The following is a 72,089-nucleotide window of genomic DNA, read 5'->3' on the forward strand; positions in this document are numbered from 1 at the left end:
AATCTTATGGAAAAGGGTGGCTGCCCTTTACTGTTCCATGATGGTTGCCTCTGGGAGACATCCTGCCTTGTTGGGGTTGTGCCTCCCCCTCACTTTCCTCCTCTGCTCAAGTCATCACCCAAGTCATGTCAGTGACCTCATCATCATCTCCCCAATCCTCATCATCACTGGATACAACTTGGAAATATGTTGCGGCTGGGGAACATGACTGCCAATTTGTTGTTTATTAGTGTTCCTCCCTCTCTGTTGGCTCATGTTACTCCCTTCCTCAACCTCAGAACTATGAATTAGGGCTGAAAATTGACTGTTCGCCCCATTCGGGGAACACCCAAATTTGCAGGGTTTTTCGCCAGGTTTTTGCCCCGCCGAACCCTCTGCAATGTACTGCGTGCTGCACAGTGCATTCTGCACTCTGTTCCTGCAAAACTTTGCGCAATCAGGGCACAGTAAAAGCTGGTTGTTAAGGAGGAGGGGCTGGGAAGCCAGCTGCGTTGTCCTTAGCAACCGATGAGTCATAAGCTGTCAATGGGCTTTCCTGCTAAAATAAAGACATTTGCCAGTAAAAAATTGTAAAATAAAAAATGGCGTGGGGGTCCCCCCAATCCATACCAGACCCTTATCCGAGCATGCATCCTGGCAGTTAAGGAAAGGGGGAGATGAGCGACAAATCCTTTATTAAAAAAGAAACAAACAAAAAAAAGTGTCCCTCAATGTAAATCAACTGCCAATCATGACATCAGAAGGGGGCGGTGCCACCGTTTGACGTACCCTGGTGGCCCTGCCACCTGCCTATATAAGAGCTGTCAAAGTGCAGGGCGAGCAATCAGTGGGAGGCCTCACAGAAGGCAGAAGCATTTTTTTTCTACTTTTCGGGTCTCTCATGCTCCTTAAAGCGGTGGTTCCCCCTTAAAAACAACTTTTTGTTATTCCACTGGCCCCCCACATTACAATCGAATTAAGGCTATTATTTTTTTTTTGCTTCTGTACATACCTTGATACAGCATCTTCACCCGTGCATCCGGGTTGCGAGTCCCGCGGGAGTGGGCGTTCCTCACATGTGTTTGATTGACGTTTTTCGGAAAAACGAGCTCCCCCCTGTCGCGTAAGCCGCGTCACGGTTGGCGAAAGGAGCCGAACGGCGAGTCGGCGCTATACTGCGCATGCGCATCGCCGTTCGGCTCCTTTCGCCAATCGTGACGTGGCTTACGCGACGGGGGGGGCTCGTTTTTCCGAAAAACGTCAATCAAACACATGTGAGGAACGCCCACTCCCGCGGGACTCGCAACCCGGATGCACGGGTGAAGATGCTGTATCAAGGTATGTACAGCAGCAAAAAAAAAATAATAGCCTTAATTCGATTGTAATGTGGGGGGCCAGTGGAATAAAAAAAAGTTGTTTTTAAGGGGGAACCACCGCTTTAACTTTAGTCTTTTTCTGTGAACCCACCTTGAATGGAGCCCAGGTACTTTTGTCTCATCCCTAGTTGTAGCCTATTAGACAGGCTTTTTGCTCTTTATTGTGTAGAGTAATGTGGACTATTCCAGTAAACTCTAGATGAGGATGACGTTAAACCTAAAGCTATTTCTTCCAATCATAGCAAGGATGTTGTATAAATCAGTCCAAACTTTAGCTTTAACTCTATTTAAAGTATAACTGAAGGCTAAACTTTTTTTTTAGAGTGGAGAGGGATTAGAGCACCTAATAGGTTTTTATTGCAGTCTGTGCCCCTTTAGGGAGATTCACCCTCTCCATTTGTCCTGTTTACCATTATTATTTAAAATGAAAATAAAAGAAAATCCCAAATTTTGGGTTGTCCCCAGTAAAGTAATAGAGGGGGGATTTTCCAATGGGGACACTAGTTCCAGTGATCTGGAGGTCCCCAAGGAATTCACTTCATTTGCAGGGATTTTCTATATATTCCTGTTTCGGCTATGGAAACTGGCATTCTTCTTTTGCTTTAAGATCATGGTCACCTCAGTGACCATGAATTTATAGAAAAAGTGTTCATAGGACTCTGCTGAACAAACCAAAAGCTGTGATTAGTGGATGACAAGCAACTGATCAGAGCTATTCACCAATGTGACCCCCACCTTCCCTGTCACTGCCACCACTTCTCTGCCCTGTGACTCCTTTGCTTCCTACTGCTGTTTCTGACAGTTCAAATGGTGCCCCTTTACTCGTATGTCCCCTTTCTATGCAGTTACTGGCTTTTCCGCCTCTCCCCTTTAGCCAGCTTCAGATGTTGCAAGGGAGCCATGGGTGCTTTAACAATATACAAATGCATCCCCATGCCACTCTGTCTCCCTATTACTGATCCTCCAGCACCTTTCCCTGCAGTGCTGCTGGCTATCACTCGTGATAGATCAAAATTAACACAGTGAGTGATCAGTACTGATTGCTTCTGTGTTCATTCCTTAATGATTCAGTTTGTGAATGAATAGGAGCCTCTATACATAGACTTCTATGTGAATTCATCTGGAGTGCAGCTGAGGCTGCAGAGAAAGAGACTGATGACTCTGTCTTCAGTCCCTTTTTTGTCTCAAAAAAAGAGACACCAGTCAGTTCAGTCCGCTCTCTGCTGAAAACGGGTCACAGGAATGCAAAACCATTTGCACTCTGTGACCAATAGAAACCCAACCAAACAAGCTTCTCTTTTAAGCACTTTAAAACATTATCCTCTTACTCCTAGGAATCCAATACTTGGGGATTTATTTATCTACTCCCTCTGCATGACTGTATGCGGTTAATCATGGGGGATTACTAAAATCTATCAAAGCTGATTTAACCCAACTATCCAAATTTGAACTATCCTGAGTAGCTAAAGGATACTCTACTGTAGCATAAGCATTTGAGGCAGTGCAAGCCGCAGGTGTGTTGAAGTAAACTTAGCTTACTCACCTGCTGCAAACAACCCCAGACAAAACTCTCCAGATAGATAAAGTAATGTGGGCAGAGGTGGCTATAGGCTTTGTGAGGCCGTATGCCTCGTTTCCACTGAATGCATTGGTTCATGTCTGTACAGTTTGGAAGGGTTATACTTTCCACTGCAAGTCGGACCACCAATGGCCAAACAGGGTTTAGAAAAAATGCCTAGCGTGGCGTCACACTAGTGCGACAAGAAACGTGATGCTACAAACAACAACAATGGAGGTCATCCAGCATCTCGTCTTTTCTCTATTTGCCTTTTGGTTGTTTGTAGTTAACCACCTCAATATTGGGCCTATTCTGGCACTTTTCTCCTTCATGTAAAAAATTATATTTTTTTTGCTAGAAAATTTCTCAGAACCCCCAAACATTATATATATATATATATATATATATATATATAGATATTTAGCAGACACCCTAGGGAATACGGTGGCTGTCATTGCAACTTTTTATCTTGCACGGTATTTGCACAATAGTTTTTCAAACACCTTTTTTAAAAAAAAAAATGGTTTCATGAATTAAAAAATAACAAAACAGTAAAGTTAGCCCAATTTTTTTTGTATAGTGTGAAAGATGATGTTATGCCGAGTAAATAGATACCTAACTTGTCACGCTTTAAAATTGCGCATACTCATGGAATGGCGCCAAACTTCGGTACTCAAAAATCTCTTTAGGCAACAATTTTTTTTTTTTTTTTACAGGTTACCAGTTTAGAGTTACCAAGGAGGTCTAGTGCTAGAATTGTTGCACATACTCTAAGGCCCCATACACACGATAGAATTTATCCGCGGACCAGCGGACCGTTTCCGCGGATAAATCCTCTCGTGGATTTCGGCGGATTTTCATGCGATGGTGTGTACACACCATCGCATTGAAATCCGCGCCGAAATCCTCTTGTGATGACGTGTCGCGCCGTCGCCGCGATTATGACGCGGCGACGTGCGCGACGCTGTCATATAAGGAATTCCACGCATGCGTCAAATCATTACGACGCATGCGGGGGATCCCTTCGGACGGATGGATTCGGTGAGTCTGTACAGACCAGCGGATCCATCCGTGGGATCCGATTCCAGCGGATAGATATTCTGTGCATGTCGACAAATATTTATCTGCTGGAATTCGGAAATATCCGCGGATAAATATCCGCCGGAGTGTACACACCATAGAATCTATCCGCTGAAACCCATTCGATGGGATTTATCTGCGGATAGATTCTATGGTGTGTACGGGGCCTTACACTCGTGGCAATACCTCACATGTGTAGTTTGAACAGCGTTTACATATGTGGGCGAGACTTACGTAAGTGTTTGCTTCTGAGCGCCAGCTACCTGGGACAGGGGCGTTTTAATTATTATTTTTTTTTTTACTTATGTTTTTAAATTTTACATTTTAATTTTTTTTTATCACTTTTATTCCTATTACAAGGAATGTAAACATCCCTTGTAATAGGAATCACTATGACAGGTCCTCTTTATAGAGAGAAGTGGGGTCAATAAGACCCCACATCTCTCCTCCAGGCCTGAAAGCATGAGATCGTGAAAAAAATTCACAGATCTCATGCCGACAGCCGTTATTGCGGCTTTGTTTACTTCCGGTACCTGGGCGTGACTTCATAACATCGCGCTCGGGCCTCCGGTAGTCATAGAGATGACCGGTGACCATCTCGTCACCAGAAATCTCTATTGTCGTGAGCTGGCGCCAGCTGATTCATTCTCTGGCCCCCCGATGGCACTGGAGAGCCCAGAGAAGCACCGGATGGCAGCGGGAGGGGGGTCCCCTCTCGCCACCTATAAGAACGATCAGTGACCCACCTACCTGACACACACACACACACACACTGACCCACTGTCAGGGAACTCCTGTGAGACGTTTTGCACACAGACGTGCGCAAGCCCATAGCCTTTGCCATAGACTGGCACACAGACGGGGGCACGCGCACACGTACGAGCCTAATCCCGTTTGGCGCCAGACAGCCTATTTAAAGGGAGTCTGGGCTCTTGTGCTTTGCTGACTGATCTTCAGCTGTGTGCCTGAATCTTGCTCTGATCCTGTGTGTCTGCCCAGTATTCTGACCCGGCTTGCTCTTGACCTTGGCTCTGTGTTCTATTCCTGTACTGATGCCCATCCCTGACCCGGCTCCGTTCCTGACTCTGGCTCTGTCTATGATTTGGTACCTCACTTCCCGCGTGCTGACGAACCTGGCTATCCCTGAGACCTTGCTCCTGTCTATGTTCCTGGTTGCTGTTAACCCTCGGTTACCTGCCTGGCTGTTACCTGTTCCTGTGCAGCTCATCACAGTCTACTCCAGGCCACTGAACCCTGCTAAGCTGTTCTCCCGGGATCTCTTGCTCCAGACACTCGTGTCCCTCTTTTCCTTCGGCTTCCTCTGTCTCACCTTCAGCGGAGCCAGCACAGGAGATATAAGAGAAGTCGACCTCATCAAATCAGTCTCCCATCCGATCCCTGACACCCACCTACCTGAGGCACGCACACACACTGACCCACCTACCTGACACACACACTGACCTACCTACCTGATACACACACACTGACCCACCTACCAGACACATTTCACATTGCACATTTCAAGTATGACACCTTATACGTAAATACTCCTTATGTTATGTTCCTCACTTTTATACATGATGCTATCTGTCCATGTAAAGTATATTATATATGTTGTATGAATATGTTGTATTTTTTGTGATATGCTACATCTGTGTTTTTTTTAGATGGTTCTCCTTTTGTTAAAGCAACGCCGCCGACCGGTCATTTGGGCTCTTCCTACACCAATGAGTGGTGGGATGTGACCATCCCGGGATTTACACACACACAGTGGGTGCACAATTTCAGAATGTTGGAGGAAACCTTCTTATACCTTTGTGCAAAGCTACGTCCAGCAATGGAGAAGTAAAGCACCAACTTCAGAGCCAGTTTGTCTGTGAGGAAAAGAGGTGCCATTGCACTGTGGAAGCTGGCTACCAACAGTGAATACAGAAGTATAGGTCATCTTTTTGGTGTCAGTAAATCATCAGTGTGCTAGTGTGTGCAGGTGTTCTGTAAGGCTGTCTGCACATTGCTAGATCTTGAAATTGTTCATTTTCCAGACAGGGGAAAGCTTAAAGACATGGCTGACTACTTTGAGAACAGGTGGGGCCTTCCACAGTTTGTTGGTTCTATTGATGGCTCACACATACCAATAATAGCATCACAAGAATACCACACTGACTACTTCAACAGAAAAGGGTGGCATTCCATCATCCTCCAGGAAGTGGTGGATGTAAAAGGACTATTCTGGAGTGTGAATGTAGGAAAGCCTGGGGGTTTGCATGATGCTCGCATTCTACGATTGTCCACATTTTGGGATTGGGTTGGGCAGGGAGGCCTGTACCCTGTTTGCACTAAGAACATTTGTGTGGTAAATGTTGGCTATTATGTGCTCGGGGACTTCTACCCTTTACAAAATTAGCTCCTGAAACCTTTTTCTGACAATGGACGCCAGGCACTAGAACAACAAACCTACAACAAGAAAACATCCAGGGCATGGGTCATAAGGGAAAATGCATTCGGAAGACATTTAAGGGTAGATGGAGGTGTCTTATGAAGAGGAATGACAGTGACATTAAACTTGCCAAATCCATGGTGCTTACTTGCTGTGCTCTTCACAATCTTTGTGAAAGTCATGGAGAAGACTTCCACCAGGATTGAAAAACATCTTCAGAAGAGCTAGTAATAGCAGCACAGGATTTTGAAGAAGAGTGCAGTGAAATACGTCAGGGTCTGATGCGGCACCTCAACGTTTAATTTCTTACCATGATTTTTTTTTTTTTTTACTAAAGTATTACTATATTTTTAATAAAGAGTTACATTAAATCAGACATACTCAAAAAAGTCTCTCGTGGTTTTTATTCCACAAAAAAACTAATCGTTCCCTTTGTCATATTTGTTTGTTGAAATTTCACAAGTCAGGGAACAGGTTCAAAAGCGATACAGGTATATACAATAATACGGTACAGTATAACATTAGTCAGGGAACAGGTTCAAAAGCGATACAGGTATATACAATAATACGGTACAGTATAACGGTACAGTATAACATTATAATATGACTAAAAATAAAGGGAACAGGTTCAAAAGCGATACAGGTATATACAATAATACGGTACAGTATAACGGTACAGTATAACATTATAATATGACTAAAAATAAAGTTGCCTCGTACTTTAATCAAGAGATTGTCAACTCAGAGAGACATTTCCTATAGTGTTAAGAAAACAACATTTGTGTAAACTATGATAGAATAACGTCTTTTATAAGAGTCTCAAAATAATTATAATTTGGGAATATCTAAAGTTCTTAATAAACAAAGCGTTCTCATTTTCCAAGTAAGAGAAAATTCCAACGGTTAATAACATCATAAAAAACAAGCAATACAATTATGAGTAACGCTATGTGAACCTGATAAAGAGAGAAAAATATAAGAAAGGAAAAGGAAAGGTAAAATAGCAAAAGGGTTAGAAAAGAATTGAAAGAGGAGAGAGGAAAAGGAAGGGATTTCTGAGGCAAAGGTGTGTTTCTAATCATATATTCAATTTAAAAAAATGAAAATGCATGAGAAATTTACGCAGGCATCAATATTGTTGCATTAAAATTAGAAGACAGTTAATGTGTCGTCCAAGGGAGCCATATATTCTTGAATTTAAGAATTTTGTCATGTGTTATAGCCTCTGTTTTGGCATGAACCATGGCTTGATTAGTTCTACAATTAGTTTCAGTTAATATCAGGGTATAAGTTTTCCAGGCTTTAGCGATTGTTTGTTTTGCAGCTGTATTGATCTGTAGCAGTAGCTTGAACTGATTATTAGAGAGATTTGTCGGTTTTAAATTCAAAAGTGCAATCAAAGGATCACTGGACACTGCAAATAGTGTCGAAATCATGCAGAATATGTCTTCCCAAAATCTTTTGACAATTGGACAGGTCCACCAAATATGGAAATGTGATCCAGGTTCAGTGCAGCCTCAAAAACAAGAGGAGGAGTAATTGGGGGCAAATTTTGCAATTCTAGTAGGAACTAAGGGCCAGATTCACAAAGGAGATACGACGGAGTATCTCAGATACTCCGTCGTATCTCTCAGAGTATCTATGCGACTGATTCATAGAATCAGTTACGCATAGATGTCCTTAAGATCCGACAGGTGTAATTGTTTTACACTGTTGGATCTTAGGATGCAGTACCGCGGCCGCCGCTGGGGGGAGTTTGCGTCGTAAACCAGCGTCGGTTATGCAAATTAGGAGTTACGGCGAACCATGACGGATTTTCGCGTTCGCTACGTCGCCGCTAGTCTAGTTTCCCGTCGCAAAGTTAGTCGTAGTTTTTGGTGCCTTAACTTAACACAGCAATCGTATTGCTGTATAAAGTATGGCCGTCGTTCCCGCGTCAAAATTTAAAAATTCACGTAGCCGTCCGGGAATACGGAATTACGCTACGCGCGGTGCCGTTCGAAAAAATGATGTCACTTCGCGCAAAGCACGGCGGGAGTTACGAAACCGAGCATGTGCAGTAGGTCCGACGCGGGAGCGCGCCTAATTTAAATGGCACACGCCCATTTAAATTACGCGGGCTTACACCGGCAGTCTGCCGGCGTAGTTTTCATCGCAAGTGCTTTGTGAATCAGGCACTTGCGATGAAAACTTGCGGCGGTGTAACGTATCTACGATACGTTACACCGCCACACTTCTACCTGAATCTGGCCCAATGTACCAACGTGTAAGTACTTTGTAGTTAGTTTATAGGTTATATTTTATAGTTTATAGGCTATATTTGAGAGGAAGATTTTGTAGTAATCCAAATCTTATCCCATACTTGTGTGTCCAATGAGAATCCAAGATCAGATTCCCACTTAGCTACATATGTGGGCGGACTATAATCTGATTTAGAAATGAGTTGGGCATATATGTTCGAAATAAGTCCTTTTGCATGGGGGGTCATGTTTACATCTATTTTCAAAATATGATAATTTATTGAGTGTGTGTCTTCTTTGGATATTAGGCATATCATTTTTTTTAAAGGGGTTGTAAAGGAATTTTTTTTCCCTAAATAGCTTCCTTTACCTTAGTGCAGTCCTCCTTCACTTACCTCATCCTTCCATTTTTGCTTTTAAATGTCCTTATTTCTTCTGAGAAATGCTCACTTCCTGTTCTTCTGTCTGTAACTACACACCGTAATGCAAGACTTTCTCCCTGGTGTGGAGAAAGCCTCTTGAGGGGGCGAGCAGGCAAGTCAGGATACTCTTTACTTTGCAGATAGAGAAAGGAGCTGTGTGTTAGTGGGCGTCCTGACACTCCTGCTCGCCCCCTCCCCCCTCAAAAGGCTTTCTCCACATCAGGAAGAAAGCCTTGCATTACGGTGTGGAGCTACAGACAGAAGAACAGGAAGTGAGCATTTCTCAGAAGAAATAAGGACATTTAAAAGCAAAATTGAAGCATGACGTAAGTGAAGGAGGACTGCACTAAGGTAAAGGAAGCTATTTAGGGGGAAAAAATTACTTTACAACCCCTTTAATCTGAAGATATTGGAAAATTTCAGACTTTGGAAGTTCGTGACTGTTACCTAAATCAGAGCATGTTAGAAAGGAATAAGAGGAAGTAAGATCATGTAATTGGGTCAAATTAGAGGCGGTCCGCGCTTTAAAGGTTTTAGGAAATTTCCAAAAAAAGGGAAGGGGGAAACCAAAGAGTATCAGAAAGAATTAGTCAGAGAGGAATACGGATTAAGACTGCAATTTATTCATTAATTATCCACATAAAAAAACCCCACATTTAATTACACAAAGGTGCCAGTGTCTCCACAGCACTAATAAAATTAGACGTTAGTCTAAAAAAGACAGGTGGCCACCACAACCATTAGAGATGGTATAACCACAGACAGAGCTGTGATACTAGATAGATTTGTTTTTATACTGTGATCTCTTCTTCAGCTGTACCGACTTATGGTACACTTTGCTGATTGTAGCCTCGGCAGCAATCACTGCCCGGCATAAATAGATCCTATTACATGCTAATCAAACATCTTACTGTTAAACTAGCAGTGCTTTCAAATGCTATACTTGCTGATGTCCACTACTGAACTGTAGGTTAACCTACCTCCTCCCCATGTGGAATATATCTCCATGAACTGGTGACAGAATTTGATTGGAATCCATCTAGTATCACAGCTCTGTCTGTGGCTATACCATCTCTAATCCAGTCCCTTAATATCCATAATTATGCCCCAGTTCTCTGACTGGTCTCTTTAGGTGTATGTATGCAAGCTGTGTGCAAGGTTGTGGTGGTCACCTGTCCTTTTTAGACTAACGACTAAATTTATTAGTGCTGTGGAGACAGCATTAGAGAAATCTTGTGATGGATCAGTGTAGTACGATGATGAGGACCACTTGAAGTAGAAGATCTATCTAAGAGATGTAGATTTTGCATGGTACTTTGCAACTCATCATACGATCTGCAGGTGTATTTGGTACCTTGATAGGTAAAACATACAGAAAATGGGAATACCCATTGATAAGCTGTTTGATTTTGCTGAAGGATTTGAAGAAGTGGTTATAAGGCTCGCCTTTTAGCGACTGTAATTGGGGAAAGATCAGCAAATTGCTGGTAAGTGTGACCTTGAAAAGTGAGGGAGTCTATTCCTCTTACAGCAGCCAAAATTTGCTCTTTGGTGCGAAAGAAATGCAATTTTGCGATTATATCACGAGGTTGACCTTCAGTTTTGCATGGCATTAAAGTCCTATTAAGTCTATCAAGTTCCAATCGATCAATTGGGATTGACGTTATTAGTTCTTGTAATAAAGCAGTGATGGTCGATTGAAGATCAACAATTGCCTCAGGAATTCCACGGTTGTGCAGATTAGAACGACATGCTCTATTCTCAAAATCTTCCAAACACATTTGTAAAGTGAGGTTTTCCTCTTTAAGATTTTCCAATTCACAAACATGGGACTGTTCATTTGTTTCCACATCTTCTACTCTATTTTCTAGGTCTGATGTACGCTGGCATAATTCTCTGATTTTCAGGCTTTCTGTGATGTGTTTTGATGTTTGCTTCAGTGCTTTTTGTAGCATCTTTTCAAACTTTTTTTATAATATTAGGATGTAAAGTGTCTATTACTGCAGTTTGTGAAGAAGGAGTATATTCAACATCAGATTCAGCTGTGTCATTCTGTGGCTGTGGTTTCTGACTCTGCTTAGCAGCATGAGAAGAGCTTGTGTGAGGTGAGGGGGGAGGTGCCATTTTAGAGCGTCTCTGGGGTTCTTCTTTATTGTATTTTTTGGACAAGCCCCACCGAACACCATAATGTGTCCCCTGTACCTCAGTGAAGGTTTGTAGCTCTTTATATACTTCCATCGAAGCCGTGCAGGTGTTTTATATGGCCATGAAGTCCCGGGAGATACAGAGCTTTAGTGGGACATATCTGCCTCAGCAGGCTCCGCGCATGCTCTCCGTGCATAACATGCTTCAAGTCAGTGACAATTAAGTACTAAAGCCAAAGTATAATTGTGGTACAAAATGTACTATTATTTTAAGACATGGCCAACAGTGGTAGCATCCATACATCCTTATTACAGATTATTTTTAAAGAGAACTGAAAACCGACGCTTTACATGGGTTACCGAAATGCAGTCCTAAACCACACTCAGGTAACGGTTTACCTGCAAACAGCAACATACCAAAATAAATAATTTTGTATGTTGAGGTTCCTTTTACAAGTTCCTCTCACAGTTAAGAGGATGCAAAGATGTAGGAAAGCATTGAAACTTTGACAAATTTTCACTGCCCTGGTATCCATATACTATACATCAAACCAGTCCTTCCCATAGATTCCCGAATGATATCCCTTATTTGCTCTACTGAAATGTAGAAATTTATCTTGCACAGTCCCACCCCTTTTACTATAATGTAAGTAGTGAACCACGAGGACAACTACAACACATAGGGGGTTATTTACGAAAGGCAAATCCACTTTGAAATGCAAGTGCAAACTGCCAGTGCAAAGTGCATTTGAAATTGCACTGAAATTGCACTTGGAAGTGCATTTGCTGTAGATCTGAGGGGGACATGCAAGGAAAATAAAAAACAGCATTTTAGCTTGCACATGATTGGATGATAAAATCAGCAGAGCTTCCCCTCATTTCAGATCTACCCCTCATATTTACAGTGACTGCACTTCCAAGTTATTTTTTTTGCTATTTTTTTTCCCAACAATAATGAAGTTTCCCTTTGAGGTCTGTTATTATATATAGATAATAATAATAATAATAATAATAATAATAATAATAATAATAATAATAATAATAATAATAATAATATTTATTATTATTATTATTATTATTATTATTATTATTATTATTATTATTATTATTATTATTATTATTTATACAATATGATTATTATCGGTGTTGTTGTTATGATTCATATTTTTATTATTATTATTATTATTATTATTATACGTATTATTAGCGTTATTATCATGATTATTATTATTATTATTATTACTTGCAGTGAAAAGTGGATTTGCCTTTCGCAAATAACCCCCACAATAACTAGGGGACATAAAGTAAAAGAATTGTCATATCTACATAATATCATTTATCTGCCCAGGGACCATATTGTAAAAACACTTGGACATCATATTTGTGTGCACTCATTTTTTTATATATAAAACACCTTCCACATATTTCTATTGCAAAGCCTGTCATGGTAAACCAGATTTTACTGTCCCTACCTGACATTGCTTTCAGTTCAATAGATATATCATGAAGAGATGGTTATTCTGGCAGCTTCATTACCTTTACCTTCATTACCTTCCTTTCAGTATGGAAAATTAAAATCTTTTAATAGATAACCAATTTACAAAGGCTCCACTCTGCTAATAAAATATTTACGCCATTAACTACATTTTTGTGGTAAACAATTAAAATGTTTAGAAGAAAAAAAATGGAAAGAAAGCCACACATCGGAATTTAAATTAGTCCAGAGAAAAGGCGAAGAAATATGTAACCCAATAAATCATCACACACAAATGATTCAGCCTACACATCCGAATAATATCACCCTGTGAGTTTCCTCATTAAAAAGGGACGACTCCGATAAATTTATAGCCCACCATCTGCCCATTCACTGGATGGATGTACACTATACTTTTCAGTCATTAGTCCTTAATTTAAAGGTACATAAATGGTGCCATCAATAAACAGTAAGCACTGACACAAATTCCCTCTGTTGCAATATCTAGCTCCAAATAATATATTTCTGCATAAACAAGAAAAGATGAATGCACTTGTCATCCCTAATATATCTGTACAATACAGAACACTCACAAGTCTTGAGATAAGAAAAGTACTTGTAAATTCTTTGTTATAAATAATCAACCAGCTAAATTGGTCATTCTCATGGCCTCAATATAAATAGCACTTTATATTTCTAACTTCAACTTAAATGCCCAGGGCGAGAGGAGAGGCTGACGTGGACCGGAAGTGACATGGTATGATACCCTGGAGTTTTGCTTTGTTTGTGGCAATACCAATATGAGTTGTTAACACTTTACATGTCAGTGCAATACTGTACAAATAAATTGATGTTTGTAGCCTTGTCTTCTTACTTTCTCCACTGAGTGGTACACATCCAAAGTAGGAGTAACACAAAGTGTATTGGGCAATACATGCGCTATTGATATTGATTTGAGGTCAGAGTCCTGGGAGCTTCTAACAAACAAGTGGTGAGTAGCATGGTTTGGCTCTTATTGATGGAGAAAAGTGAAGGGTACAGCACAGACATTTTTCAATACACTTCAAAATCCTTTGATAAGTTGTGGATGCAATAAGAGAATATGGACTTTTTATAACTTTTAATCTTTATATACTGCAAATAATTTTTTATGTACTTATTCATTTGGTATATAAATTGAGCACCATTTTAACCACTTAACGACCCGCCCATAGACAAAATACGTCTACAGGGCGGTTCGTTAACTCTGGGAGGACGTCCATGTCGCGCACACGGGAATGTCGCACTGGAGCGCGCACACGGCAATGTCCGTGACCGCCGGATTGTGGTAAATTGCTGCTGATAGTGTTCCGTTTACCACGTGATCACTCCATCCAATGATGGAGCGATCACATGTAAACAAACCGGCGTCATTTGATTTGATCATTTGATGTACCGATCGGTACAGTGTGAGAGGAGACAGCGGGTGTCACCAGCACTGTGGGCTGGATCCAGCCATCCCTGCTCAACCATCCCTGCAATACCGTGGACGGCCGCACTCCAAAAATAAAAATGTGTTCCTTTTAATAAGAACTGGTCACAACATGCATATGTCACATCAAAAAATCAGGAAAAGGGCTAATGCATTTCACACTCGCATTTAGTGCTTATTCATGACAATTGCAGCACAGATCCAGCCATCCCTGCTCAACCATCCCTGCAATACCCTGTGCAATACTCTGCAATACCCCTGCGCAATACTCTGCAATACCCCTGCGCAATATTCTGCAATACCCCTGCGCAATACTCTGCAATACCCCTGCGCAGTACTCTGCAATACCCCTGCACAGTACTCTGCAATACTCCTGCGCAGTACTCTGCAATACCCCTGCACAGTACTCTGCAATACCTCTGCCAGTACTCTGCATTGCATCTGCCAGTACTCTGCAATACCCCGGCCAATACTCTGCAATACCCCGGCCGATACTCTGCAATACCCCGGCCAATACTCTGCAATACCCCGGCCAATACTCTGCAATACCTTGTTCAATACTCTGCAATACCCCGGCCAATACTCTGCAATACCCCGGCCAATACTCTGCAATACCCCGGCCAATACTCTGCCGGGTATTTTTTTTAACCACTTCCCGGCCGCCGGCCATCATATGACGTCCTTGACTTTGTGTATGGATATCTGAATGATGCCTGCAGCTACAGGCATCATTCAGATATCATCTTTTTTCAGCCGGAGATTCTCTACACCATAAGAATGATCATGGGATGTTTACATTCCTTGTAATAGGAATAAAAGTGATCAAAACATTTATTTTTGGGGAAAAACGTGTCAAACAAAAATAAATAAAGTGAAATGAACAATAAAAAAATAAAAACATTTAAAACACCCCTGTTCCAGTGTGCTCGTATACAGAAGCGAACACACACGTAAGTCCCTCCCACATATGAAAACAGTGTTCAAACCACACATGTGAGGTATCGCTGCAAACGTTAGAGTGAGAGCAATAATTTTGGCCCTAGACCTCTTCTCCAACTAAAAAGATTTAGCCAGTAAAAATATTTAAAGCGTCACCAATGGGGATTTTTAAGTAGCGAAGTTTGGCTCCATTCCACAAGCGTGTGCAATTTCGAAGGGTGACATGTTGGGTATCTATTTACTCGGCGTAACTTCATCTTTCATATTATGCAAAAACATTGGGCTAACTTTAATGTTTTTTTTAAAAGCTCATAACAGTTTTATTTCCCCAAAAAAACGTTTGAAAAATTTCTGTGCAAATACTGGGCCAGATTCATGTAGAATTACGGCGGCGTAACGTATCCCGTTTATGTTACTCCGCCGCAAGTTTTCAGCGTAAGTGCTTGATTCACAAAGCACTTACCTGTAAACTTGCGGCAGCATAGCGTAAAGCCGTCCGGTGCAAGTCCGCCTAATTCAAATGGGGCGTGTACCATTTAAATTAGGCGCGTTCCCGCGCCGAAACGTACTGCGCATGCTCCGTTTTTAAATTTCCCGCCGTGCTTTGCACGAAATGACGTCACCTGACATAATGTTTTGAACGGCGACCTGCGTTACGTACTTTCGTATTCCCGGACGACTTACGCAAAAAAATTTAAATTTGAAATTCGACGCGGGAACGACGGCCATACTTTAACATGGGATGTCTAATTTTACACCACCTAAATAGCAATCGCAACTTTACGACGGGGAAAGCCGACTAGCGACGACGTAAGAGAATGCGACGAACGCGCGTACCTTCGTGGATTGCCGTAAACAGCTAATTAGCATACCCGACGCGGAAAACAACGTGAACTACACCCAGCGGGCGCCGAAGTATTGCATCCTAAGATCCGAAGGCGTTGGATCTTAGCCAAATGCCGTTGTATCTTTGTTTGTGAATTACAAATAAAGATATGACGCGGCAAATTTGAAAGTACGTCGGAGTATCAGCAGATACTCCGGCGTACTTTTTCTGTGAATCTGGCCCACTGTGTGCGATAAAAAGTTGCAACAACCGCCATTGTATTCTCTAGAGTCTTTGCTAAAAAATGTATATAATGTTTTGGGGTTCTATGTAATTTTCTGGCAAATAAATTATTATTTTTACATGTAGGAGAGAAATGTCAGAATTGGCCTGGGTGCTCCAGAACGCCTGATGGTGCTCCCTGCATGTTGGGCCTTTGTATGTGGCCACACTGTGTAAAAGTCTCACACATGTGGTATCGCCATACTCGGGAGGAATAGCAGAATGTGTTTTGGGGTGTAATTTGAGGTATGCATATGCTGTGTGTGAGAAAAAACCTGCTAATATGACAATTTTGTGGAGAAAAAAAACTTGATATTGCAAAGAATTGTGGGAAAAAATGACAACTTCAAACAACTCACAATGCCTCATTCTAAATACCTTGGAATGTTTTCCTTCCAAAAAGGGGTCATTTGGGGGGTATTTGTACTTTTCTGGCATGTTAGGGTCTCAAGAAATGAGGCCGTCGGTACTTCAGGTGTGATCAATTTTCAGATATTGGCACCATAGCTTGTGGACGCTATAACTTTCACAAAGACCAAATAATATCCACCAATTTGTACTTATTTTTACCAAAGATATGTAGCAGTATACATTTTGGACAAAATTTATGAAGAAAAATTACAAATTTGCTCAATTTTATAACAGAAACAAAGAAAAAATATTTTTTTTATAGAATTTTCAGTCTTTTTTCTTTTATAGCGCAAAAAATAAAAACCCAACGGTGATTAAATACCACCAAAAGAAAGCTCCATTTGTGGTAAAAAGGGACAAAAATTTCATTTGGGTACAATGTCGTATGACTGAGTAATTGTCATTCAAAATGTGAGAGCACCGAAAGCTGAAAATTGGTCTGGTTATTAAGGGGGTTTAAGTGCCCACTGGTCAAGTGGTTAAGATTATGAGTAGAGTTGAGCGGACACCTGGATGTTCGGGTTCAGGCACGAACCCGAACTCCGAACCCCATTGAAGTCAATGGGACACAGACTTTTAGTAAAAAAAAAAAATGCGCGGAGGTCCCCCCAAATTCAATAACCAGACCCTTTAGGTCTGGTATGGATATTAAGGGAAACCCCGCCGTCAATTTAAAAAAAAAATGACGTGGGGTGCCCCCTAAATATCCATAACCAGACCCTTTAGGTCTGGTGTGGATTTTAAGTGGAACTCCATCCCAAATTTAAAAAAAAAATGGCGTGGAGTTCCCCCTAATATCCACACCAGACCCCTTATCCGAGCACGTTGACCTGGCCGGCCGCAGAAAAGAGGGGGGGTCGGAGTGCGGCCCCCCTCTCCTGAACCGCACCAGGCCACATGCCCTCAACATTGGGAGGGTGCTTTGGGGGTCTCATCCCCACAACCCTTGCCCGGTGGTTGTGGGGGTATGCGGGCAGGGGGCTTATCAGAATCTGGAAGACCCCTTTAACAAAGGGGACCCCCAGATCCTGCCCCCCCCTGTGTGAAATGGTAGTGGGGTACACTGTACCCCTACTATTTCACAAAAGAAGTGTAAATAGTAGTTTTCAGGAAAAAAACACACACACCGTAGAACAAATTACTTTATTAATTAAACCAAATAAAAATCCAGCAGTGAAAATAGACGATCACTTCAACGTTGTCTTGTATCCAGCGACGGGTGATTTCTCCAGCGACAGGTGTTCTCTCCAGTGACGGGTGATGATTGGTCCAGCGATGAGAAGATCCATCCATTCAGAGCACAGCTCAGCGAATGACGCGCCGATGCTGTGATGTTTCTTTTATAGGGGAGGCGGGCCACGTGTCACGTGACCCCGTCCCCCTCTGACGCACACTCTGCTACATCACTGGGAAAGCTCAGACCCAGACGTGTGCGTCAGAGGGGGACGGGATCACGTGACGCGTGGCCCGCCTCCCCTATAAAAGAAACGTCACAGCATCGGCGCGTCATTCGCTGAGCTGTGCTCTGAATGGATGGATCTTCTCATCGCTGGACCAATCATCACCCGTCACTGGAGAGAACACCCGTCGCTGGAGAAATCACCCGTCGCTGGATACAAGACAACGTTGGAGCGATCGTCTATTTTCACCGCTGGATTTTTATTTGGTTTAATTAATAAAGTAATTTGTTCTACAGTGTGTGTGCTTTTTTTCCTGAAAACTACTATTTACACTTCCTTCGTAAAATGGTAGGGGTACAGTGTACCCCATTACCATTTCACACAGGGGGGGCAGGATCTGGGGGTCCCCTTTGTTAAAGGGGTCTTCCAGATTCTGATAAGCCCCCTGCCCGCATACCCCCACAACTACCGGGCAAGGGTTGTGGGGATGAGACCCTTGTCCCCATCAACATGGGGACAAGGTGCTTTGGGGGGCACCCCAAAGCACCCTCCCAATGTTGAGGGCATGTGGCCTGGTGCGGTTCAGTAGAGGGGGGGCCACACTCTGTCCCCCCCTCTTTTCTGTGGCCGGCCAGGTCAACGTGCTCGGATAAGGGGTCTGGTGTGGATATTAGGGGGAACTCCACGCCATTTTTTTTAAATTTGGGTGGAGTTCCCCTTAAAATCCACACCAGACCTAAAGGGTCTGGTTATGGATATTTAGGGGGAACCCCACGTCATTTTTTTTTAAATTGACGGCGGGGTTCCCCTTAATATCCATACTAGGGTTGTCCCGATACCGATACTAGTATCGGTATCGGGACCGATTCCGAGTTTTCTCGGCGGTACTCAGACGCCGATACCCCGCCCCGATACCTAAATAGAATACTTGCGTCCCCCCCCGCCGACCGCCGCAACCGAAGCCGCAATCCGCCGCCGTTACGCCGCATCCCCGCTACCACCGACTGTGTAATACGGGCGGGAACATTACAGCTTTGAATCGCTGTAATGATTTGAGCATAGACACTCCCCCTTGCTCGGGTGAACTGTCCAATCCCGAGCAAGGGGGAGTGTCTATACGCAGCGCGGGGCCAATCATTACAGCGATTCAAAACTGTAACGTTCCCGGCGTATTACACAGTCGTCGGCGGCAGCGGGGATGCAGGTAAGTGGAACATGGCTGGATGGGGGCAGACCAGGGCTCGAGTCCTGCGGGAACGACGTCCCCGCACACGTCGTTCCTGTTGCAGGACTCGAGCAGACGCATTGTGACAGGCAGCGAATTTACAACTGTACCCGAGTCCTGTCTCCTTCCGTCCTTTTCTGTCACCACGGCAACACCCACGCTCCCGATGACGTCATACGAGTGCGCCCGGCTTGTCCCGCCAATTGCTACACATCCATCGCAGAGGCTCCTGCCCAGTGCCCAGCTCAGCTACTTCCATCGCCTCCCGCCCGGTCCAGGTCCCTTTGTGGTCCTTGCTGCATTGCTGTACCCTCTTTGGGAACACACGAACGCGCTCAGACACTCGACTGGAGGACTTCTCACAACAGAGGTACCCTTGAGTTACTGAGCTGTTGTAAAAAGTGCAATGTGCAAGAAAATAGCCAAAAGTTCCAAATCTTATGTGCTGTTGCTAAAAAAAATGTGGAACAAAAAAAAGTGCTATGTGCAAACCTTATTATTATAGTAACTTAACTTGCCAGCAAGTACTATAGCAATGGTAAAGTGAAAATACAGAACAAACAAGTCCTTAATAACACAAATGCTAAATATGATAAAAGTGCCAAAACAACTGTGCAAAGCATGTGTGGCAATCCAACTGATGCAGTACAAAATAACTTATTTCATGATATAGTATATAGCAATCATTCAAAAATGTGAAAGTCCATTGGATATGTGCTGAATGTGGTGACGGTATCTTCTCTATAATATCCACACTGTGAGATAGTGAATGGGTGGCCCGTTACCTCACTGCTGTGAGGTTACAGCATGTAAAGTGAACCCACTCCTGATCCTGTTTTAACCGTGCTGTGTAATGTAAAGGGGGTCCAGAGGTGCTGTGTAATGTAAAGGGGGTCCAGAGGTGCTGTGTAATGTAAAGGGGGTCCAGAGGTGCTGTGTAATGTAAAGGGGGTCCAGTGATGCAGGGTGCTGTGTAATGTAAAGGGGGTCCAGTGATGCAGGGTGCTGTGTAATGAAAAGGGGGTCCAGTGATGCAGGGTGCTGTGTAATGAAAAGGGGGTCCAGAGGTGCTGTGTAATGAAAAGGGGGTCCAAAGGTGCTGTGTAATGTAAAGGGGGTCCAGTGATGCATGGTGCTATGTAATGTAAAAGGGTGTGAAATATATATGCATATGAGCGTATCTTTATTTTTTTATTTTTTTTTGGGTGGGGGAGTGGATCTTGGGTGGGAGTTCCCACACTTTTTCCCCCAGGACTTGACCCCTGGGGCAGACGATGGCTGGATGGGGGGATACATGGCTGGATGGGGGGAGACATGGCTGGATGGGGGGGGGACATGGCTGGATGGGGGGATACATGGCTGCATCTGTGGGGGGACATGGCTGCATCTGTGGGGGGACATGGCTGCAATATGTGGGGGGACATGGCTGCATTTGGGGACACATTTAAAAAAAGTATCGGTATTCGGTATCGGCGACTACTTGAAAAAAAGTATCGGTACTTGTACTCAGTCCTAAAAAAGTGGTATCGGGACAACCCTAATCCATACCAGACATAAAGGATCTGGTTATTGAATTTGGGGGGACCTCCGCGCATTTTTTTCCCGAACTCCAAACCCGAACCCGAACTTTTTCCAATTATTCGGGTTCGGGTTCGGGAAAAACCCAAAGTCCGTACCGAAACCGAACTTTATAGTTCGGGTTCGCTCAACTCTAATTATGAGTTATTATTATTATTATTGAAGCTTTCTTTTGTCACATTGATTGTTTTATTTATGTTTAGCACATTACACTTTGGCACAATTAAGAGCAGTGCAGCACTTGGTATTTTAATCACCTATTTTTGATATTGTGGGAACACAAATCAGTGCTAGCAGCGTGCTCCAGTTATTAGCACTAGATACAAATTGTACATTTAAATTATAGAGTTGGTAGCACAGTAATATTGTTTTAGGGGCGAAAGAGGACGGATTGTGAAGGAGTGCACTTAGTTCCACACACTAACTGCATATATCAGCCTACACTGTCTGGCTCCACTCTCAACACATTTCAGCACACTACTGTCAAGAGGTCACACAGCAATATGTGTATTGTCTTAGATGTGTATTGTCTTGGGAAAGGGAACTAGGGACACATCAGGATAGGACCACAATAGAGAAAATGCTGACCCTGACACACTCCTCCGCGGTGGATAGCCGCACGGCAGAGATGTGTTTTAAATGCATAGCTGGATGGTACATGACACCAGACAAATTAAAAAAGTTTAAAGAGGGACAGACTGGAGAGTGCTGGAGGGGATGCGGTTTACCAGGAAATATGGCGCACCTGTGGTGGGGATGCCCTAAGGTAAGGAGATACTGGGAAAAAATATTGGCCTGCGTCGAAGAGATTACAAAGAAAAAGATAAAGATGGACCCTTGGGTTGTCCTGTTCCACGGGGGGGAAGAAGGCATTAAAAGATATAAAAAATCGCTAGTACCACACCTATTGAATGCTGCCAAAAGATTAATTCCAAGGGGCTGGCAAGAGGTGGAATGCCCATCGATCTGGGAATGGATCGATGCGGTTGAAGAAACATATAGGATGGAGGAACTTCAGGAGGACATGGAGGGTAATAACATATTACAAAATATGAAATGGGAAAATTGGAGAACTTTTAAGAAATCGTGGAGTTACGCGGAAAAATTAAGAGAAGACACTTAAGGCCATTATAGAAAAATCAGAGAGAAGTAGAGGTATAAGGAGATTGTTTTGGTGAGATAGGGGGGGGGGGGGAGGGACGGGTAAGGGGGGGTGAAGTATTAAGGGAAAACTTTTGTATATGTCCAGTAAAAGAAGTCAAAAATGGACTCAAGAAAATAATATAATATATATATAATTTAAAAAAAAAAAAAAAATAAAAAAAAAAAAAAAACACAAAAGTGGAAAACAAAACAAAAACAACTAGCATAAAAAACAGAGACACTAATGATGCAAAACCGAAATAGAGATGCAATGGGCTGGTACGCAGAACATGAGCATGTAAATGCACACTCTATGAGGTGGAGTCTGAAGTTTTCTAAAAGAAAAAGAAAAAAAAAAAAAAAAAAAAAAAAAAAAAGATGTGTATTGTCTTAAATGTGTTCCCACTCCTGGTCTGTAGTAATCTCCAATGCAAGAAAGGCAAGCAGTCAAACTGGATGAACCCGATAAGCCCATTGGCCGCGGAGCTCAGCATCAATGACCCAAGAATAGAGAAAACACTCACATAGTGTGTATCGCTTAAGTCAGGCATGTCCAAAGTTCGGCCCGGGGGCCAAATGCGGCCCCCTGTTGATTTAATATGGCCCCCTGGGGATTTGGATATATATATTGTTTGTGGCCCCCAGGACCACAAAATATATATACTGTATTTATTGGCGCTGCCTTGGAGGGGACAGGGAGGGGGCAGGACGAGTGCTGTCAGATTACATGAAGAGAATCTCCTGTTTACTCAGCAGTGTCTCTATTGGAAGTACCGTCTCCTGGGATGCCATTGGACGACTGTTCTGTCTATCATAGGAGGCGGGACTTTGTATTAAAGAGGCCACATGGTAAACAAGAGATTCTCCTTTTTTTAACCTCTTCCATACCGGGCAGTTATACACACTTCCATACCAGGCCTATTCTGGCACTTCTCTCCTACATGTACAAATCATATTTTTTTTGCTAGAAAATTACGCAGAACCCCCAAACATTATATATGTTTTTTTAGCAGACACCCTAGGGAATAAAATGACGGTCATTGAAACCTTTTATCTTGCACGGTATTTGCGCAATAATTTTTCAAACGCCTTTTTTTGGGAAAAAAATTGTTTCATGAATTAAAAAAATTTAAAAACAGTAAAGTTAGCCCAATTTTTCTGTAAAATATGAAATATGATGTTACACCGAGTAAATAGATACCCAACATGTCACGCTTTAAAATTGCGCACACTCATGGAATGGCGCCAAACTTCGGTACTTAAAAATCTCCATAGGCAACGATTTGAAATTTTTTACAGGTTACCAGTTTAGATTTACAGAGGAGATCTAGTGCTAGAATTGTTGCTGGCACTCTAACGCACGCGGCGATACCTCACATATGTGGTTTATACAGCGTTTACATATGTCGGCGGGACTTGCGTGTGCGTTCGCTTCTGCGCGCAAGCTACCGGGGACAGGGGCGTTAAAAAAATAAATTTTTATTTCTTTTTTTTTTTTATATATTTATTTCTTTTTTTACACTTTTTTTTTATTTTTTTATTTTTTTTTATCACTTTTATTCCTATTACAAGGAATGTAAACATCCCTTGTAATAGGAATGTGTGTGACAGGTACTCTTTATGGAGAGATGCGGGGTCAATAAGACCCCACATCTCTCCTCCAGGCTGGAAAGCATGAAATCGGTGAAAAAAAATTCACCGATCTCATGCTTGTGGTTGCTTAGCAGCCGCAATCGCGGCTTTGTTTACTTACGGGGACCCGGGCGTGACGTCATCACATCGCGCCCGGGTCCTCCGACGGTCATAGAGATGACTGGTGACCATCTGGTCACCAGTCATCTCTATGCTTCCTGCGAGCGCCGGACGATTCGTTCTCCGGGCCCCCGATGGCACGGGAGAGCCCGGAGAAGCACCGGATGGCGGCGGGAGGGGGGGGATGTCCCCTCCCGCCGCCTGTAAGAACGATCTAGCGGCGGAATCGCCGCTATGATCGTTCTTACGTTGTGCAGAATCGCCGGCAGTTTAGAAGGATATCTGAATGATGCCTCTTAGCTGCAGGCATCATTCAGATATCCACCCGGAAAGCCCAGGACGTCATATGACGTCCACTCTGAACGGCAGAAGTTCTTTGTGGACGTCATTTTACTATGGGCTGGTAGGGAAGTGGTTAATCTATTGGCACTTGTCCCGCCCCCTCCCTCTGCCCTCAGAGGCTGCAGATGGGCATCGTTCAGGCTGCACTGATGGAAATGGTAAGGCTCAATTCATGGCACATGTGAGGCTGCATTTATGGCACATGTGAGGCTGCATTGGTTGCAATGGTAAGGCTGCATTGGTTGCAATGGTAAGGCTGCATTGATTGCAATGGTAAGGCTTCTTTCATGGCACATGTAAGGCTACATTCATGGCACATGTAAGGCTGCATTCAGTCACATGTGAGGCTGCATTTATGGCACATGTAAGGCTGCATTCAGTCACATGTGAGGCTGCATTTATGGCACATGTGAGGCTGCATTTATGGCACATGTGAGGCTGCATTTATGGCACATGTGAGGCTGCATTGGTAAGACTGCATTGGTTGCAATGGTAAGGCTGCATTGGTGGCAATTGTAAGGCTGAATTCATGGCAATGGTGAGGCTGCATTCATGGCAATGGTAAGTCCGTGCGTGTTATACGCCGATAAATACGGTATATCCAAATAACACGCCCAAGCTCATCCTTAGTCCTAAGCAGCGCTCTGGGATTCATTGGGGCCACAACATAAATATATACAGTATATCCAAATAACACGCCCAGGCTCATCTCTTCACCACACACAGCCACAAAGGCAAGATAATTATTGTTGGGCAGTGTATTAGTTGCTCAGACGAACACACTTAGACCAAATTTTAATGGTTCAAAGAATGTCAGGCAAAATAGTCGGCCCACGCGCATGTTCAGATTCATCAAATCTGGCCCTCTTTGAAAAAAGTTTGGACACCCCTGGCTTAAGTAAAGAAGTTTAACCACTTCCTTACTGGGCACTTAAACCCCTTCCTGACCAGAGGACTTTTTGCGATTCGGCACTGCGTCGCTTTAACTGACAATTGCGCGGTCGTGCGACGTGGCTCCCAAACAAAATTAACGTCCTTTTTTCCCCACAAATAGAGCTTTCTTTTGGTGGTATTTGATCACCTCTGCGGTTTTTATTTTTTGCGCTATAAACAAAAATAGAGCGACAATTTTGAAAAAAAAAACATTTTTTTACTTGTTGCTATAATAAATAGCTCAATTTTTTTTTTACGTTTTTTTTTTTATCCTCAGTCTAGGCCGATACGTATTCTACATATTTTTAGTAAAAAAATACAAATAAAATCGCAATAAGCGACTGGTTTGCGCAAAAGTTATAGCGCCTACAAAATAAGGGACAGAATTATTATTATTTTTTATTTTTTTTACTAGTAATGGCGGCGATCTGCGATTTTTATTGGGATTGCGACGTTATGGCGGACACATCGGACACTTTTGACACATTTTTGTCGCCATTCACATTTATACTGCAATCAGTGCTATAAATATGCACTAATTACTGTATAAATGTGACTGGCAGGGAAGGGGTTAACACTAGGGGGTGAGGAAGGGGTTAAATGTGTACCCTAATATTAGTGTTCTAACTGTGGGGGAAGGGGGGTGACTGGGGGGGTGACCGATCTGTGTCTCTATGTACAAGAGACACAGATCCGTCTCCTCTCTCCCCTGACAGCACCGCTGTCTGCGAGAGCCGGGAATGAGAGATGATCTCATATGTAAACATATGAGATCATCTCTCATTGGCCGCACAGATCGCCTAGGAAACGGCCGCTCCGATTGGCCGTTCACGGCGATCTGTGACTGGCTGTGTCCAAGGGACACGGCCAGCACAGCAGTTCCCCGCTGCGCGCTCGGGAGCGCGCGCGGGGAACGTGCAAAGGGGCGGCCGTAAAAAGACGGCCTGTTAGACATTGGGAGCCGCGCTGAGGCCGTACAAAGTCGTACGGCCGTCAGCTAATGGTTAATGTCCAAAAAGTGGTTAACTTACACAATCTGAGAATAAAAACATCTGTTAAAACAATGGAGAGGCAGCATGCAGTCTCCTGTCCAAAGAGATGACGTCAGCACGTCTGCCTCCCATTATTCACGTGTTTAGGTATCGCAGTATATTCTATCTTTAGCTCTGTAATTTCAAAGCCACTGTATCTAATATTTAGGGACTCATTAATGACAGGAATAGTACCACTGGATTGGCGCAGGGCCAATGTGGGGCCCATATTTAAAAAGGGAACAAAGTCTTTAAGAAGTAACTATTGACCTGTTAGTCTAACTACTATAGTTGGGAAGATACTGGAACGAATAATAAAAGACCACATGGATGAGTTCTTGCTGGAAAAAAACTATTTAAGCAACAGACAGCATGGATTCATGAAAGACAAGTTGTCAGACAAACCTGATTTCCTTTTATGAAGAGGTAAGTAAAACCCTGGACAGAGGGGTGGCTGTGGAAGTGATCTACTTGGATTTTGCAAAAGCGTTCGATACAGTTCCGCACACACGGCTCATGTGTAAGGTAAGGTCTACAGGATTGGATATATCAGTTTGTAAAACTGGCTGAAAGACAGAATTCAGAGAGTCATGGACATGTGCACTGCCAAAAAATCTTTTTTTTTTCGTTTTTGTTTCATTCATTTTTTATTTTTTTGGAAATTCGGTAAAATAAAAAAAAAAATTTTTTTCCGTTTTATTCTTTTTTTTTGCTCTCTTTTTGTAAATCCGTAAATTCGGGAAATTCGAAAATTCGGAATTCGAAAATTTGGAAATCCGAATTTTCGGATTTCCGAAAAAGCAAAGAACGAATAAAACGGAAAAAACTAAATTTCCGAAAAAAACCGAATGAAACAAAAAAGAAAAAAAATAACGAATTTTCGAAAATTTGGAAATTCTAAAAATTCAAAAATTTCCCATTTTTTCCGAATTTATTCAAAAATGAAAAGAATTCGGTATTTTCGAAAATTCAAAATCCAAATTTCCATAAATGCAAATTTCCAAAATTTCGGAAAATTCGGAAACGAAAAAATTCGAAATTTCGAAAATTTGAAAATTTGGAAAATGAAAATTTAAAATTCGAAATTTCGAAAATTCAAAAATGTTCGTAATAACAAATTTTTAATTTCCGAATTTTCGGACTTCCAAAAATTTCGAATTTACGAATTTTCGTATTTCCGAATTGGATTGAAAAATTTGAAAATTCGAAAATGAAAAATTCGAAAATGAAATATTCGAAAATCCGAAATTGAAAAATTCGAAATATAAAAAATTCGAAAATTCGAATATTCGAAAATTCGAATATTCGAAAATTCGAATATTCGAAAATTCGAATATTCGAAAATTCGAATATTCGAAAATTCGAATATTCGAAAATTCGAAACATAAAAAATGAAATATTCGAAACTTCGAAAATTGAAAAATTTGAAATTCGAAAGTTCGGAATTTTTAAAATTAAAAAATGTGAAAATTTAAAAAAATGAAAAATTCGAAATTTCGAAAACTCTGAATTTCTAAAAGTAATACATGTGAAAATAAAAAAAAAAAAAATTCGAAATTTCGAAAATTCGGAATTTCTAAAATTAAAAAATGTGAAAATAAAAAAAAAGAAAAATGTTCATATTTCCGAAGTTCCGAAAATCCGATTTTCCGAAATTCGGAAATATGAAAATTCAGAAATTAAAAAATTCGGAAATACGAAAATTTGGAAAATAAAAATTCGGAAATTCGTAAATTAAAAAATTCGTAAATTAAAAATTTCGGAACTCCGAAAATTCGGAAATTCTAAATTTTCGGAAGTCCGAAAATTAAAAAAACGAATTTGAAACTAAACGAATTTCACATTTCTAATAATGATTCATACTCTGAATGGTCTAAGGTTATCAGTGGCGTACCCCAAGGTTTAATGTTGGGACCCTTACTTTTTAATATACCGTATTTTTCAGACTATAAGACACACTTTTTTCACCCACATATATGGGGAAAAAAGTCTCTGCGTCTTATAGTCCGAATGTGGAAAGTACTGCCCCCCCCGTCACCGCCATTTAACATACCGTATAGCAAGCATCAGCGGGCTCACGGCGACACCATGGATTGCGGCGGCATAGACGGGCTGTGTCCGGTAAAGGCGGCATGTCTGCATGGGAAGCGGGCTACGGGGAAGAAGCCCCAGGATGCATTGTGCCATGTTCAGTGCACGGAGCTACGCCCACATGGCATCACCATGTATTGCTCCGTGCACTCAGTGATCCCCTGAGTCAGCTGACCATAATGGTGTAAAATTATTGGTTGCTTCCTCACATCAGCATCTGTAACCCCAAGAAATACAGTACAGTGGCATTTTTAGAAAAACTGATTTTACAGTAATAAGGAATTTACAGTAACTGGTAAACCTTCCCAGCTCAGCCACCCAGTTTAGGGACCAGGTTCCCAGCTCAGCCACCCAGTCTAGGCACCAGGTGCCAGCCCAGCCACCCACTTTAGGGACCAGGTGCCAGCCCAGCCACCCACTGACAGGACCAGGTGCTTTTTCCGATGGAAAAAGGCAGTGTGTCCCGAGCACCGCTGCCATTTTGTTGTAGCCCACACCCACGCTTGCGGTTTCTGGTCATCCTCAGGTTATTCAGCGGGGGTTTGCTGACTGGATGGCGGTGTGTGAAGCCGTGGATGTCGCCAGTGGGCTCTGATGGTTGTGGATTATCTCCGGCAGGCGAGCAGAGCTCCTCGGTTAAGCATCGATCTTGGAGTACGGTCGCCACCCCCCCCCCAGTTCGGGAGTTCTGATGCAAACCAAACCGGGGGTGTTTGGCCCATCTCTAATTGTAATTGATTTCCTGTTTTGTGTCCAGGACAGTAAGGGACCATGGGCTAGTACAGAGGTATTGAATAAGGAGACCAAACAACAATTTGATACAACATTTTTATTTAACTTTGGTAAAATTGGCCACGGTGTCATCCATAAAATGTGGGGGCGGGGTTACAAAAATTTTCTCAATAAATAAATTAAATTACAAAAGGCCAAATTGGCTAAACTTAAAACTTTAAAATCAAATTAATTTCTGTCCATCCAGCAAAAGCTGGACGACTACTCCCCCCATACAGACGACCCCATGACTTATTATGACAAACTGACAGGTAAGGGTGGGCGGGCGGGCGATGCTGCTTGTCAGGAGATGTGACTGAGCAAATCGCCTCAGCCTCTCCCTTATATAGGCTCGTCCAGTGCGGGTTTTACCTCACGCGAACGGACCTATCAGAGAAGGGGGCTGCCGCAGCTGACCAATCAGAGGCTGTTACTACCCCAGAGCGCGGCAGCCCACTTCTCCCTCTGCTCTATCCCATGCAGGCTCAGCATACTGCCGTAGCCTCACATGGGCTAGTACAGAGGTATTGAATAAGGAGACCAAACAACAATTTGATACAACATTTTTATTTAACTTTGGTAAAATTGGCCACGGTGTCATCCATAAAATGTGGGGGCGGGGTTACAAAAATTTTCTCAATAAATAAATTAAATTACAAAAGGCCAAATTGGCTAAACTTAAAACTTTAAAATCAAATTAATTTCTGTCCATCCAGCAAAAGCTGGACGACTACTCCCCACCGGCCGGGGCCAACCGCGAAGCTGTTGGCCGAGGCCCCCCCACCACCGTGGCTGATTCGATCATGGACTGGATACCCATATTAAAAATGTCCAGGCCAATGCCTGACAGATGAATTTGGTCAACCCGAAACAACCCAGGCAAAAAACCCTCTAACTCGGAATGACGAAAGGAAGAGCCACCAATTGAAGGCATAAAACTATGAATCGTCCTATTTAGCCGTCTGCGGATTCTATCCACGTAGAAAAGGGTGCCGTGTGGCGACCATAACAGCCTGGGAACCATCTCAGAATATACTAACACTGAACCTGGGAACATTTGAGTTATGGAATAGAGATCCCTTTTCATTTCACATAACAAGTCCCATGTGTTGAATTTACCCAAGTCATTAGCCCCCACGTGGATAACTATCACTTGGGGTTGAGGCCAGACAGAAGACAAATAAGCTAGGTGGTCTTTTAAATTGCGCCACCGCATACCTCTAACACCTGACCATAAAATTAAAAATAAATCAGGATCAAGCCCCAGGTTAGCAGAGTATGATCTGGATCCGGAGTGCTTGTAAGCCCAGAACACGTAGGAGTGACCTATGACCCAAGCGATATTCCTGGATAAATCTGAAAGAGAATCATAAAGTTAGAAGACTGGGACGAACATATAACTTATATCTATTGCTGCCCCACCTGCCCACTTTTTTAACCTTACTCTCTGAAAAACCTATAGAATCAGCTGTGGTGGCAGCGCCAATTCGGAAAGAATGGGAAGAAAATTGGTACCCAGATAAATTCAAGCGCTTCAAACAGGAGGCCAAAACAGCTGAGAACTGGTACCTAGTTAGAGAGGACAAGTCTTCATGAATAAAAAAGGAATCGTTACTCAATGGTCTGACCAAAAGATAATTACGAACATGAAACACGGGACAGATAGCCTCATTAGGAGAACTGGATAAAGAAAACCACTGGCCAACCTGAGAGGACTTTGATCTGGACAAAAACAGACGGACAGAACCGACGTCAAACTGAACATGAGAAAAACGGAGAAATGAAAAAGCGTTTCTATTTGCTGCAGTAAACTCACCTAACCGAAGGGCTCCAAAGAATGCTATAGAGAAAGCAGCCTTAAAAAGCAAAGATTCGAAATTGGATGAGCAGACATCTTGAAGGATCTGAAGAAGATCGATCAAAATGGGGATAGATATGGGACGCCTATTATCTAAAGAGGGCCTAGACTTTTTGAGGCCCTTCAAAACCTGGGTGACCTGAAAGAAAGAGGTAAGAGCAGGAAGGCCTGCAAACTTAAGGAAAAAAGAAACTCCAGCCAATATTTTACCTATGGAAGCCGGGGACAGATTAGACTGAATGAGAAAGGACAAAAAAGACAAAGCCACGTAAGAAGACACATCTAGTGGATCCAAACCCAATGGTTGACAGAAAGAGCACCATTTGTGCCATGAAAGCCTATAATCCCTCCAGGTGTTTTCCGCTACTGAAGCCTTGAGATTCCGGAATATTATTCCCAAATTAAGCCCCAGAGGAAGTCTGGGCAAGGGGTGCCATGTTGATCCGCTGATGGCGCCAACTCTCGGAATCTCTTGAACTGTGAACGAGATAAAGAATCTGCTATGTTATTTTCTTTACCTGCAATATGCTCAGCTCTCAACCATATATTACAGTTCATACAATGAAGTACAAGGAAACGCAATAACCTCAGAACGGGATCAGACTTAGAGGACAGAGTATTGATGGCAAAAAAGACACCTTTATTATCCGTATGAACTAAGATTCTACGATTCCTAAAGATGTCTTCCCACACAACCACCGACACAATCACTGGAAAGAGCTCCAACAGAACTAGATTTTGAAGTATCTCCTTCTGGAGCCAATCAGGGTGCCAGGACTGGGCGCACCAGCGCCCATCCAAGAAAGCCCCGAACCCAGCAGAGCCAGCTGCATCGGTGAAGAATTCCAACTGAGAACTATTAATAAAGTCCATTTGCCAGGCCGAGGAACCATTAAACTCATTTAAAAAAGCATCCCAAATTCTTAGATCATCCTTGATGCTTTTTGAAATTCGGAAATGAGCGTAAGGGTTCACCATACCTTTTATGGCTAACGAGAACCTGCGCGAAAATACCCTCGCCATAGGGATGACTCTGGCTGCAAAAGCAAAAAGACCCAGCAAAGATTGTGCCTCCTTTAAGCACACCTTCTTACTGACAAGAAAGGTTGCAATCATAGACTTCATTTTATGTATCTTCTGTTGTGGCAATCTGAATTCCATTCGTTCGGAGTCAACCGTGATCCCCAAAAATTCAATAACTGTCGTGGGAAAAACTGTTTTCTCCTGGGCCAGAGGCACGCCAAAGTCATGACAAACGTCAAAGAAAACCTGTAAAGCTTCCATACACACTGATGACCCCCGGGGACCTAAAAACAAGAAGTCATCTAGATAATGTAGGATAAGGCCTTGAGGGATAACGACTGACACGACCCAATGTAAGAAGGAGGAAAAAGCCTCGAAATAAAAGCATGACATAGAAAACCCCATTGGCATGCATTTATCAAAATAATATTTATTCAAAAATTGAAAACCCAAAGAATTGAAGCCTTGTGGATGCACGGGAAGAAGGCGGAAAGCCGACTTAATATCAGCCTTTGCTAGCACAGCCCCTTGCCCTGCTTGCCTCAAAAGACACAAAGCCTCATCAAATGAGGCGTAGCAGACTGGAGCCTCCACAGAGGCAACTTCGTCATTGAGTGACGAATGCGGTGGGTAAGATAGGTGGTGGATCAGTCTGAACGCACCCAGCTCTTTCTTGGGTACGATGCCCAAAGGGGACAACCGGAAATTAGAGAATGGCGGGTCATTAAAGGGGCCAGCCACCCTACCCTCAGACAATTCTTTGCAAATTTTCTCAAGCACTAAGTTAGAGTGCATGGATACCGATAGTAAATTTTTAACTGGTGTACACCCTGAACCAGTAAAGGATGGCACTAAGAAACCATTGGCAAAACCTTCAGTTAGCAGAGCCGCCATCCTGTGGTCTGGATAGCGCTCGAGCCATGGGCGCATTCTTGCCAGGCTCACCGGAGTCGGGGCCTTTCCCATGTGTGTCCTTGGGTCCTGAATGAGAGGAACTAGCGGCAGCTTTACGAAAACATCTGCTCGCCGCGTGAGTACCGCCACAATAAGAACACTCATGTTTGTATCTACAATTCAATAAGAATTTACATTGACCCTCATTGAATGCAAAGCATACACCCTTCCTGACTGGACTCTGACCATTTGAAGCGGGGCGAGGGGTGAACTGGGGCCTAGGTGGCAGCATAAGGTTTAACCATAAACCAACGTCCTTAGCCCCCCAATGCAGCGATGGGTGCACAGCTAGTTTTTGACGGAAATTCTCGTCATATGAGAACCATGCGGAGCCGCCAAAGTGGCGAAAGGCCTCCGCAATAATATCCAGGTGTTGGAATAAACCTGAGCACTTCCCCGGGAAGCGTTCTCCCATAACTGCTGAATAGATACAGAACGCTTGCAGCCAGTTTTGAAATGTCTTAGGAACCGCTCTCCTCCTATCTTCCTCTGTTCTTTCGCTGGACTGCCTGTCAGATTTAGCCAAAAACTCCTTAGAAGCAGGGAGAAGTGATAATATATCGAGATATTCACCCCTCCAAATTTTTTCTTTGACTGACTTAGACAGATGAAAACCCAGCGGGGATAAACTGCAAGGGAGGGGTTCCTTAAAGGAAGACTCGCTGACCATAGCAGCCGAGGATCTGAGGGGTAAAGTATTATTAACAGCAGGACACCTCACACTCGATCTGGCAGTAACATCCTTATTTAGCAGAGAGGGATGACCAGCCTCATGCCACACCACACCAACCTCCTCCATATCAATAGCATTATCGCTATTTCCAGCACCAGTCTCCTGTGCACTCTGACTTACTGTGCATGCCTGAGTACTCAGACTCTCACCTGGTTGCACATACATATTTACATTTTGTGAGGTAAAATCCGCATCATGTATACCTTTGAACTGCTGCACAATGACAGACAAAGATTCAATTAGACTAGAAAATGCAGATAACTGGTTAACATTACTGAAAACAACTTCAGGTAAAACATGCTCACCCAAGTCCCCAGGAGGGGGGGAAGAGGCAGCGCTGCTCCCTTGCTGGCAAGAAGCACCTCTTGTTGCAGCTCCCTCAGCTTGAGGAGCTAAATTATTGGTCTTACATTTCTTTTTTCTTCCAGGCTGTTTCCTGGGGGCGCCCACGCTCATCTCTGGTACTGCAGCTGGGCTGACAGATAAAACAGAGCCACTCTCCTCAGACAGGCAACGCTTCAGCCACTCTTCACCTCCCCTGCTCTCCGCCTTCTCTAGGAGTCTACATAAGAGCTCCTCACGGCTGTCCTGCACAGCGCGCTTCATCCTGAGAGAGAGGGAGAGGCGGGCGATGCTGCTTGTCAGGAGATGTGACTGAGCAAATCGCCTCAGCCTCTCCCTTATATAGGCTCGTCCAGTGCGGGTTTTACCTCACGCGAACGGACCTATCAGAGAAGGGGGCTGCCGCAGCTGACCAATCAGAGGCTGTTACTACCCCAGAGCGCGGCAGCCCACTTCTCCCTCTGCTCTATCCCATGCAGGCTCAGCATACTGCCGTAGCCTCACATTCACAACAAGACAATGAGAAACTCTCTCCAAAGTGAAACAAAATCTCCCCAGTTGTCACCAAAACAGCTGTTGCTATTGAAAGATTTTGGCCATCACCCTCTGCATAAGACAATGGTCACCAAGATGCGCAGAGATGGGTAATCACTCCAGGAGAGACACTTTCACACAAAACAAAAGATTTGTCTTTAGATGCACTTATTACAGCATACCTTTTGCAGCCAGTTGTCATCCATCCCATCAACCTTGCAACTCTAGAAATAGAAAAATGGGCAAACCTATCACATTTGTAACCACATTTTCCCAAGAATACAATCAAATAGTCAGAATAATAATAAAAAATCTACTATTGTATTGTATACAGACAAATATTTAAATGGGATTTTGCAAGCAGGTTGCCTTTTTTCTAGCCAACGTGCACCCACACTGGGGACTGCACTATCACCTAGTCCTTTCTCATCCAAACAATGCCAACCTACCTGGCTTTCCTATCCTGGAAGTTACTCCTGCAATACAAAAACCTGTAGGTACTGTGATTTGTGTGATCTGGGTAAAACATTTGTTGCCACAGCTACAGATGAAGAGCTCACTATACAGCAATATGTAGCAAGGTGCCACTTTGCAATGTGGCTAAAAGACTACCGTTTGTAGTTGAGAAGGAACTCAGCTCCCTTCGGTGGCCTATTGTTATATTGCCACCTCTTGTTTGGTTTTACATTAGTACAGCAATGGATTATGGGATTTGAAGTGCAGGGAGATAAAGACTCCATTCCCCTGGGTATTTGACAGACTACAATGCCCATAGTGCAACTGTACCACCCAAAGTGCTTTGCACCCCGCACAGCCTGCTGGGTGACCAGATTTAAGGAGGAGGAAGGCCTTGGCTCGCTCTCTTGGGACAGCCTCTTCTAGCAAGTGGAAGGCCTGTGCTGAGGCCTGTTTCCACAAAGCCTAGGCCTGAGAAGCCTGGGGCCTACAGTCACCAGTGCGAATCGCCCATCCTGAGAGGGGATCCCTGATGGAGTGTTGTGGCCCACATTCCAGGGCAACCAGTGGCACCGGTTGACTGGCAATCTGTGACGACTGTGCGGAAGACCAGGGACTGGCAGTTGCGGAGAGGCCGAGACCCAGAGATTACAGATGGAGCATACCAGAGAGGTGAGGCCTCATTGGGTGAGACGGGCACCTGCCTGGTAATATCATAACTGTGTCGCAAGAAGGTGGATCGAGTAGACTCACCATTGTTGCTTGAAGATTAACACACCACGTGCAGGGATACGTAGCATCCGGCAGTGACTGTGCATCAGAGGAATTGGTGTTTGCGTTGCCAACACCCCATATTTACTCAAACGTTTGTTTTCAGTTTTTCCTTTTTCCATTGGATTTCAAATTGTTCGATGTGCACCAACTAATGCTAGCGAAGACATCGATTAACTGTTAAGGAACGATTGTAGTAAGGCTTGGTCTGATCAACCAATATGTAGGCTGTACCACACGTCCCTTGAGAACCCGTATAGGGGAACATTATTGTGACACAAATAATCCAAACGCTAGAAACATTTCAAATGCAACACATCACTTTAGGGAATGTCATCAGGGCGATCTCTCCTCTTTCCGTTTTAAAGGAATAGAATGGTTGTCTCACTTGCCCAGGGGAGGTGACAGGGAGAGAAGACTATTGGGGAGAGAAGCATGGTAGATTTTTAGATTAAAAACTAGATCGCCTCAGGTGTTTAACCTGAGGTGGGATCTGGACTCGCACTTACATTAAGTTTGAATCTACCCATAGCCTTCCCTCTCTCTCTTTCTTTCTTTTCCTCTTCTGGTGTCTTGTTTTCACATACCTGAATTATCATTTTTATCTTTTATCTTTTGTATTTAATGTTTCTTGTATTTCATGGTGTGTTTTAATCATGTATATGTGTATGGATGCATGAACGACTGTGTGCACACATGTACATATTATCACTACAAGGTGTGTGAACAATAATGGCATACACATGGATCACCCAATATGCATTGCAGCTGATTTACTTCCTTGGATAATTGCTTGCAGTCAATTTAGACAATTAATGGGTGGAGTCAGTGATCCTTAGAGCTACTATTTATTTCACAAGTTTCATGTCTGTAATGTGGTTATGACTAAGGCATTACAGGCTGAAACGCGTCAACCTTTCCTATTTGCGTTTGTCTACTGTGGCTTGTCAATAAATACGTCAATTGTTTAAGAGCAACGACCGGATCATCTTTTCCTCATTATTCTACGCAGTCAGCGATTGTGGATCGAGCACCCCGGGAGCTCTGCTTTCCATGTGATGTATGGGTAGTAGCACTGACTTTTTTGTTCAGATTTCGACCATCACCCTCTGCATAAGACAATGGTCACCAAGATGCGCAGAGATGGGTAATCAATCCAGGAGAGACACTTTCACACACAAAAAAGATTTGTCTTTAGATGCACTTATTAGAGCATACTGTACAATGTATATGCTGGTATATCAATGCTTCATTCCATGAATATTTTTACAAGTTTTCCTTTTTTTCTACCTGGAAACTAAATAGTCAAAGTTTTTTACAGTCAGTTTGTCTTTTTTGTATTGAGATTAATAAAATTAGGTCTCTTTGAAACAAGCATCTTAATTTATTTTATTGGCATTGTGCATTAGGTAAATGAAAATTAGAGCAAAATCTTGAATTTTTAATCTTGTGTCTTATCATATCAGTATATGGAAATATTTTTAAAGTATTCCTGAAGCTGCAGTACATTTTCGTCGCTTGTGTCATTGCCTGATAAATTAAATGATGTGCAAGTTATAATTAGAAACTGCTTGTCAAACTAGGTTTCTCTTTTTGTTTGAACTGAAAGGCTTTGAAGAAGTTTTTTCAAACTATTTCAGTGAACTCATTTTGTGCTACTTTTAAAAATGTTCATCCTGAGATTTTTTTTTGGAATAACAAGATATTTAGAGAGGCAATCAAAACATTAAAGTGGTCTCATTTATAGGAAGGCAGTTAATTCACAGACTAATGGAAGTAAATTTCATAAACCTTTGCATTTTGAACAACTGAAGTGGTGACATGCATGATAACGTCACCTTACACATTATCAGATATTTTAAAATGGCTTTTTTATGATGAATCAAAAGGTTGTATCTGTGCTATATGTAATCAGTTCTGTTTTATCTGTATAAACCAGCAGTTCCAAACCATTCTTAGTACTATCATTTCTTAATTTCACTGACTTTCTCTGTGGGGGATTACCCACAGACATGGTGAATAAACATACTTTTCCTGTCCCTAATCTCTTCTCTGCCTCCCTTTTTTTTCTACCTATGGAGCCGGATTCACAAAGCACTTACGCCGACGTATCTCGATATACGCCGCGTAAGTGTAAATATGCGCCGTCGTATCTGTGCGCCGTGCCCACAGAACTAAATACACCTGAAAATAGGCTTCATCCGACTGATGAAACTTTCTTACGCCGGCGTATCTTGGGCGCATATTTACGCTGGCCGCAAGTGGCGCTCCCATTGATTTCCTATTCACATATGCTAATGAGGGAGATACATCGATTCACGAACGTACATGCGCCCGGTGCATAATATACGTGTTTTACATAAGTCGTATGCCCGACGTAAAGTTATTCCCCATATATGAGGTGCAACTCATGCAAATGTATGGACCAGGGAACACAGCCATCAAATTTTGCATTGTTTACATAGTACGTGAATAGGGATGGGCCTAGGTTACGTTCACGTCATAGGCAGTGATCCGCCGTATCTTAGGGAGTAGTTTTGGCGTGATTATGAGCATGCGCACTGGGTTGCGTCCACGGGACGGCGCATGCGCCGTTCATTTTAAGTACATTTTGACGCTTGGCCCATCATTTGCATGGGGTCACGCCTCATTAGCATGGCTCACGCCCACTTCCACCTACGCCGGGTTATGTTGATTTAACAGCGAGTGGGAGCAAGTGCTTTGTGAATCCAGTGCTTGCCTCTCTGCGCTACGTCGGCGTAGCGCATATTAGATACGCTACGCTGGCATAAATATGCGCCAATGTATGTGAATCCGGGCCCTACTATATAAATATCTCATAATGTAAATTGTTGAGTGAATTAAAATAATTAAACCCCAAATAGTATTTTTACAAGAAACACATTTTAATGGCCTTCAAATTCCATGCCTTTCTAAAAAGAAATCAATAAAGCTTATCATGCTACTAATTTGAATGCAAAAACAAAAGCAGTTTCCATTTTTCTAAGTAAACATATAACATATAGATTCAGAGGGAAGATATATTTTCTTTAAAGGAACTTTAAATGTTAAGCCCCCATTCACATCTAGGCGTTTTAACGCCTGTAGTGCTACGCCGCTGCCACCAGAGGGATGAAAACACATGTCCCTCTATGGAGATGGTTCACATCTCCACGCCGAACGCCGGCCGCCTGACGCCTGCCGCCTGAAAAAAGGTCCTGGAACCTTTTTTTCAGGCGGCTTTCGGCGTTCGGCTAGGAGATGGGAAGCATCTCCATAGAGGGGGTCAATCTGGGGCACATCTAGGCGGACAATACCGGCGTTTTGTCGTGGCAAATCGCGGTACAAAACACTGCTATTTGTACCGCGATTTGCGGCGACAAAACGCAGTGAATTTGTCTGCCTAGGTGTGAATGGAGCCTAAACCTGTGATGTTAGCAAAGGTGTACTTTCCCAACAAAGCCCACATATCATTCTGAAAGGACATCATGGACAAACTCAAATGGTTTGCAAATGGGTGCATAATATTAGGAGGAGATTTTAACATAACCCTAAACCGTAAGAAAGAAAGCTCATCAAGGAAAAACGTGTGTTGCAAATAAAATACTCAAGAAAGAGAAATGATACACAAGAATTTACCGTTTTTTTATTACCCAGAGGGATCTGAAATAGGTATATCTTTTTCAGACCATGCTCCCATGTCACTTTATTTTACCCCCCCCCCAAAAAAAATCCTCTACTATTCAATTAGAGGCTAAATGTCTCACTTCTTACCAATATTGACATATACAATTGTTTCAGTCAGGATACAAATTCGGACACATTGTTGGTCATTAGGAAATTTGGATGTATCCGAATCTCTGAATTAAATAGTAATGAATAGTAACAAATTTTGTTTGAAATCCTTTAAAATTTGTTTTGTGTATTTGTTTTCTATTGAATTCCAACTTTTAAGAACAATTATAATTCGGATCAGTCAAAAAAACGATTGACCGATTCAAATTCTGTGAAGAAATTGCTGGTTGTTAAGCAGCGGGCTGGGAACACGGCCACCCGCGTCATCTGTCACCTGGCTTCCCCACTGACAGATGAATACGAAGGAAAGAATGCCGGCATTGCCTGGCAATAGAAAAAAAACACACCAAAATTCTCAGATCCCACCCCCATGTGAATGAGTATCGTGTGCATAGTACCTCTACCCATTCACCAAAAGTGTCAAAAAGTAATAAACAGAAATGCCTTCTCTGTGCTTTAAAAATTCTTATGTAGGTAAGGGGCTGGGTCACCTGGGTAAATCACAATGTGGCCCCACCCCTTGTGCCATCACAGACCCAGCATGCACCAGTCTGTGATGTCAGAAGGTGTGATTCCACTGGGTGATGTAGTTTGCTTGGCCCCGCCCCTTACCTATATAAGAAATGTCAAAGCGCAGAGCAGGCATTCATTGGGGTTTCCACTTGAAGTGGGAACCCCACTTTAAGTGAATAAAAAAAATGAAAAATTCCTTTAAATATAGTGCCTGGGGGGTCCCCTGTATCTGCCTGTAAAGTGACACATCTGTAGGATGTAGAGAACATGCTGCAGCAAAAATTACTTAAAAAAAAAATTGTCAAAGCTCACTTAACCACAGAAAGTTTACCCCGCTTTATTACCAGGCCATTTTTTGCGATACGGCACTGCTTCACAAAAAAATATGTTTTACTTTCTGCGACAAAAAACGTTCAATAAAAAATGTAAAGAAATCTAATTTATTCATCAATTTAGGCCAGTATGTATTCTGCTACATATTTTTGATAACATTTTTATTTCTATGGAATTTTTTTTTTATATTTTACTAATAATAGCAGTAATCAGCAATTTTTAGTGGGACTGCAACATTGCGGCGGACAAATCGGACACAAAGTGACACTTTTTGGGGACCAGTGACACAATGCTAAAAAAAAATCACTCTCACTGTACTAATGACACTGGCAGGGAAGGGGTTAACATATAGGGAAATCAAAGGGTTAAGTGTGCTCCTAGGGAGTGCTTGTTAACTGTGTGGGGGATGCTTTGACTGGGTCGAGCTGCCCTGCTGCAGTAAAATGCACGGTCAAGCTTCCGAATTTCTTCAACTCTATCAATCTCTATGCTGACCTCTCCAAAGCAACCATGAAAAATGGTGATTTCCCACCAAACTACTTATCACCCACTAGACCAAGACCCACAAGGTGAGAACGCTCTATGCGGGTCTCCAACTATTAAAAGTCTCGCACATCATACCTGAGGATATCCCTGATCCTCAAGACTAGGGATGGGCTATCTGTTCAAAGGGGGTTTTTCCTGATGCGTCAGAGGGGGCAGGGTCACTCGTCCATGTCACAGTTGTTATAAAAGGACTGTCAAACAGCTTGCACGTCATTAGGCCGGGTGCCTCTGGTGCAGGGAGGATTGTGCATCGTTCCTCGCTGGAGTGGAGAGCATCACTGGAGAATGGCTCATCGCTGGACTTTGAGAATGGATTACAATGCTGGACAGACTAGATTACATCGCTGGAATTATTTTTTTTTTTAATAAAGGACTTGTCCCAAGCTGTCTCCTGTTATTTTTAAAATGTTCACACTTTTTCTTTGTGAAATGGTGGGGTACAATGTTCCCTTTACCAATTCACATAGGGGTGTTGGATCTGGAGTTCCCCTTTGTTAGAGGGGGGTTCCAGATTCCGATAAGCCCCATGCTCGCAGACCCCCACAACCACCGGGCAAGGGTTGTGGGGATGAAGCACTTGTCCCAATCAACATGGGGACATCCTCCCCATGTTGAGTGTATGTGGCCTGGTACGTTTCTGGAGGGGGGGTGCTCTCTCATCCCCCCTCTTTTCCTGCAGCCTGAAAGGTTGCGTGCTCCGATAAGGGTCTGGTGTGGATTTTTGGGGGCAACCCCACGCCATTTTTAAAAAAAAATTGGTGCAGGGTTCCCCTTAAAATCCATACCAGACCTGAAGGCCTGATATGGAATTTGGGGGGAATTTTCACACTTTTTAAAAAAAAAATGGTTTGGGGTTCCCCTTAATATTCATACCAGACCCAAAGGGCCTGGTAATTGACTAAGGGGCAACCCATGCTGTTTTTTCAATGACTTTGATCTGTATTGCCAGGACCCGACAGATCATTATAGCTGCAAGTAGTTTTAAATTACTTTTTTTTCTTTAGAAATATAATTGTGTGCAGGGACTTTTCTAAGCAGGGGAAACATGCGCTACTTTACAGGCATACTATAGACACCCCCCAGGTACAATATTTAAAGGAATATTTCACTTTTATTGTTTCACTTTAAGCATTATTAAAATCACTGCTCCCGAAAAAACGTCTGTTTTTAAAACTTTTATTGCATTGATACATGTCCCCTGGGGCAGGACCCATGTCCCCAAACACTTTTTCTGACACTAGCTTGCATATTAACCTTTAAAATTATCACTTTTGATTTTTCATGTTCGTGTCCCATAGTCTTTGTCCACCCACATCAAGTCGGGTTTGTACCCGATAGACAAGCTCCTGATACAACTAAGAGGGTTATCAATCTAATCCACCAGACCAAACAAACAAACAAACACGGACGCCTTCTCTGCTTCTATTAATTACATAACTTTCCAAAAGCAACTTCCTCAATCACTTAAACATCTACACGTTTCAGGTCTGTCCAAAATGGGAATAATAGCCTCTTTCAAGATGATTATTCTACCCAAACTCATATACCTCTTCTGCACAGCAGTACTACCAATCCTTTATGCCTTTCTCTCCCCAATAGAAAGACAAATCTAGAGATTTGTATGAGATAACCAACCACCCAGATGTGCTCACTATATACTAGTGAGACACCACAACAAGGGAGGATTCAGGCTATGCAACATACATACCTCTTACTACAAAGCTATCCTAGACCAAATGTACTATTGGTGGCACCCTTCCCCCAACAAAACTTGGTCAGATATAGAATCCCTCCATCCCACTCTCAATAAACTACTAGATACCCTCCTTCTCATTATGGAATGCTCCTCTCTACCTATGGAACCCTGCCCTCCAGCAGTCAGGAGCATCACTGTTGGCCTGGAAAAAACATACCCTTAACACCCCTCCTAACCAACCATTACATGCCTACCCATCCCTCTCAGAGTGTTAGAAAGTCAAATCTCAAACCTTAAAATCCAACACTGGCATACATATGGGATAAATTCCCTAAGCGACCTCAGATCCCAGCAATCAGTCTACCTATCTCCGAGACCTACAACTATATAAGCATAAGCCACTTTCTCAAAACCTCTAAATTCCCTTCTACAGTCCTTATACCTGCAACATTCCACAGATTCTACTCCCAATCCATATACCCAAAGCATGGTAACTGAGTGAGTGAGTGAGAAACTTGTAAAGCGCAACACATGCAAACTGAATCGCCTAAGATATACAAGTCCCTAAATGACCAACGACCATACTTCCGAATAAACACCCTTTCAAAAAGGAAAGCAGAACTAAATGTCAAGGTGACCCCTACTATGTGTCAAAAAGCCTTAAAATCTACTCATGTAGCATCAGATTGCTCTAACCACTAGGAGAACTATCACAAAACTTTGCATAGGTGCTACCTAACACCCTACAGGTTATCAAAAATATACAGCAGCGTGGGTACTATAACACCCCTCCACTGGTTTTGCAGATTCCTTAGCTCCTTTTTTGGCTAAATCTTTTCCCTAATCTCATCTATATCACAAATACCCTCAAAGCCTTCTCCGGAAATAGCTCTACCCCACCTGGGTATATAAATATTTCCACTCAGATCAAGAATAGTAATAATATATGTGTTACTTGTAGCAAAGTTAAATATCACCACACAATAGAAAACTACAAACCCCCCTTCCCTGGCATTCACTCTTGCAGACCTCAATCTCTAGTGTGAGATGCTGAGAATAGTAGCCAGAAGAACTGGTCCACTTGGTTATCACATTCTGGATGCACTGTAAAATTATAATGTTTCCTGTTGAATTTTACTGTGTTTGATCGATATGCTGGTACTCCCCTCTCCTCTTCTTCAAACCCCCCACTTTACCCCCTCCTTCTGGAGCCATTTCCATTAATGCCTCTTGGTGTAATCATTACCTTACAACCTAGTTTGAAATTGACAAATTTGCTACTTGCTCTGAATATGTTACATGAGTTGAAATGAACTTTATGCTCCGGTTGGAACATCTGTTGAATTATTACATGTATTATTAACAATGTATGTGAAAACTTCTAATAAAGAATATTTAAATATAAAAAAAGTGAACGACACCTTTTCCAAACCGATTAACATACAGTACGTAACTGTACTAGACAGGGATTCCCCCTATCTCATTTACTGTTCATCTTAACTTCAGATTCCCTGATTAGGTCTATCAACCTACAAAGTTTGATATATGGTTTCCAAATAGAAGGAAGAGACTATAAATCAACGATGTACACAGATGATATGCTCTTTTTTGTTTCTCAACCACATATCTACACTCGTAATTTAACTAAAACTTTCCAACTGTTCAAATATCTTTCTAACTTTAAGATAAACTACAACAAAGCTGATGCCATTAATTTAACACTTCCTAAAGAAAAAGAACAATTGACAAAAGAAAACTGCCTGTTCTAATGGGAACAGGAAATTCTATACCTTGGAATTAAGATAACTCCAAAACTAGAATCCAATCACTATTAATGGAATAGAAACATATCTAAAATTATGGAAATCAAAACAGTTCTCCTGGTTTGGAAGAGAAGCCATTTTGAAAATTAGTTTTCTTTCTAGACTGCTTTATTATGTTCATGCTCTCCCCATTGAGATTTCACCCATCTTCTTTAAAAAAAAAAAAAAAAAATTGAATATGCAACACAACCTAGCTTGGGCACATAAAAAAACACATATTCAATTTAAAATGCTTACAGTACCCAAAGCAAAAGGAGGAAAGGATCCATCTTAGAAGAATTAGAATCCCTGTCAGGACTGCAATATGGGACTCCAATAACAACATGTCCCCTAACTTACTATTTTGCTAAAAAGCCAGACAAGAAGTAAGGAGGCATCTATAACAGGGTCCTAGATACCAATAGGAAAACTGACTGGAGTTTTAGGAGGGGGATATATAAAAAGGTATATGCTGATGGTAGCACAGGGATAAAACAAAAGTATCAAACAAGCGGGGAAGCTGAATATATCTCAGGATACTCCATCGTATCTCTCTTTTTTGGCCAGTGTATCTATGCGAGTGATTCTTAGAATCATTTTCGCATAGATACGCTGAAGATCCGACATGTGTAAGTCACTTACACTGTCGGATCTTAAATGTAATTACTCCGCCGGCAGCTAGGTGGCGTTTACGTTCAGGTCTCATTTGTTTATGCAAATGAGCCTGATACGCCGATTCCCGAACGAATTTGCGTCGCGTAACCGTCGCTTACGTCGTTTGCGTAGGCGTAAGGTTACCCCTGCTATATGAGGGGTAAATTTACGCCAGTCCCACGTAGGCCATGTTAAGTATGGCGTTGTGTCCGCATCGTGTTTTCCCGTCGGGTACGTCGTTTTACTAAGTCGTTCTTGAATACGACTTTACGGCAATGACGCACACGTCGGCGTCATTGACGTTTTACGCCGAGAACTGGAGCATGCGCACTGGGCTATTTTAAGCCGGCGCATGCGCAGTTCGTTAGAATTGGGGCGCGCTTAATTTAAATAGAAGCCGCCCCCTTGGATATACGCGGGATACGCCGGGCCAATTACACTCCGCCGCCCCAAACTACGGAGCAAGTGTTTGGGGAATACAGCACTTGCTCCTGTAGGTTGGGGCGGCGGAGTGTAAATGGCTTACGCGCCGCCCACCTACTTTATTTAAAGCGGTGGTTCACCCTCCATAGCAACATTTTAGCATAAATTAAGGCATAGTAGCGCGAGCTACAGTATGCCTGTCTTGATTTTTTTAGCGCGGTACTCACAGTGCAATCGTACATTGAAGATTCCGTCTCCCCGCGGGGAATGGGCGTTCCTATCCAGATGGAGGATGATTGACGGCCGGCTATGGCACGTCACGCTCCCCGAAGACAGCCGGAGTAGGTCTCGGCTCTTCACGGCGCTATATGGCGCCTGCGCACAGACTATGCGCAGGCGCCGTGAAGAGCCAAGCCTATTTCGGCTATTTCTGGAGAATCGTGACGTGCCAGAGCCGGCCGTCAATCATCCTCCGTCTGGATAGGAACACCCATTCCCCGCGGGGAGTCGGTATCTTCAATGTACGATTGCACTGTAAGTACCAAGCTAAAAAAATCAAGACAGGCATACTGTAGCTCGTGCTACTATGCCTAATTTTATGCTAGAAGAAAAACATTTTTTTTGTTTTGTTTATAGGGTGAACCCCCGCTTTAACCACTTCCAAACCGCTGTACGTCTTTATACGGCCTAACTTTAAAGATGGATATCTCGGTAACGGCAGCAGCTGCTGCCACAACCGAGGTATCCATCTTTAGTGTCAGCGGTTCTGTTAACGATAACGGTGGTCTCCACAGCGGATTCGCCGCGAGATCGCCTTTATCTGCGGCGGGAGAGGGTCCCCCCCTCCCGCTGCTCTCCCGCGCCCTGCGCCACTTATCGGAGCCGTCTGTAGCGGCGGAGGAGATCGGGGACGAGACTGAAGGAAAAATCTCCTTCGCCCGTCCCCATAGCTCTGCTGGGCGGAAGTGACGTCAAAACGTCAGTCCCGCCCAGCCTCTTAAAGAAACATTTTTTTTTTTTGTCATTTGAAAAAATTACAGTTTAATTTTTTTTTTGCATTTTAGTCTAAATATGAGATCTGAGGTCTTTTTGAGATCTCATATTTAAGAGGACCTATCATGCTTCTTTCTATTACAAGGGATGTTTACAATCCTTGTAATAGGAATAAAAGTGATCATTTTTTTTTCAGTGTAAAAAATAATAAAATAAATAAAAATAAATAAAAAAAACATTTTTTAAAGTGCCCCGTCCCGACGAGCTCGTGCGCAGAAGCGAACGCATACGCGAGTAGCGCCCGCATATGAAAACGGTGTTCAAACGACACAAGTGAGGTATCGCCGCGATCGTTAGAGAGAGAGCAATAATTATAGCCCTACTCCTACTCTGCAACCTATAGAATTTTTTAAACGTCGCCTATCGAGATTTTTAAGGGTAAAAGTTTGACGCCATGCCACGAGCGGGCGCAATTTGTAAGCGTGACATGTTGGGTACCATTTTACTCGGCGTAACATTATCTTTCACAATATATAAAAAAATTGGGCCAAATTTATTGTTGTCTTATTTTTTAATTAAAAAAAGTGATTTTTTTTCCAAAAAAAGTGCGCTTGTAGGACCGCTGCGCAAATATGGTGTGACAAAAAGTATTGCAATGATCGCCATTTTATTCTCTAGGGTATTAGAAAAAAATAAATATATAATGTTTGTGGATTTTAAGTAATTTTCTAGCAAAAACAACTGTTTTAGTCTTGTAAACACCAAATCTGAAAAACACCCAAAGTAGAGAAGTGGTTAAGAATATGGCCCTTTATCCTTACCTTGGTCTTACTATTGGGACTTTTATATTTATATATATATATGTTGTGATTTGCATATCACTGTTTCATTTATTACTTTATTTGTGCTGCACATACCTATTGTTTTTGTATTGTTTCTATAGGCTTGTGATTGCATATTTGTGTTCAGCTAGCATCTCATTTAGTTTATTCATATTGGTTGTTTGCTCTGATAGTTTTTTCCTATTTTTAAACATGATATCACTGGCCAGACTCTTGTAAAAGTAACAGTCATCAGGCAAACAAAAACAGCTTACATATTTACATAGTAGGTAAGGTTGAATAAAGACAATAGTCCATCCAGTTCAACCCGTGTTGGTGTACGTGTGTCAGTGTCGATAATTATTTCCAATATCCCTGTATCTTGCGTTCACTAAGATGCATGTCCAAGAGTCTTTTAAAAATATCTATAAAGGCCTGCTTACACCACCAATTGTGGAAGAGATTTCCACCTGCTTATCGCCCTGACAGTAAAATACGCTGCACAGCTTTAGGTTAAATCTCTTCTCCTTCAATCTCATTGTGTGGCCCCATGTCTTTTTACACTCCCTGAGACTAAATAGTTTATTTCCTATGCTGGGATCATTATTGAGGAATTTGTAAATTGCTATCATATCCCCTCTCAAGCATTTCTTCTCCAAGGACAATAAATGTTGTGCTTGTATTCGTTCCTCATAATTGAGGTTCTCCTATCTCTGTATTAATTTTGTTCCCCTTCTTTGGACTCTCCCCAGCTCCTGCACATCCCTTCTGAGGATTGGTGACCAGAACTGGATGGAATACTCCAGATGTGGTCTTACTAGAGTTTTATAAAGTGGCAGAATTATAGTTTTATCCCCTTTGTTATGCATGCTAATATTCTGCCAAATTTGGTAGCTGCAGCTTGACATTGTAAGCTTTTGCTTAGTCTGTCTTCTACTAGGACCCCCAGATCTTTCTCCCAGAGATTATCACCCTAGTGAGTAGTTTGCATCTGTGTTTTTAGCCCCAAAGTGTATTACCTTGCATTCATCCACATTAAACCGCATTTGCCATGTAGTTGCCCATTCCATTATTTTGTTCAGGTCATTCTGTAAAATTTCTATATCCTAATATGAAGTTATTGCACAGCTTATTTTTGTATCTTTTGCAAAAACTGAGATTGAGCTATGTATCCCATTCTCTATATCATTTATGAATAAATGAAACATAATTTTCTTCCTTCAGCAAAAATAAAGCAAACCGTGCATACTCCTGATATAAGAGAATGAAACATTTGGTTCCCCCCACTGACTTTTCTCTTAACATGGTGACCCATATGCAAAGAACTTGGAGCGCCACTTGAAGCACAACAAACCTCCCCCTACAGTTCAAAGCACAAAATCAGAAGACAAAAGGTGGAAACACCACAAACCAGAACCCGGCCACTATATGGATAAGTGGAGATATGTCTTCAGCCTAAGCTCCTCCTGACAAAATTCTTCTTACATATTTTCTAGACATGTGCATTCATTTTCGTCCGAATGCATTTTCGTCCAAATTTTGGGTATTTTCATTATCATTTTAACAAACGAAAACAAATGTGCAGAATCCGAAATCTGAAAGATCCGACATAAAAAATGCTTTATTTTTGTTTTCGTTGCTACAACAGTTCAATATAGATAGGAGATTCGACATGACACTGACAATATCAAGCTGTGTCTATCAAACCTGCAGTCGAATGTGCCTAACCTTAAAGGGGTTGTAAATGTTTGTTTTGTATTTTCTAAATAGGTTACTTTAAGCTAGTGCATTGTTGGTTTACTTAGCTTTCCCTTCAATTTCCCTTCTAAATGTTTTTTTTTCTTTATTTTCTTTGTCTGAATTTCTCACTTCCTGTTCCCCCTCAGTAAGGTGTTCAGTAAGCTGTTTTAAATGACTTTCTACCGCTCGGATGATGGTGGAAATCTTACTGAGGAGAAACAGGAAGTGAGAAATTCAAACAACGAAAAACAACATTTAGAAGGGAAATTGAAGGAAAGGGTAAGTGAACCAACAATGCACTAGCTTAACCACTTAAGACCCGGACTTTTAGGCAGGTAAAGGACCTGGCCAGTTTTTGCCATTCGGCACTGCGTCGCTTTAACTGACAATTGCGCGGTCGTGCAAAGTGGCTCCCAAACAAAATTGACATCCTTTTTTTCCCACAAATAGAGCTTTCTTATGGTGGTATTTGATCACCTCTACGGTTTTTATTTTTTGTGCTATAAACAAAAATAGAGTGTCAATTTTGAAAAAAATGCAATATTTTTTACTTTTTGCTATAATAAGTATCCCCCAAAAATATATAATTTATTTTTTCCTTAGTTTAGGCCAATACATATTCTTCCTATTTTTGGTAAAAAAATTCGCAATAAGCGTTTATCGATTGGTTTGCGCAAAATTTATAGCGTTTACAAAATAGGGGATCGTTTTATTGCATTTTTATTAAAAAATGTTTTACTACTAATGACAGCGATCAGCGATTTTTTTCATGACTGCGACATTATGGTGGACATATCGGACAATTTTGACACATTTTTGGGACCATTGTCATTTTCACAGCAAAAAATGCATTAAAAATGCATTGTTTACTGTGAAAATGACAATTGCAGTTTGGGAGTTAACCACTAGGGGGCGCTGAAGTGGTTAAGTGTGACCTCATCTGTGTTTCTAACTGTAGGGGGGCAGGGCTGGACGTGTGATGTCATTGATCATGTTTCCCTATATCAGGGAACACACGATCAATGACAGCGCCACAGTGAAGAACGGGGAAGCTGTGTTTACACACATCTCTCCCTGTTCTTCAGCTCTGGGGACCGATCGCGGGACCCCAGCGGTGATCGGGTCTGCGGGTCCAGCGGCCGTGGTCATGTAGCTTCGGACCGGTGTCGCGGGCGCGTGCCGTGGGCACGCGCCCACGACCCACGGCTGGGCACTTAAAGAGGACTTACAGGTACGTGCTTGTGCCCAGCCATTCCATTCTGCCGATGTATATCTGCAGGAGGCGGACCTTAAGTGGTTAAGTAGTAGGGACCGATTTAGAAAATAAAAGACAAACCTTTACAACCCCTTTAAAAAAGTTGATGTAAACCCATTGTGATGTCACAATGTACAGTATAAGATTTCCTATCATCTGTGCCCAGTCTTGCCACACAGAGTTAACCCAGCTCTAAACAATCCTCTTTTATTGTTCAGTGAAATAAAATGGACTTACAGAGAAAAACCTTAGTTCGCTCTGCCCCCTTGCTGTGAATGACAGGTTATTTACATATCTCCTGCACTAGCCTGGAGAGAGGCATTATTTTTTAATTCCCACCCCCACTCCTTTTCTGAAGTCATGTGGTTACTTTTCTGGATTTTAACTGGATGTTAGTGATCATAGCAGAATTTAGTGTAAGGAATACACAAGAGAAAATGCATGTTGGCAAGGGGAGTGTAAAGGTGGGCGAGGAGTCTACTGACATCACGTTTCCACTCACAGAGCTCCAGACAATAGATCCACCCACAGAATCTGCAGTGTTTTATAACAGACAGAGGGGAGATATTTGACAGGTAAGGATACATGCAGGAGGCAGGATGAGAGTGGGTTTACATCCACTGTAACTCTATTAGTCCAAGATTTTTCTACATAGAGAGAAAAAATTTGACATTATAGAGACATGAAGATTCGACATAGAGAGAAAAGACTCAACATTATAGAGACAGTGTTGGGGTAGACCATTAGACATGAACGACAAAGATTCGACAAAGCAGTGAGACACATACAAATGTTGAATCTGTCATTGAAGGCTTATGGTGTCTGTCGAAAGTTCTAAGAAGATTCAACAAGCAACTAAACTGTACGACTCCGTAATCGTACATTTCCGGCCAAATGCTCGGCCCATAGGCTAGAAGAATTCCAATGTTGGTTAACTAGTAATAATGATTTATAAATATAATTATTACTAGTCATACAACATTAAAATTGTTCTATAGCTTGTAGGCGGAACATTCGACCGGAAATGTATGATTCGACGTACAGTTTAGAACATTCAACAGACACCATAAGCCTTCAATGACAGATTCAACCTTAATTAATTAGGATTTTCGGATGAATACACTTTTTAATGAAACAAAATAAGTAAAAACGAATTTCGGGAGTAACTAAATAAATGTATTTTTCAGACGAAAAGGAAATTCCGAAACAAAATATTTTAGTGTGCACATCTAACATTTTCACCCCACCCATGGGCCTTAATCATAGAGAATCAATGTCCCTTAACTGGGTTACATCCCTGCCTTCCTCAAGGGTCCCAAAGATTAGGATTCCAGCCATTATACAGAGTCTCAGCCACAAGCAGTCCACCACTCCTCAATGCGCCATGTTGCACACTCCAATTCACAGACACCTACTGATGGCTTCCTGTTCCTCAAAGTCCCTGTACATAGGGTTTGGAGGCTCCTTCTCACCCAAAATCTCTCCAAGCCACTGAATTCTGAATCTCAAATTAGGATTTACCAATCCCAAGAGCACTGTAAGTCAGCCCTCTTTTCTTCAAGTTGATTCTCCCAGAATCCCTTACCTTGCAAAAACTGCAATCCAGTCTTTCCCATTAAAGGGACCATAACCCAGATAGTTGAGAAATATATGTCTTGTCCAGCACTCATTGCTGGCATCCTGTACAAAGTAAAAAACTTTTTGACTTTATTACTTTATATACTTTATTACTCGAGCATTGGACACAGGTTCAGCCAAAGGATGAGCATTTATCAAACCCAGTCGACTGCAAGTTAGAATAGTCATTCCTCTATAACCCATAAAATCATTTATGTTTTTTTTAAGCTTATTTCTCACTTGTTTTGTTAACATTGGGTACAGTTTTCTTCTAAAAATTGCAAGAACAAGAGGCAAATATAAAAAAATGATATAAAGAGTCTGCAGTGTATTCTATGTAAATTATAGCACATCTGGTAAAAAAAAGTGGGACCTATGCTAATGCTTAGGCTACAAAATCAGTTTACTGTAGTTATTTACCAATTTTCATTATAAAGCTCCACTATTCAAACTAATGTGTGCAATACTTGCAGACGTAACTATTTATTGTACTATTTATTGCACTATGTAGCCATGACTGTGCATTCTGTGACTCTCAAGAATTTTAAATGAGAAATAGCAGATTTAATTTAGAACAATAGATCATTAGAATTTTGCAGAGGCTGCAGTGTAGTGTAAAATGATTAATCACCATTTAAATATCAAACGTGGACAAAAAATGGAAATCTTTCTGCTGTCAGATGGCAGGTGAAAAGTGATTTTGAAAAAATATATAAAATTGATTAACATTTCAGGTTGTGACAATTCATTTAAAAACTTCCAAGTAAAACTATATCATTTAAGTGATGCATAACCATATGTTAATCAGAATCAATTCATCATTTATTCAGTAGCTTTGAAATTTATTTCTGACAAAGACACTGTTAAATACACTAGTAGTGGGATTATTATTGCTCTTATAGTTTGTACATTTAATAGAAGTTCCAAAGAGAACGTCAAATTAGTATCTATTAGTATGATATACAGTATTGTTTCCCTAAAAACATTGACACTGTACTAACATTGATGTTAATATTACATTTGTTGTATCCACACTAAGTTAAAATTGTACAGACTATCTTTGTGAGACTGTGGGTTTTTGCCACATGCTACGGTGGCGTATCGTAAATGGGCCGGCGTAAGCGCGCCTAATTCAATGGTGGAACAGGGGGGCGTACGCCGCAAGGACGTATTGGTTTCGACGTGAACGTAAATTACGTCCAGCCCCATTCACGGACGACTTACGCAAACAACGTAAAATGTTCAAATTTCGACGCAGGAACGACGGCCATACTTAACATTGGCTAGTCCAGCTATTTGTTCGACTTGTTCGACTAACTTTACGCCGGAAAAAGCCTTACGTAAACAACGTAAAAAATGCACCGGGCGCACGTACGTTTCTGAATCGGCGTATCTAGTCATTTGCATATTCTACGCCAAACTCAACAGAAGCGCCACCTAGTGGCCAGCGTAAATATGCACCCTAAGATACGACGGCGTAAGAGACTTACGCCGCTCGTATCTTAGCCTAATTTAAGCGTATCTGATTTCCAGAATACGCTTAAATTTACGACGGCGTAGATTAAGAGTTACGACGGCGTATCTACTGATACGCCGGCGTAACTGTCTCTGAATCTAGCCCTATGGGCCAGATTCACAGAAAAAGTACGCCAGAGTATCTGCTGATACTCCGGCATACTTTCAAATTTGCCACGTCGTATCTTTATTTGTAATTCACAAACAAAGATACGACGGCATTTGGCTAAGATCCAACAGGCGTACGACTTCGTACGCCTTCGGATCTTAGGATGCAATACTTCGGCGACCGATGGGTGGAGTTTGCGTCGTTTTCCGCGTCGGGTATGCAAATTAGCTGTTTACGGCGATCCACGAAGGTACGCGCATTCGTCGCATTCTCTCACGTCGTCGCTAGTCGGTTATTCCCGTCGTAAAGTTGCACTTGCTGTTTAAGGGGTGTAATATTAGACAGCCCATGTTAAAGTATGGCCGTCGTTCCCGCGTCAAATTTTAATTTTTTTTTTGCGTAAGACGTCCGGGAATACGAAAGGACGTAACGCACGTCGCCGTTCAAAAAACACGTTGGGGCGCCGTAATTTCGCGCAAAGCACGGCGCGAAATTTCCTAATGGAGCATGCGCAGAACGTTTAAATGGTACACGCCCCATTTGAATTAGGCGGGCTTGCGCCGGACGGATTTACGTTACGCCGCCGCAAGTTTACAGGCAAGTGCTTTGTGAATCAAGCACTTACGCTTAAAACTTGCGGCGGTGTAACGTAAATGACATACGTTACGCCGCAGCGCAAGTACGTGAATCTGGCCCTATATGTCTACACACCATCCACAGATACGCTTGGTCTCTTCCCCATTAACATCTATTTCAAACCCTTGTTTTTGACTTTGTTTACAAACTGAAGTAAGTGGCTGAAGCTGTCAATTGCCGACAATTTAAACAACATTTTTATTTCTTTGCAAATGTCAGTTTTGCTGTAGTAGGTTGTAAACATCACACAGATGTGTATCACTACAGGCAGATTAAAGGCATTTCCCAGGTATGTTATTTAACCACTTGCTGACAAGCCACCATCATTATACGGTCGCAGGTCGACGCAATCCTGCAAATCGGCACCTTTAAGGGCGATATTGTGCCCACTCCATGGCAGCAGATCTGATGTGCTTGGCTGGTGGCCTTGATGTCCGCTGGCCACCTACGATCGCAGGCATGAGAGCCAGAATGGGGATGTGTGTATGTAAACACACAGGTCCTCATTCTGACAGGAGAAGAGAGACAGATCTGCTGTTCCTGGTAATGTGGAACAGCGATCTGTCGACTCCTCCATTCAGTCCCACCCCCCCCCACAGAAACACACATGGAACACATTTAACCCCTTGATCGCTCCCTAGTGTTAACACCTTCCCTACCAGTGACATTTACACAGTAATCAGTTTATATAGCACTGATCGCTCCATAAATTTCAATGATCCCAAAAAAGTGTCAAAAGTGTCCGATCTGTCTGCCACAATGTCGCAGTTCTGCTAATAAAATGCAGATCGCCATTACTAGTAAAAAAATAATAATATGTTATTATATATAATGTTTTTTTTTTTTCAAAATGTTCGCTCTTTTTTTTTGTTTATAGCACAAAGAATTAAAACCACAGAGGTGATAAAATACCACCAAAATAAAGCTCTATTTGTGGGGAAAAATTACAATTTTGTTTGGGTACAGCATCTCACGGCCACGCAATTGTCAGTTAAAGCAACACAATTCCGTGTCACAAAAAATGGCCTGGTCATTAAGGGGGAAAATCCTCCAGTTTGTAAGTGGTTAAAGCAACTGTGCATTTTTAGGGCCAGATCCACATATAATTGGATAGGCGCAGCATATCAGAGATACGCTATGCCGCCGTATCTTACCTGGCTTTAAGTCAAATCCAGGAAGATTTTGCGCCATAAGTTACGGCGGCGTAGTGTATTTCTGGCAGTGGAATTCAAATCGGCGGGTAGGGGTCGTGATTCATTTAAATGAAGCGCATCTCCATGCCAATTGAACTACGCATGCTCCGTTTTTCGAAATTTCCCGCCGTGCTTTGCGCGAAATGACGTCGCAACGACATCATTTTTTTAACTTAGACGTGACTTACGTCCATCCCTATTCACGGACGACTTACGCAAAAAAATAATTCAAATTTCGACGCGGGAACGACGGCCATACTTTAACATGGCAAGTCTATCTATACGCCGCAAAATAGCAGCTTTAACTATACGCCGGAAAAAGCCGACTAGAGACGACGTAAGAGAATGCGACGGCCGCGTGTTTGTTCGTGGATCGTTGGAAAAAGATAATTTGCATACCCGACGCGGAAAACGACGCAAACTCCACCCAGCAGGCGCCAAAGTATTGCACCAACGATCCGAAGGCGTACGAAGCCGTACGCCTAGCGGATCAAACCCAGAAGCCGTCGTATCTTGGTTTGAGGATTCAAACTAAAGATACGACGCGGGTAATTTGAAAGTAATCCGGCGTATCAGTAGATACACCGGCGTACTCGCTATGTGGATCTGGCCCTTAGTGTTTAATTTCTAATCATTATACAAAAATAACTGCTTCCCGCCAAACTATTTCAACTTTTTTTGCCTTGGTGCATTTTCCCCAGGGTAGTGCCCAGCCCCAATGTCATTTGTTTGACATCCCCTGCCTATTAGCCTAGAAAATGGCCAGAACTGATTTTTAACATTAGCCTCCCTGATTATAATGAGTTTGGGGGTTGGCCCCCAAATGTCTCTAATTGTTGCAGAACCGCAGCCTCAAATCCAGGTAAGTTAGGCTTATCCATAGTCCTCTATCAGTTAGTATTCTTTACAGCTCTTTTTGTGAAGTAGAGAACACCCTTCCCACCTATGTTATGGAGAAGACGAGAGGGAAAGGTGTTCTATAGTACTAAAACGCTTCATGTCCTAGGGTGGCAACACTGCCCTTTCATAGTTACAGTGAGTGAGTATTGTCACTCTAGGACAAGAAGTTTGTTACTGGAAATATCCTGAAGGACAAAATGGAAAAAGGAAAATAAATGTAAGGACAGGTAAGTTGCTATGCCATATATTTTTGTTCTTGGGATTAAATACACTTTAAGACTTCAGAAAAGGACTCCAGAAGTGTAAGTTCTATAAATGTGTTTCCAGCTACTCTTACAACAACCATTATTATGAGTAGGTATCATTCTCTTTGATGGATGATGTATGCATTAATTTATTTTACATTGGAAACAAAATAGTAAGAGAAGGGGGTCACATTTGTTTAGAAGTATCTACTATAGAAAAATATTTCCACTAGAGGTCCTAAGGACAATACATGCCAGTGAGAAATGAAACTTGTCTGTATTCTTCAAAAGCCTAAATATTTGTCATGTCTTTAGCATTCAGTCATCAAGACAATTAAATTCTCTTTTATGTCTAATCTACGTATAAGTATCTATGTATAACAAGTCATTCCCAGTGCACCCGATTTTCTTTTATACCCGTTTTTATGTTATTGCTTAAGTACTTGTGTAAATCAGAAAAGCTCAATATTAGAGTTAAATAATTGCCAATGCTCAAATTCAATACAGAGTTCCTTTTGGCTAAAGCACATTTAAAAGTAATTTTTCATGTAAATGATGGAAATGGATGTAAAAGTCGAATTCACAATCTAAAGGTCACACGTGCAGGTCTTACAAAAAGGTACTAACATATTTTATGAAATACTATGCTTTAATTCAGCTAGATGGCCATTTTAATAGTTTCACTCTAATTGCCAGCTTTTGGGGCTGCCGTTTTAGGAAGCACAAAATTGAAACCATTAGCTTTAATAGGCAATACCTCTTGCAGACCTTCACTATGGACTCTGATAAAACCATTTACTGTTATTTAAGTAGCACAATAAAACTGGCTCTTCCCTTCAATTTGAATATTTCTTCTTTCTTTTTTTTTAATTGGACAGAAGTAAAACTACGAATGGCATTTAGAAATCACAGAAATTACTTAAGAAAGCTTTGTTATTGCTGAAAGTATTTAACAGATAGATGTATTTTTTTTGTAACCTGTATTTATGAGATAGACATTTATAGAATTATTTGAGAGGGTGGAGTGATGATAAAATGGCCAATGAAACTGTAAATTTGTTTTGCAATTTAAAAGCTAAAGCTAAGTTCACCTTTTGAAAAAAAATATATATAAATACACCAGACTTGTTAATTGGAGGCTAGACAGTGGGGACTTTGAGTGGAGAGTTTGAACATTTTTTTCTTTTGACTGGTGGTGATTGCTGTGTTGTATTTTAGGTTCTTTATGGGGCTTTTCCTTGTAGCTTTTTAACACCTTTTTCTGGCACTTTTTAAACAACTTTTTTTTTCATCAACCTACTAATTAAGGGGCATGGTTAATTGTTCACAGGTGCTTGAGGCCTATATACATTTCTGTAGAGCTTATATTTGAGCTTGCTGGAACTCTGTCCAAGTGGAACTGGACTAAGTGGTGAGTTAAAACCAAGAGTTTAAAACAGGAGGTTATAACAAGGGTCATAAGGCCAGATTCACAAAAGAGATACGACGGCGTATCTCCTGATATGCCGTCGTATCTCTGTTTCTAACTATGAGACTGATTCATAGAATCAGTTACGCATAGCTAGCCCTAAGATCCGACAGGTGTAATTGTTTTACACTGTCAGATCTTAGGATGCAATACCGTGGCCGCCGCTGGGTGGAGTTTGCTTCGTATTCCAGCGTCGGGTATGCAAATTAGCAGTTACGGCGGATCCACAACGGATTTTCGCGTTCGCTACGTCGTCCGTAGTCAAGTTTCCCGTCGTTATTTGACCTACCCTACCTTTACACAGCAATCGTATTGCTGTATAAAGTATGGCCGTCGTTCCCACGTCAAAATTAAAAAATTAAGGTCGTTTGCGTAAGCCGTCCGGGAATCCGGAATTACGCTACGCGCGTCGCCGTTCAAAAAAATGACGTCACTGCGCGCAAAGCACGGCGGGAATTCCGAAACGGAGCATGCACAGTAGGTGTAGTTTTCATCGCAAGTGCTTTGTGAATCAGGCACTTGCGATGAAAACTTGCGGCAGTGTAACGTATCTACGATACGTTACGCCACCGCACTTCTACCTGAATCTGGCCCATAGTACCTGTGTAGTGTGAGTACCTGAGAGTAGTGTGTGTGGATCGTTAGTACTTGTTTATTGTGAGTGCATGTAGGTCTGCGAGTGCACGTTGGTCTGCGAGTGCACGTAGGTCTGCGAGTGCACGTAGGTCTGCGAGTGCACATAGGTCCATTGTTCTGCGAGTGCATGTAGGTCCTTTGGTCTGCGAGTGTACATTGGTCTGCGAGTGCACGTTGGTCTGTGAGTGCACGTAGGTCTGCGAGTGCACATAGGTCCATTGTTCTGCAAGTGCACGTAGGTCTGTGAGTGCACGTAGGTCTGCGAGTGCACGTAGGTCCTTTGGTCTGCGAATGCACGTTGGTCTGCGAGTGCATGTAGGCATGTTAGGTAGGTTATAAAAACATCTGTTTTTTTGAGAGTAGTGATTTTAACCACTTGCCGAACGTGGACGTTATATAACGTCCTCGGCTTTGTGGGGGTATAGCTGAATGATGGGAGCAGCTAAAGGCATCATTCAGATATCGCCATTTTTAGCTGGTGATTCCCTACACCATAAGAATGATCATAGCGGCTGTTTGGCTGCTTGATCATTCTTATGGGCGGCAAGAGGGGACGTCCACCACCTCCCGCCGCCCTCCGGTGCTTCTACTGTCTGACCTGTGCGATCGGTGAGTCGGTGACAGGATCTGCCGGCCACGGATATTGATCATATAGATTTCTGGCAGACCAGATGGTCGCTGGAGTCTCTATGATCGTTGGAGGCCGGGTACGATGTTATGATGTCACGCCCGGCCTCTGCATTAAAAAAACAGCACCGCTTCGGCTGTGAAGCAGTGATCTTTTTTGTTGTTTTTTTTTCTATTTTAGGCTTCCCAGTCTAGGTCTTATTGACCGCATATCTCACTGTAAAGAGGACCTGTCATGCCATATTCCTATTACAAGGGATGTTTACATTCTTTATAATAGGAATAAACGTGATCAAAATTTTTATTTTTATTTTTAAAGTGTCAAAATATTTTTTTAAGTGCAATTAACAATATAAAAAATAAAAATAAAGGGCCTAATCCTCAAAAACCCGGCGCAATGTAACTTTTGGCATTTAAGTTACACCGCCGCAAAATCTCTACCTAAGTGCCCGATCCACAAAGCACTTACCTAGAAATTTTGAGCGGTGTAACTTAAATCCGTCCGGCGCAAGGCGTTCCTAATTTAATGGGGCGAGTCCCATTTAAATTAGGCGCGCTCCCGCACCGGACGTACTGCGCATGCTCCCGACATCATTTTCCCGACGTGCTTTGCGCGGTTTTACGTTGCGCCGGGTTTTGAGAATCGCGACAGGCGTAAAAAAAAAAACGAGTTGCGGTGGGAAAAAAAAAAGACAGCGACGCGGGATAGAAGGGTCTACTTTTACAAGGTGTAAACAGTTTAGGCCTTGTAAAAGCAGCCCTAATATTGCGACGGAAAACTAATACTTATGGAGAAAAAACGAAGCTGAAAAGCTTCGTGGATCTCCGTAAGTGCTAATTTGCATACCCGAAGCGGCATTTCGACGAGAAATGCCCCCAGCGGCGGCTGCGGTACTGCATCCTAAGATCCGACAGTGTAAGTCCCTTACACATGTCGGATCCTCTGTCTATCTATGTGAAACTGATTCTGAGGATCAGTTCCATAGATAGAAACAGGGATACGACGGCGTATCAGTAGATACACCGGCGTATACCTTTTGTGGATTACCCCCAAAGTGCCCCTGTCCCGCAGAAGCGAACGCATACATAAGTCCCACCAACATATGAAAACGGTGTTCAAACCACACACACATGTGAGGTGTTGCCGCAAATGTTAGTGCAAGAGCAATAATTCTAGCCCTAGACCTCCTTTGTAACTAAAAACATGTAACCAGTAAAGATTATTAAAGCGTCGCCTATGGGGATTTTTAAGTACTGAAGTTTGGCGCCATTCCACAAGCGTGTGCAATTTTGAAGCGTGACATGTTAGATATCTATTTACTTGGCGTAACTTTACTGGGCTAACTTTACTGTTTTTTTTTTTTTTAAAGCATGAAACTTTTTTTTTCAAAAAAGCCATTTAAAAAATTGCTGCACAAATACCGTGCAAGATAAAAAGCAATGACCGCCATTTTATTTTCTAGGGTCTCTGCTAAAAAAACATATATAATATTTGGGGGTTCTATGTAAACAGCATCCTGTCTCCTCCGGAGACACCCTGAGAATGATGCTGCGGCAGCCTGACAGGTCTCTTATGTAGCTGAGGATGGGGCCACCCGTCACGTGACCCCGTCCCCCTCTGACACAAGGGGAAACCCAGGCTTTCCCAGGGATGTGACGAGTGAGCCCACCCCCCTCTGATGCAACGGGAAACCTGTGTTACATCAGAGGGGGCAGGGTCACCCGTCACATCACTGGGTAAGCCCGGATTTCCCCTTGTGTCAGAGGGGGACAGGGTCACGTGACGGGTGGCCCCGTCCTCAGCTACATAAGAGACATGTCAGGCTGCCGCTATGTCATTCCCGGGGTGTCTCCGGTTTAGACAGGATGCTGTTCCTCGCTGCGCTGGACTTCATCGATGGAGCCCGAAGAGAAGATCATCCATCGCAGGATACCGACAGCGCTGGTGTGGAGACCGAGAGTGGATTACCACTGCTGGAATCTTTTTTTTTATTTTATTTTTTTTATTTTTAATAAAGGACTTATCCCAACTGTGTCTGTGTGTTTTTTTTACAATTGTTTACACTTTCTTTGTGAAATGGTAGGGGTACCAATTCACATAGGGGGTGGGATCTGGGGGTCCCCTTTGTTAAAGGGGTCTTCCAGATTCCGATAAGCCCCCGCCCGCAGACCCCCACAACTACCGGGCAAGGGTTGTGGGGATGAGGCCCTTGTCCCCATCAACATGGGGACATGGTGCTTTGAGGGGTCACAGACCCCAAAAGCATCCTCCCCATGTTGAGGGCATGTGGCCTGGTACGGTTCAGGAGGGGGGCGTTCTCTCACCCCCCCTCTTTTCCTGTGGCCTGCCAAGTTGTGTGCTTGGATAAAGGGTCTGGTATGGATTTTTGGGGAGAACTCCACGCCATTTTTTTTATTTGGTGCAGAGTTCCCCTTAAAATCCATACCAGCCCTGAATGATTACTTTAGAAATGAAATTTTGTGCAGGGACAGTTCTAAGCACGGGAAACAAGCACTACTTTACAGGCATCCTATACACACCCCCCAGGTACGAAATTTAAAGGAATATTTCACTTTTATTGTTTCACTTTAAGCATTATTAAAATCACTGCTCCTGAAAAAACGTCCGTTTAAAAAAAAAAAATTGCATTGGTCCCCTGGAGCATGACCCAGGTCTCCAAACACTTTTTATGATAATAACTTGCATATAGGCCTTTAAAAAAAATTGGATCCTAATATACATATAGAATGGGAGGGCATAGCTGAGTTTTGTACTCAGAAATGGATCCAAAAACGTATCAATCATATAGATGAACGATACCTTGTACTTCGACAAAAAATTACAGATAATATCTCCAGCTTTTATTCCACTTACCCTTCCTTACCCATTGAATGGCTAAGAACCCTTAAAATTAACAAGAAAAGTGAGGACTCCCTCATCCAAAATAGATTAGGGAAATTCAGGAGAGATTTGGATGACTACACTAACAATAGAGTCTTCAGTTGGAAAAGGGGTTCATCACACTCTACCCCTGTCCCTTTGATGTCTCTTTGTTTGATCCCTAAATCTACCCCTGCTCCCATTTGCCCTGGTACTTCTTCACCTACTACCCCATCCACTTCAGTGAGGCCTTCCTCTATGCCCCCGTTCCATACTGGTAATACTACTAACTCTTGCTCTTTAAACTCTTCCAAAACTGCTGGAATTGTTAATGTCAGCTCTCATGTTTCACCAAATCACGGATTGTCACCTTCCCATCATTTGCCTTCAGTTCGTTCTGTGTCAGTTGCACTACCTTCCCATGATGATATACCGTCTGAGGCTATACCTATCAACAGGCTCCTAGTTACTTTTGGAGCCCCCTCTGTTACCACTCCTGCATCTTTTTTAGTGCAGGCCCCCCTATCGAGCCCTCTACCATCCCAAACAAAAAGAAAACATGTAGAAGAGGTAAGAGAGGAGGAGGGGGAAAACACAGATCTCCATCCGCCACGCCCAGACAAAGTGCGGAAACTGTGAAGATTACAATCTGTCTTCACTCACTCTTAATATGCAAGAAACTTCTTTATTAGCGAGAGGCCTAAACTTTGCTTCCACCACCCACTCCAATTCTTTCACCAAGTTCAAAGATCTTAATAAATTTGTCCGTAACCTAACCCTAAAACGATTCTTTAACATGAAAACAGCCAATGTTTCCACTGAATCGATCGCTTCTTGCGATGTTATATCCAATTTGGACACTTCAGTGGACCAACAAGCCATCCAAGATCTCTGTGATCTTTGGAATGTCGACGAGGAAGAGGATGACTTGATAGTGTGGTCCCAATATTCTCAGTCTCCTCCTTCTACTGTCCATACGTCCTTCAGACCCAAGTCCATATTTTACCCTACCCAGTCTAAAGGCTCATATCTTTCTACCTTCTACCAGGTAGTCTTTAAAGAACTTACCAATCTTTGTAAATCAGATTCCTCTAGACCCATACGGCCTAGGAATAACCTTAGCCCTTTGGAACACCAAGCTTTAAAATCCCTGAGTACTAATTCGAACATTATCATTAGATCTGCTCTTCTATCATCAAATAAGCTGTTATTGATGGCACGCTGAGCAAGCAGGAGGCTGCGTTCTTTGTAAAGCCATTTTTCAGGTTCCCTATCTATACCATTTGCCTAAAATCCATAAAGACACCCACAAACCTCCAGGTCGTCCAATTGTTGCATCCATGGGCAGAATCACTACCAGTTTTTCTTTGCATATAGATCATTTCTTGCAGCCACTAGCGCAGGCCCTCCCCTCCGATATACATGATGGCACCCATCTTATTGAACTATTACACCCTTATTCTTGGGAACCGTCATACTAATGGGTCTCCCTAGATGTATGCTCTTTGTATACATCTATACCGCATTCAGTGGGACTTGAGGCAGTCTCGCACTTTCTTAGAGAGGATGCAAGTCTGAATATCCAACAGATAGAGTTCATTGTTTCTGCCACCCGCTTTTGCCTGGAACACAATTATTTTCAGTTTGATGGCAAGTTTTATCTTCAAAAACAAGGCACGGCTATGGGTGCTAATTTTGCCCCTAGCTATGCTAACCTTACCATGGGGTTATGGGAAGTTGGCCACGTAGATAGAAATAATCCATTTTCAGCCCATTTAGTTTTCTATGGTCGCTACATAGATGATATCATCATCATTTGGGATGGACCTACCAATTCCATTATTGACTTTGTCACCTATTGCAATAACAATCCCTTCGGTCTATCCTTTACCTCGGTCATGGATCCTGTGTCTATATGTTATCTGGATCTCCAATTATCCCATGAAGGTAGTACCATCATAGCCAAAAATAAAACCAATTCCACAGCGGTGAATTCTTATCTACATTATTAATCTATCTGGGATGGTGACAGCTGGAGTAATGTCCCCAAAAGTCAATTCCATCGACTTAGACGGAATTGCACGAAAATAGAAGACTATAAAACCCAAGGTGCCACTTTAAAAGAAAAATTCATTACCAAAGGGTACCCTTTGAACCTTATTGAAGAAGCCCAAACATTGTATGAGCAAGACTCTCTGCCTCAGCCTAAGAAACAGGATTTAACACCAACCACTCGGTTCATCACACAATACCATGTGCAACATAAAAAGATGGAGGGTATCTTCAAGAAACATTGGTCCATTCTAACACAGGACCCACATATTGCCACATCCATTTCAGCTGTTCCTAAATTTGCTTACCGCAGGGCACCCAATATAAAAAGTAAGATCGCACCCAGTAAGATTAAATCTTCTGGCAACAACAAACACGTTAGATTAAAAAAAACTCACTCTCATCCCTTTAGTTGGGATGTTCCAGTGCAAAAAAGCAGCTTGCCTCACCTGCTTCAATGTCACACACGGAAAAAAGAACTTCACAGCTAATGATAAAATCTTTAATTTAAGCTCCTTCTACAATTGCTCAACCACGTATGTAGTGTACTGCATTTCCTGCCCTTGTGGGCTGCTATATGTAGGTAGAACCATTAGAGCCTTACGCACTAGATTTGGGGAACACTGCCGTGCGGTTCATGCATGTAACCCCAAATATAGTGTCGCATGTCACTTCTTGACTCATCACCAGAAAGACACCACTCTGTTACAGGTGTGGATTATTGAGGCCATTCCTGACACCCCAACTGCTATGCTATTTCTTCTGTGTATTCGTTCCGGTTGACCTTTTAACTGCATCGCCCATGGATCTGAAGAAACAGCGGAGCTGTGAAACGCGTCATCCCATTGGTCCTCTCCTGTAAGCCACGCCACGTCACTTCTGGTGCGACGATCCCTGTCTGTGGTTCACCCTGAGATGCACGCCGCCTCGTATGGCGTTCTGCATGGATTGCTGTCTCCCTGCCTGGTTGTTCTGTCTGTCACAGCATTCCATCTACAGCTGTCTCCATCTTGTGCTGAACAACCTGAACATATCAGACACCAGTGACCCCGGACCATAGTCATCTTACATGCCTGTTATCCCTTAGCATTTGTGAGTAGCCATTCAGCTGTGTGTTTTTTTATTCTATTTATTAAACCTTTCATACTGCACTTAGATTGGCGCACCCTTGTTTTTCTTGTGTAGGCTTTTAAAATTAGCGATTTTTCATGTTCGAGTCCCATAGACTTTAACAGTGTTTGGATGTTCGAACAAATTTATTGCCTGTTCACATGTTCTGATGCGAACCAAACTGGGGGGTGTTCGGCTCATCCCTAGTCACAAGTTGTAGAAATAGGTTTATGCAACATTTTGTGGTGCCTGGTGTAGTTCCTTTTGTTATTGTAACTACTTTTTTCATAATTACATATTTACTTTCCTTAATCTGCAGACATATGATTATATCTGAATAGTACCTTCTGAACCAGAGTGGTTTATGAATGAGTTTCTTTCCTCCACAAAGCCTTGTGTATTCAGTGATGCATAAATTCATAGAAAATTACAGACAAACATTATTTAGTTACCATGTATTAATTGAAAGCAAATTGCAGATAAATATTATTTAGTTACAAAAGAGATTAGCCATGCACCTGTGACTGCCTTATTACTTGTGTGCACTATATGTAAAGCAAATCCTGCTCAGAGATGGGTAAGGCCTTTGACAGAAGCCTGTCTGGGCAATATTTAGTAATTTTGCATGGACACATTTACCTAGTACTTGCAGTGTAAGGCATTCTAATTCAGTGGATGTGAGTAGTCCTCAAATGATGATTGCAAAATACACAAACACATGCTAAACACAATGGCCCGGATTCACAAAGCACTTACGCCGACGTATCTCAAGATACACCGTGTAAGTGCAAATATGCGCCGTCGTATCTATGCGCTGTGCCCACAAACTGAGATACGCCTTAAAATAGGCTTCATCCGACCGACGTAACTTGCCTACGCCAGCGTATCGTGGGCGCATATTTACGCTGGACGCATTTGGCGCTCCCATTGATTTTCTATTCAAATATGCAAATGAGGGAGATACGGCGATTCACAAATGTACTTGCGCCCGGCGCAGGCTACGCGATGTGCGCGTAAGTTGTACGTCCGGCCTAAAGTTATTCCTCATAAAGCAGGTGTAACTCAGCAACAGAAGTGCAAAGGTCAGCTGGAGAGCAGCAGCACTGTTACGGATGAGCTGAGCAACTTGCAGGACAACACATCTGTATGCCAACATGCCAGGGGCAGCCATGGTCATAGCACTACTGCGTCCACAGGCACGGAGGAGTGCACGGGAGAGGATATACCGAACGCGCATGAATGTCTTTGGCATGGGGAAGCGGAGGTGTACCGCATCTTCAGACCCTGATGCCATCCTTGAATTAGCCACAGCCCTGCATGATGAAATCACCAGCCAGACACAACGCTCACATGCAGTGCAGCCACTGGTCAAGGTACTGGCAACACTCCATTTCCTCACCAGTGGATCTTTCTAACGTACAAGTGGAGTCGTGTCTGGGATGTCACAATCCACCATGAGCAGATGTGTGCACCAGGTTGTCCCCGCAATCCTCACACGCATGTCCCACCACATCATCAAACCCACCCATGAGCATCTGCGGCAGAAGGCAATGCATGATTTCTACAGAATTTCTGGATTCCCACTCACCGTTGGGGCCATTGATTGCACACATGTGGCACTACGGCCCCCCATGCCACAGAGCACATATACCGCAATCATAAGCAGTGGCATTCCATCAACGTACAGGTGATAGCCGATGCCCAATGCCTCATATGGCACGTCCGTGCCAAACACCCCGGGGCCAGCCACGACAGCTACATATACCGTCAAAGCAACATCCCAACAGAATTCAAACAGAACATGTACAGGGACAGCTGGCTGGTTGGTGAGTGACATGGGAATCAGGCATGAATGTCCGACCCCATGATGCAGACATCACGAGGGGCACATGCACGACTGACATCCTCCTGTCTTTTCCCTTCCAGGTGACTCGGCATATGCACTTGGGCCTCATCTCCTGACTCCATACCGGAATCCCCAAACCAGAGGAGAGAAGATACAATGCTGCACACATATGTACCCGTGCAGTGGTGGAGTGCACATTTGGCATCCTGAAGTCCCATTTCCGATGCCTGGATAAGTCCTGGGGGACCCTGCTGTATTCCCCAAACTTTGTGTGCCAGATCATCAGTGCATGTTGCGTGCTGCACAACTACGCCATGAGAAAGGGCCTGGAGATTGACATATGTGATGACCTGACCCCCGAGCCACACAGTCCCCCCTGCCTGAGGCTACCCCATCTGCTGAAGGAACAGCAGTCGGGAGTTGCCTCGTGGAACGCATCTTTGCTCGTTAAACACACACACATTCATCATGGCACACGGACAATGCACGCATGCACACCACTGTGGTCCCTAGCTCACACACACCACATCCACCTCACATTGGTTTAGCCCAAGTCCACCATGCGGGACTTGGGAGCAGCAACGCCACGCCAAGGCCCCAATGATGTTGCTGTCCATTCATACCACATTCACACGGTCGTGGGGATAACCTCTCCCCTATGACCCAAGGTGATACGCCTTGCTGGCAGGAATGTCACCTCACATTTACACACCAGTCACACTGTAGGCTGCACTACTGCCCGTGTGCAGTGACTACAAAAAAAATAAAAGGGATCATGCCATTGGCCGACATGGCATGCCCTTATAGGAGGACGGCACATCCTTCTGTGCATGTCTCTCCAAAAAAAAAGCTCATAGTCTGAGCAAACAACAAAAAGAGCAGTCACTTGCCCTCTTGTGGGCCAGGCCTGGTGCCACGGGTACGGCTCCTCAGTTGTCTAGGGGGAGACTCGGGTGGGGGGGTGGCGCATTAGGACGAGGTTCATCCCCTGGTCTGATGGCAGATGAAGCATGCATGCCCTCCAATGCTACGGCAATGCGGCTGAGAAACGAGTTATTATCCGCCTGCATCCACAGCTGGTGGGTGGTAGTCTGCCGCTGGAGTCGCCTGTTGTGCCAACCCTCTGCCTGGATGGCAGCAGTGTTTGCCTGGATAACCTTCCCCAGGCTCTTCACCTCCGCCACAAGGCCTGCTGCTGTGGCCTTCAGCTCCCCAATGGCCAGGGTATGTCACTCCAGGCTGGCCTGCACAACCGAGCCATGGTCCCCAGATGGTGAGAGACCCCCTGCCACCATGTGGTGCTGCATGGCCTCAAGGGTCTCAGTTTGGTCACCCAATACTGTGACCATGGCTGCGCAGTTAGCGCTCACCTCCTGCAGGCAGTCTGACATTGAGCTGGTATGGTCAGCCTGCTGAGTGAGGCACTGCTTCATAGTGACTGCGGTGCCCTGCACAGCCACTGTGCATTCAGCCTGGGTCTTGGCCGAGGAGGCCAGGCTGTCAGCCACACGGCGCAGGTCACAGGCTAGATCACCCATGTGGCATGTCTGCCTTGCCTACTCCCTCTGCAGCCCTTCTTGGAGGGATCCAGCTACACCCCTGGTCTTTCTTAAAGCCTTCCTGGGGGATGGAGAGGCTTGTGCCCGTCCGGACAGGGTAGCCTTGGAGAGGGTAGCCCGGTAGGGGGTTCCCCTTGATAGGGTAGCCCTGGAGGGGGTTCCCCTGATGGGTGGGGAGGTGTCTGAGGGTCGGGGGAAGGTGGAAGCCTCTTTAAAATAGAGGCATTCCTCCTGGTGGAGATCCACCAGCTCCTCCTCAACTATCTCTAGAGGAGAGGTGTGGGCACTCCCCTCCATCGATATTACTGGGCTTCCCAGGGGGTCAGGCTGAGGCAGAGGATGTTCCGGGGATTGCATGGGTCGGACACCGGCAGATGATGGCCCAGCTCCCTCCAGCACATCTGTGGATGACACAAAACATTCACATGTTGGTGGACCCACACACTTGTCACATGTTCCCTTGCACCCCCTCACATGCTACACACAGAATGGGGTATAAAACACACTTACCTCCCCTCAAGTCCTGGTCACTGGAGTCAAAGCCCTCCATGCCCTCCACCTGCTCCTGCCCCAGACAGCTGGCGATCACCTCCTCCTCCGGTGTCAACCTCAGAGATGAAGCTGGTCCTCCTCCCGTGCCCCTGAGGTGCCTTCTCATGCTGACCAGCTTATCCAGGACCTGACGTCTCATGTCGTTAATCTTCTTCTGAATATCGTCGGAGGTCCTGGTCTCATGCCCAAGAGCATTGACCTCCAGGGTGATCTTCTCATAGAGCTCCCTCTGCTGTGCCTTGCTGGTCTTGTCACTCTGTGCACCATGGAGGTAGGCATCATACTGGCCTATAGCTGAGGTCAGGATAGCCCTCTGTTCCATGAAGACATTTTTCTTCCTCCTCTCCTTGTCCATCTTAGCAGCTGCCATGGCTCCACAAAAGTACTGTGCTCCAGGGGGGAAACAAGCAAACGGATGTACTTTTTGCGCTGGATGGGCGTATGGCTGGGCGTATTTATGCGCTCGGCATAAGCCGGTGGGCCGGCGTATCTCAGGAAGTTGCACCGGCGTAGTTGTGAGCATGCGCACAGGGGTGCTGGGCATACGTCCGCATCACGGCGCATGCGCCATTAATGATACGCCGGGCGTAAAACATTGCACCTCGCTCGGACCTTCATTTGCATGGGGTCACACCCACTTCCACCTACGCCGGTTTGCGCCTTCGAAATCCACGACACGCCAACACAGCTTTGGGAGCACTGGCTTCCTGAATTCCATGCTTGCCTCTCTGCGCTGCGTCGGCGTAGCGTAAAGAAGATACGCTACGGCGGCATAAATATGCGCCGATGTCTGTGAATCTGGGCCTAATTTTCTATTTTTAAAACCTCAAAGTGTATCCAAAGCCCAAACTTTTTTTTTAGTTTTATATAGTTAAGAAAATGATTAGAACCCCTATGAGTTTTTGTATTGTCTGTGGAGTAATTCACTGGGGCAGATTCATCAAAGAGATACGACGGCGGATCTCCTGATCCGCCGTCGTACCTCTGAGTCCAGCCGGTCGGATCTATGAGGCTGATTCATAGAATCAGATTCCGCATAGATCTCCCTTAGATCCGACTGGTGTAAGTGACTTACACCAGTCGAATCTTAGGCTGCAATCTACCGCCGGCCGCTAGGTGTCGTTGCTTTTTTTTACGTGTCGGATATGCAAATGAGGACAACCGCCGATTCAAGTCTGTACACCCGCCCGTTGCTTTTTTTTAACATCGTTTGCGTTCGGCTTGCTTGCTAAATTGCACCGGCGGATCGTAAAACACGTAGATCGAGCGGATCTAAAGATCCGCTGATCTACATGAATCTGGCCCACTGTCTCTATTTGTCCTGATGACTGCTGTCACTAAAACTTAAAGTAAAATAAATAAATATTTAGTTGCTGTCCAAACAGGTATAGATGGAAAATCTTCCATTGGGAACACTTAATCTATTTACCTTATTTTTCGGACTATAAGACGCACTTTTTTCCTCCAAAAATGTGGGGGAAAATGTCCCTGCGTCTTATAGAATGAATATACATTAGGCCCCGCCCCCCACCACTGCCGGTCCCGCCCCCCCCGCCCCCATACGACATGAGAAGTAAGTGAGGGGGAACAGAAATAAGTTCCTGTGTGTGGAAAACCCATCCACCTGCTCATCTCCTCCCTTCCTCCATTTGCAGCTCCGTCCTCTGCTCTGTAACTGTGTGCAGACAGTGCAGCTGATGGCTCGTGAAGTGTAGCTGTCCTACAGTACCTGCCACCCGAGAATGTGTTTTTAGCACGACGGCATCGCACTGATTCTCGGCGACAGGGTGCCGACATCTCGCGCTTGCTGGAATAGTAAAAGCACATTCCAGCAAGCGCGTCATAGAAGCGACGGGAGATCCGACTTGGATTCCCGCCAATTCTACACGTGTGCGGCGTTTGTTATGAATCCTGAGGGGAAACTCCCCGCCGGATTTTAAATAAAAATCCGGCATGGGTTCCCCTCTCAGGAGCATACCGGCCCTTAGGTCTGGTATGGGTTGTAAGGAGACCCCCCTACGCCGAAAAAACGGCGTAGGGGGTCCCCCTACAATCCATACCAGACCCGTATCCAAAGCACGCTACCCGGCCGGCCAGGAAAGGAGTGGGGACGAGCGAGCGCCCCTCAACATGGGGGGTTGGGTGCTCTGGGGCAGGGGGGCGCACTGCGGCCCCCCCACCCCAGAGCACCCTGTCCCCATGTTGATGAGGCGTAGTGTATCTTTGGTGGCGTAAGGGCGCGGAATTCAAATGGATGTGATGGGTTGTGTTTTATGTAAATACGTCGTTAACCCGACGTAAACAACGTTTTTTTTAACGGCGCATGCGCCGCCCGTGGGGGTATCCCAGTGCGCATGCTCGAAATTAAACCAGAACAAGCCAATGCTTACGACGATGACGTCATTCAACGCAAATCCCTATCCGCGAACGACTTACGCAAACGACGTAAAAAATTCAAAAGGCGACATGGGAACGACTGCCATACTTAACATTGAGTACGCCTCATAATAGCAGGAGTAACTATACACCGGAAAAAGCCGTACGCCTGTCGGATCGATCCGAGATGCAGTCATATCTTGTTTTGTAGATGCAAAACAAAGATACAACGCGCAAAATTTGAAATTACGCATCAAGAGATACGCCGGCGTAATTATTTTGTGGATCTGTCCCTGTGAGTGTGTGCACTTCTCACTCTGTCCAGACGAAGCTACGCACCCACGTTGCGAAACGCGTTGACGTCATTGGGCGACGGACGCCACCATAGCAAACGCCCTTAGCATCGCGGGAACCGAACCGCCTTTGAAATTAGAGGAATCAGAGGGGGAGGAATAAGCACGCACGGACCACAACACAGGGCTGTGACCCCCGGTCTTACCCTTACAGCTACAAGGCACCTGCACTCCCCGTTAAGCATTTAGACCCGCTACCCAATGTGGAAGAAGCTAACCGCAACTCACTATACTACAATAGGCGGCTTCTAAAACAGCTGGTCTTTC

The sequence above is a fragment of the Rana temporaria genome, chromosome 9 (genome assembly GCF_905171775.1).
Source record: "Rana temporaria chromosome 9, aRanTem1.1, whole genome shotgun sequence".
In the NCBI taxonomy this organism is placed as follows: domain Eukaryota; kingdom Metazoa; phylum Chordata; class Amphibia; order Anura; family Ranidae; genus Rana; species Rana temporaria.